The 72,089-nt window shown below is 35.2% G+C and overlaps 4 protein-coding genes and 1 long non-coding RNA gene across 5 annotated transcripts; 4 read left to right on the forward strand and 1 right to left on the reverse strand.

Annotated features, from left to right (window-relative positions):
• The first annotated feature begins 22,397 nt into the window (after positions 1-22,397).
• Positions 22,398-24,761, forward strand: LOC145072418 (putative sugar phosphate/phosphate translocator At3g11320). Its single transcript, XM_079018837.1, has 4 exons — positions 22,398-23,118; positions 23,746-23,849; positions 23,964-24,192; positions 24,274-24,761. Exons 1-4 carry the CDS (start codon positions 22,675-22,677, stop codon positions 24,418-24,420), a joined length of 924 nt encoding a protein of 307 aa, XP_078874963.1. The 5' UTR covers positions 22,398-22,674; the 3' UTR covers positions 24,421-24,761.
• A 4,374-nt stretch (positions 24,762-29,135) lies between these two features.
• Positions 29,136-31,011, forward strand: LOC145074069 (uncharacterized). Its single transcript, XR_013691683.1, has 3 exons — positions 29,136-29,618; positions 29,988-30,040; positions 30,728-31,011. It is a non-coding gene; the product is annotated as an uncharacterized LOC145074069 (long non-coding RNA).
• Positions 31,012-38,766: 7,755 nt separating this feature from the next.
• On the reverse strand, positions 38,767-39,327 carry LOC145075545 (uncharacterized). The gene has a single exon (XM_079021752.1). The coding sequence runs from the start codon at positions 39,325-39,327 to the stop codon at positions 38,767-38,769; it is 561 nt and encodes a 186-aa protein (XP_078877878.1).
• Positions 39,328-40,131: 804 nt separating this feature from the next.
• LOC145074557 (mitochondrial uncoupling protein 1) lies at positions 40,132-42,724 on the forward strand. The gene is made up of 9 exons (XM_079020911.1): positions 40,132-40,388; positions 40,708-40,926; positions 41,027-41,105; positions 41,206-41,339; positions 41,425-41,523; positions 41,613-41,717; positions 41,807-41,881; positions 42,022-42,108; positions 42,447-42,724. Exons 1-9 carry the CDS (start codon positions 40,308-40,310, stop codon positions 42,480-42,482), a joined length of 915 nt encoding a protein of 304 aa, XP_078877037.1. The 5' UTR covers positions 40,132-40,307; the 3' UTR covers positions 42,483-42,724.
• Positions 42,725-54,905: 12,181 nt separating this feature from the next.
• LOC145074022 (putative receptor protein kinase ZmPK1) lies at positions 54,906-57,388 on the forward strand. Its single transcript, XM_079020468.1, has one exon. It carries the CDS (start codon positions 54,919-54,921, stop codon positions 57,292-57,294), a length of 2,376 nt encoding a protein of 791 aa, XP_078876594.1. The 5' UTR covers positions 54,906-54,918; the 3' UTR covers positions 57,295-57,388.
• Positions 57,389-72,089: the final 14,701 nt, after the last annotated feature.

Consider the following 72,089-nt stretch of genomic DNA (forward strand, 5'->3'; position numbering starts at 1 on the left):
TTACATCTAGTAACCATATCACCTGAAGTAATTAACCCGTTGTCAAGGGAAATACGAGTCGAAGAGATTGAAAAAGAATCTAAAGCATTTAAAATCCACCCCAATCTATATGGCATGGGTCTAAGCTGAAGACCCTACAACAAATTCAAGAGATTATCCTACTAAGTTTGCTCAATACCATCCCGAGGAGCCCGCATGAAGTTATCCACACTCCAACCAATATAAATATCGTCTCTAACCGTATGATTATTGTAACGCTCGTAGATCAGGGATAGTCAATTTAGAGACAATGAGCATCAAAAATGACTTTTTGATACAAGATTATTTAGAATGAATAATCTTAACGAAGTTGCAGTGGTCGTGACAGGGATTCTGGATATATAAAGAATGCCGAAATCTGAGTTATAACGAAGAAGTTATGACATGTCGAAGTTTCGCGACAAAACCGGCACGACATAGCGCGACGTAAATAGTGAATTTACGTTAGAAGCAATATTTGGCCTTAGCGATCTAAACAAAAGTCATAGAAATACGTTAAACCGAGAGCATGCATAAAAAGAACGTCCAAATCTGACTTCGTATAAGGAAGTTATGATTTTTCTAAGTTTCGCCTTAGTGGTATACAACCCAAAGTTCGAATATGAGATCGATTGATTTCTAGACGAAACAATCTAAACGAGAATCGAATATCTCGTCAATAGTAGTCAAACGGTAAAAAGATAGACGAAAACGGACGTCGGATGAAGAAGTTATGAGTTTATAACGGAGTTTTCCTGTCCCGGCCTAGTAAAAATAAATATAATAAAAATTAAAGTCAAAATTAGCCAACGTAGTCTAAACGATAGTTGTAGAGCATAATCTCACCTACGTGTGGATTAAAATAATGTCGAAAACGAAACTCGTATGCGAAAGTTATGAATATTTGAAGTTCGGGGTGCGAACCCCAACACTGTGTCAGAGTTCATGATGTGAAAAAGGGGTTCACGACGTGAACTCAGTGCTGACGTCTTTTGGAGCCTGACAGACTGAACATCACGACTACGCACCTGATGACGTCCAAGGTCACGACGTGAACAAGTGGTTCACGACGTGAAATCTGAAATTTGAGCCCTATAAATAGAAACCGAAGGCAGCCGGGTTTGGTTGCTAATTTCTCAAACTCTCTCCTACTCTACTCATCTTTAAGCATTCTTTTAACCCCCCGAAGCCCTAATACCCGAAGCGAGTCCTGACGCTCTGAAGATCCCGAGAAGAAAAGAGTTTCAAGCCGAAACTCTGCCCGCGAGAAGCCCGGTGTGTGAAGATACCCCGGTTTCATCGAAGAATACTACTTTACAAGCTGTAGTGTTGTCTGAGCATCGTCTAATCAAGTGTGTGTGTGTAGTTACTTTCTTCTAACACATAGATATGAAGTATTTGCTTTGAAATAGGTGCTATGTGTTTATACATTGTTTGTTTACTTGAGATAGATGTTGAATGAATGTTTCATATAGGTTTTTAAATGGTTTAAACTGTATATGTATTTGCATATACAAATATGTTGGGTAGGACATGGGTATATGAAATAGTTGACGTGAGTGCATAGTCCCTTTCATGAACATGATTTTAATAAAAGTATTGTTTGAATGTATTAAATATATGTTTTGTGTGAGTTATTTGATGATGTCTGAATTATGTGTTAAAGAACATACTTGATTGTTTATGATAACTTAGGTTAAAGGGTAAACTTAAGGTTTGTTATAATGGTTATGGGGTAGTATCTCTTTATGAGTACGAGCGAGATATATACGGAGAATAGAACTTTGAAATATGTCATTGATCCGGAAGCATGGATTAGACATGGTTATTCGTCCCTAGTCCGAGAGTATGGATTGGACTTAGTTAATTGTCATTAATCCGGGAGTATGGATTAAGACTTACTCAGTTGTCATTGATCCGGGAGTATGGATTAAGACATAGTCAGTTGTCCTTAGTCCGGGATTATGGATAAGACAGAATATGTCATTAGTCCAGGAGTATGGATTTAGACATAGACTAGTTGTCCCTTATTTGGGAGTATAGAATGGGCACAATCATGGACTCGAGAATATGGATTAGATCCGGGAGTAAGAGTTAAAATTTAAGATCCAAGGATAGGGGTGTAAGTGAGCCGAGCTACTCGCGAGCTACTCGGGATCGAATCGTTAAAAGCTCGACTCGAGATCGAATTAAACGAGCCCGAGCCGAGCTCGAGCCCAAATATGAGGCTCGTTTATTAAACGAGCTCGAGCCGAGCTTCAGCTAATGAGCTCGCGAGCCTAAATGAGCCTAAACGAGCCTATATATATATATATATATATATATATATATGTGTGTGTGTGTGTGTGTGTGTATGAGAGAGAGAGAGAGAGTGTGTGTGTGTATGGATAGTCTCGTTGAGAGGATTGACGGGGTGGGGTAAGAGTTGGTTATATATATAGAGAAAAAATTTTATATTGTGTGAATTCTAAATTATATATATGTTATAACATTGTGGGATTGAAATCTCTATGTACTCACCGGGTTTTCCAAACCTGACCCACTCAATATTTTTGTATCACAGGTATCGATACAGAGACACATTACACTGAGAAATTAAAGAGATGTATATCATTAGTGTAGATGAATGTAAGTTCGGTTTATGCTTATGTATCTGTATTGACCAGGACATCCCAAATGTTTTAAAACGAATAAATCACATCTCTTCGGAGACGTTTGGATAAAGTATTTATCATGTCTTCTGGGAACAAATTCCACAACAGTTTTCTTTAAAAGATTACTCTTATTTTAAAACAAAGAATAAACAAATCGGTCTTTTCTGGCCGTGAAATTTGGGGATGTCTGATGTGTGTAAAACCAACTAGTTTTAAACCTACTTTTAATTATCAAATAACACACAAAAGGCAGTGAACCTATCAATTGTGGTATAGCTAAATAAGCAGGGTATCGAACACAGAGAACGGCAAATTAAACTAAAAACTAATTTAATCTAGTTAATTAAGAAGCAGGGGTTTTTCTCTAGTTTTACAAGACTAGAAACTTACTAATTATTACTAATTTAAAGCTAGAAAATAACGATTTAACTAGATTCAATAATTGGAAAGGAACTTCTGTTTAGTTCAACTTGGTTAACTCTATGGTTGATTTTCAAGGTAATAGTGCAATGGATTAATTCTTTCGTTGGTTACCGATTCAAGTGATTAGATTTGTGTTCACTACCCTAATCCTTAGCAAATAAACTAACTCAAACAGTGGCCAATTGTCTAATTTAATTATATTTACTAGATTAATTATTCGGGTTAAGTTAGACTTGCAATAGTTAACTAATTTATTCTTTTTAATTAACCTCTTGTTTGATAGTCATCTTACAAGATTGCACATGAATTTACTCAATTTTCTTATTAATTCTAGTTTCATATTCATTAATCCTAGACATATGACTATGTGGTCACAATATATCATATGAGGACAATAATCAATAGATGTTCATGCTAATCAATTATCTTCCTATTAACAGAAAATTAATTATTATTCACACACAAGGTTCTTTAGCAAGCTAAAATAACAAAAATTCACCAACTTGGAATTAATCCTACCAATCAATCAAACCATATTGTCAACTTTGTGTCCCCAAACAGAAGTCTAAAGGTTTTAGCTCATAATTAAAGTAAATAACAGCAAACAATCAAAGTCAAGTTGCTTAATCATGATGAATAAACAAAAGAATAAGTGGAATGATGAAATTTTGCCTTAATTACTCTCCGGAATTGAATTCTAGCTGCCTTCGTCGTCTTCTAGGGTTTTTCAGGCTTCTCAATCGTAGCAAAGCACTTCTGAATCGTCCCAGAACTCCCCTATTGATCTGTGGAATTATCTTTAAATATACGAATCGACTCGTCGAGTCAAGTGGTGACTCGTCGAGTCCCTCTCACATTCCCCGTATTGCAATAACTCTCTGGGATCCCGAGTCATTATCTTCTCGATCCTTCGATTGGACTCGCCGAGTAGACGATATGACTCGCCGAGTAGATGCCTTTTTTAGTGTTTTCCTTCTTTATTCCATTCTCGATCTTCTAACTGTTTCTCCCGCTTCCTTTCGCTTCCGAGCTTCATCTTTGGACTGAAAAAACATAATTTAACACTTTTAAGTACCTTTTGTCCTTAATATGCGATAATTAGACTAATAAATGAATAAATATGTATACTTAATATGAACTAATTATGCACATATCAAAATACCCCACACTTGTCTTTTGCTTGCCCCCAAGCAAAACTGACTTTTAAACATATTAGAATAATATATAACAACTCCAATCTAACCCAGCCATTATGCCAAGACCGCAACGCATGCATTTGTGTCTAAAATTTTTCCTATAAACCTCCCATACTCCAAATACTCACAATCCTCATAAACACTTGCCCACTCACCCCGAACTATGCTCATTTTATGCAACCCTCCGAATCCATCCGCAGAAAACCTCTTTACCCTCAAGGTATTTTTAAATGAGCAACCCGAGCATACATAATCTAGAATTACACTTTTGATACCACTATGGAGCTCTTTTGAATTCATCTCTTCTTCGATATTTGCTTTGATCTCTTTGAATTCACCACCTTTATTGTTTGATTTTCGGGTATCTTCAACTTTTTTGGATTTCTTGGAATTTTGATCTTTTGATTTTCACTTTAATTGCTACAATTTTCATACAATTTCTTTTGTAATTCTTTTTTTTCTTTTTTTTTTGTAACGACCCGTTCCCGGTATGTTAATTCATTGGTAATTGTTGTAAGTTTTGCAAGAGGAACTCGGCGAGTTCATAGCCTGACTCGCCGAGTAGGGTCGCGGCTGCGAGCACGCGTGAGCCGGGGACTCGGCGAGTCCATATCCTGGACTCGGCGAGTCCATCCGTCTGGGTGAAACCCTAACTCCCCGGGTTGCCCACTATTTAAACCACCTTATAACCCCATTCTCGCCTCCCTCACCCTGTGAACGCAGTGTGAAAACCCTAATCCTCCCTTGAGAGCTTATAAGTGTTTTTGGTGCCATTTTGTGAAGGTGTGAAGAAGGAGAAGAAGAAAGAAGCAAGGAGAAGAGTTGGAGTGCAAAGATCCAAGGGCAAGTCTGAGTTACTTGAGGTATTTTCGGAGTTCCCTCTTGTTATATGCTTTAAACTTCCATTAGGGCTCTCCTAAGAGCTAGTTGATGTTTGTTCCAAGCCTTATGTTTGCATGAATGCCTTAATAAGTCGAGATATCTTTAGATCTGAATGATGGGGTGTTGTAGGGCCCAGATCTACTGTCTTTTTGGAGTTACTTTGCATATTAATCATAGATCTACCCATTTTATGCATCTTTTAGCCTTATTTCCCTTATTCATGAGGTTGTGCACGTAAAGTTGGAAACTTTACGTGGTAAATCAGCTTATTGGACTCAGATCTATCAATTGTATGTGTTGGATGCAAACAAAATCGAGTAAAAATCAGTTGCATGGCGGCAACTCGACGAGTCGGGAAGAACGACTCGGCGAGTTGGGTCGCGAGTTCCCGAGTCCTTCATTCTGATCAGTGTCGAGTGAATCCAGTGAGTTAGAGAGTGGACTCAGCAAGTTGAGGGTAGACTCAGTGATGGAGGGACTCGGCGAGTTGTTCATACAACTCGGCGAGTCCAAGGCAATCTTCTTAGGATCATGAACAACTCGTCGAGTTTGTTCATACGGCTCGGCGAGTCGGATGAAGATTGTCTGAGTTCTTGGATCAAGAGGGTACTCGTCGAGTCCATGCCACACTCGACGAGTAGCAGCATGTAGAACTGAGAAGTGAGAGTAGGACTCGGCGAGTTGGGTGGCCCAACTCGGTGAGTCAGTCCAAAGAGAGTTGACTTTGACCAAGGGTAAAAGAGTCATTTTACCCAGTGCAGTGTTTAGCATTTGATTGAGTGTGTTTATGGACTTGTAGCCGGGGAGATACCGGAGCGGCAGCAGTTAGCCCTCAGAGCTATTCACTCAGCAGCCAATTCACGAGGTGAGTTCCTTTTCAGTAGGAGCGGGTCTAAGGCCACAATGCCGGCCCGTTTAGCTAGCAGTAGTATCCAGATTTTTATCCGACGCAGTAGTTAGCATGTTTGAAGCCTTCGTGGCTCAGACAGGATTATGTGTGTTCATGCTAAGTGATACGTTATGTTATAGCTTCGGACTCCGGTTCGATGTCAGCTTCGGACTCAGGTTCGATGTAGGGGACAAGGTCCCGGTCAGCTTCGGACTCCGGTTCGATGTCAGCTTCGGACTCAGGTTCGATGTAGGGGACAAGGTCCCAGTCAGCTTCGGACTAGGTCTGATGAGAGCTTCGGATTGCGGTCCGATGTAGGGGACAAGGTCCCGGTCAGTCAGCTTCGGACTTCGGTCCGATGGAGGGGGCAAGGCCCCAGTATGTGCTTGATATATAAATTATTGTATGGTATGTGGTAATTTGGGGGAGCTCACTAAGCTTCGTGCTTACAGTTTCAGTTTTGGTTTCAGGTACTTCCGCTAGCAGAGGGAAGAGCTCGGGTTGATGGCATTGCACACACCACAGCTTCAGCTTTCATCCTGGGAGTTGATTTAGTTCCTGATTTTTATATGTCATGGATATGATACAGTTTTCCGCACCGTGGTTTATTATTATTTTGAGATGCATTATGTATGGTTTCATGATATGACACTCAGATTATGGTTTTTGGTATGTTGAAAAACGAAATTTTTGGGTCGTATTTTTGGGTCGTTTCATTTTTTACATGTATTCCTCACTTTTTTTTTCACTCAAAACCCTACATGCTTAAGCAGGGGAGCTCAATCTCAACCTTTATTGGCTAACGATAACAATTTTCCTGGATACATTTCAAGTTTAGGCTGCTAAACATATTGCATCCCTCGGGCTGAGCAAGATTGTGTTTTTGTCTCATGATTTCACTAGAATAAGGAAGCCACAAATGCACTAGAACGTATATAGGCTCAACTAAACATTTGGGTTATCATGCAATTATCAACACAACTCTAACATGGAGTCCTAATTACTTTTACCAAAATTTCCTAATTTAGATCCTAAGTAATTTTTTTTTTCTATGCAAAGTTTTAAAATTAACCTAAATTAAGACTCTAAATCTTCTATTATGTAACCAACCCCCTACCCCACACTTATTTGATGCAATGCCCTCATTGCATATTATGCATAATAAAAACATAAAAAGAAACTAAAGAGGGAATTGGAACAAACTCCCCTGGGATAGCAGTGGATAGGTTGATCACTTTCATTCTAGCTCCAACTTCAATTGACTTTAGACATAGTAACCATGCCTTGGGTGTCTCGTCTCGTGTGGGTCACTCCAAATACGTGGATAACAGTGTAAGATCTTCAGGAATAAATATGGAAAGAATATATAGTCAAGTGGTACTCTAATTAGCATCAAATCAGCAGCCCCTTCGACATGAAACCAAACGACTCGTCGAGTATATACCAGACTCGTCGAGTTACTTCGGGAAATCTTCGCATTTATGAGAATTAAGGGCGACTCGTCGAGTCAGTTTAGTGCACTCGACGAGTTGGTCACTGAATGAAAATAATATAATTCTGCATATGATCCAGCTTCCAATAAACTCTCTATACTTTCTATTCACTTCTAGACTCCCTTGCCAACATCTCTAAGAACCGGACTCAATACTTTAACTCTAACGTTCCTTTTCCTTGACTCTCTTTCTCACTTGAATTCTATAACTCTAAACCCATTTGAAGCTAGCACTCCTAATTCAATTCTGAAAAATTGTCAAAGCATCAAACATTAATTAGACATCAAAAACAAGTTTTAAAACATCAAACAAACCAAATAAAACAAACAAACACAAAATTAAAAATTGTTCAATAAAAATGCATAAAAATCAATCCTCCTCATCATCATCATCAAGCCCTACTCCACTTCCTCCAGCCCCACTTCTTCTTGCACTTATCACTTCTTCCCATGATGGAATGTATGAGAAGTTACCACCATCTATATGTTGAATGTTAAAGTGGTCAAAAAGTCGAATATGAGATTGGTTGCTAAAATTCAAGCCTCTCGCCATTTGATCCTGGAGTCGCCTCATCTCTACATTGTACCAATCCATTGGTACATCTTCATTCTCAACCGGAATCACCGGCGACTCCTCCTCAATATCCCGCTCTCTCCTCGAACGAACCCGTCTTCCCGGCGCCTCGGGACCAACCACCGGATCATCATTTGGGATTGCATAGTGGCCACCACCATAGTCTTCAATGATTCTCGCTCTCCGGAAAAGAATAGGATTAAACGGAGGTGTAGGGATCATCGTCATGAAATTCCATGCACCGCGGTTCATCAACCCGAATGAGTTAGCCAACCGGGTGACAAACATCCCACCATTTATTCTTGAAGTCTTGCGATCCTTGACCGCACCCTCCGAGAGATATGAAGCAAGACACCAATGAATGTTGCAAAAAACGTCGGGTGTAATGATGCTCCATAGGAAAAAGACATCAAGGTTGGAAACCTTGTCATCATCCTTTCGTTGGTTGATGGTGGATGAAATGAGACGGTGAATGAGGCGATGTGTTGGGGATCGAATACTCCCTTCTTGCGCCGACTTTGGAATATAAACTTTATTACCAATGGTATTCCACCAGCCCGAACTTGTAACTCCTTCGGGAAATACCATATGTGCTTGTGCCAAAAAGGCCCGAAAAATGGGTGTTGAGACCAAGGGTTGGTCATAAACTCCCAATCGGCATGCAAGATCTACCACTGAACATTGATGAAATTCTCCCCCAAGGCAGAAACTGAAGCTTGTTGGTTGAACGACATCCACTCCCCCGGTGAAAGACACCGTGGAAAAGAACTCTAAACACAGCTCCAAATAAATCGGTTCTTGAATACGAAATACCCGGCTCCACCCGTCACACACCATGGTTTCGCCATCATGGTGAAACTCCTTCAAAAGATAAGGAGCTAACTCCTCCTCATAGCGAACACTCTGCAACCATTCCCAATCGATCCGGTTGGGCACATAGACCTCCTTCTTCTTAATATCAGCCAGCTTCTTCTTCCATTTCCGCAATGTCGAAGCGGACTCAATTTGTGGGAAGTTTAGCCACGGAAAATCCCCTTGGTGGCTACTGGAAGTTTGCCCCCTTCTGAACATGATTTCTGCAAAACAAAGATCCAAAACCCAGAAAACACAGAATATAATTAAAACAATTTCGCATATGCATCCCGACTCGACTCGTCGAGTCCAAGCATGACTTGGCGAGTCGCGCAAACTACACGAGTCAGTCGACGGGTCGATGCAAATTAGGCCATGAAACCTGGAAATTTCGTCAAGGGTTATGTATAGGGACTTTCTACTAAGGTAATAAGGCCAGAATAAGCTTTCAAAACAACATAAATCATGAAAAATCAAAACCCTAAAAATTCATTACTTTTCAAAAACGGGTTTTTCATGCAATTGCTACCATATGTGGCCTTATAATCACGTTCTTAACAGAAATCAAGAAGAAATTTGTTACCTTTTGAGTTTGAACTTGAGAGATTTGAAGAAAATTTGAAGAAAACTTGAATAAAACTTGAATGCTTGAGAGGAAGTTAGAGAGGGGCACCCGGCGAGTATGTATGTGAAAACTGATTCTTAGGGTTAAAACCCTAGTTACCAGATGTAAAAGTAATTTCAAAATTATTATTTTTTCTTTAAATCAAACCGACTCGTCGAGTCAGGGCCAGACTCGGCGAGTCTAGTCGCGAAGTCAAAGTTTTTCTGAAATCAATATATACTTGTCGAGTCGGGGTCAGACCCGGCGAGTCTCTTGCAAAAATTCATGATTTTCGAAATTTTGTTATTTATTTAAAATCATTTCACCGCATACTTGGCCCATGCACACTCTCAAGCAGACATGTCTGATGAATTGGAGAATTAACATTTTGTAATATCTCATCGTCCAATTGGATAAATGAGATTTCTTCTCTCTTTTTTTCTTTTTGCTTGGCTTTTGGAATAGCTGAAAAAAAACGAAACAAAAGAAACAAAACGCGTAAAAGGAACAAAAACGGAATAAAAAAATAAAGACTAAAATAGCGATGTACTCGCCGAGTCGGCACGAGTGCACTCGGCGAGTGCAAGGCAAAAACAGAAAAAAAAATTTCTAGTTATTTTAAAAACGGAATTTTAATAAAACTAAATCTACTTACTGATTTGCTTTGTAAATAACTTTGTGTAAGATAAATCCCACACAAAGGATCGATTAAACTAGACTTTAATATTAATTTTAGAACCGTTCCCCGGCAACGGCGCCAAAAACTTGATGTGTGTAAAACCAACTAGTTTTAAACCTACTTTTAATTATCAAATAACACACAAAAGGCAGTGAACCTATCAATTGTGGTATAGCTAAATAAGCAGGGTATCGAACACAGGGAACGACAAATTAAACTAAAAACTAATTTAATCTAGTTAATTAAGAAGCAGGGGTTTTTCTCTAGTTTTACAAGACTAGAAACTTACTAATTATTACTAATTTAAAGCTAGAAAATAACGATTTAACTAGATTCAATAATTGGAAAGGAACTTCTGTTTAGTTTAACTTGGTTAACTCTATGGTTGATTTTCAAGGTAATAGTGCAATAAATTAATTCTTTCGTTGGTTACCGATTCAAGTGATTAGATTTGTGTTCACTACCCTAATCCTTAGCAAATAAACTAACTCAAACAGTGGCCAATTGTCTAATTTAATTATATTTACTAGATTAATTATTCGGGTTAAGTTAGACTTGCAATAGTTAACTAATTTATTCTTTTTTATTAACCTCTTGTTTGATAGTCATCTTACAAGATTGCACATGAATTTACTCAATTTTCTTATTAATTCTAGTTTCATATTCATTAATCCTAGACATATGACTATGTGGTCACAATATATCATATGAGGACAATAATCAATAGATGTTTATGCTAATCAATTATCTTCCTATTAACAGAAAATTAATTATTATTCACACACAAGGTTCTTTAGCAAGCTAAAATAACAAAAATTCACCAACTTGGAATTAATCCTACCAATCAATCAAACCATATTGTCAACTTTGTGCCCCCAAACAGAAGTCTAAAGGTTTTAGCTCATAATTAAAGTAAATAACAGCAAACAATCAAAGTCAAGTTGCTTAATCATGATGAATAAACAAAAGAATAAGTGGAATGATGAAATTTTGCCTTAATTACTCTTCGGAATAGAATTCTAGCTTCCTTCGTCATCTTCTAGGGTTTTTCAGGCTTCTCAATCGTAGCAAAGCACTTCTGAATCGTCCCAGAACTCCCCTATCGATCTGTGGAATTATCTTTAAATATACGAATCGACTCGTCGAGTCAAGTGGTGACTCGTCGAGTCCCTCTCACATTCCCCGTATTGCGATAACTCTCTGGGATCCCGAGTCATTATCTTCTCGATCCTTCGATTGGACTCGCCGAGTAGACGATATGACTCGCCGAGTAGATGCCTTTTTTAGTGTTTTCCTTCTTTATTCCATTCTCGATCTTCTAACTGTTTCTCCCGCTTCCTTTCGCTTCCGAGCTTCATCTTTGGACTGAAAAAACATAATTTAACACTTTTAAGTACCTTTTGTCCTTAATATGTGATAATTAGACTAATAAATGAATAAAAATGTATACTTAATATGAACTAATTATGCACATATCAATGTCACAATTATGGTAATTATCAAGCGTGAAAACTCTATGGAAGGTAACAACAAGTGGAGTATTTCCCAACCATATATCATGCCAAAAGGAAGTGTACTCCCCATCCCCTATCCTTATAGGGCACATGGCTATAAAATCAAACCACAATCAGTATGTTAACTAACATCCAAGTAATACCATTCCAAGGGCCCGACCAAGATCTCCTTTTGATCAAAGGAGAGCAATGAATGAAGAAGTAAAGCCCTATTATAGGCAAAAAGACTGCCTACACCCAAGCCTCCATCATCTCTTGCAACAATAACTCTATTCCAGTGAACCAATGCATACGATGATCATCCCAATCAGCTCCCCAAAAGAAAGAAGGTTTCAACCTCTCTAACGAGTTAAGCACCGTGACCGGGACAAGAAATATGGACATCAAATAACTACCAATGGAACCAAGAACAATTTTATCAGAGTAAGTCTCCCACCAAAGGAAATGCATTTGGCCTTCCGTCCCACTAATCTACCCTTGAACCGATCCATATTAGAAGACCAAGAACCAATTTTCAACATATTGTGAGCAATAGGAACTCCCAAATGAAAGAAATGGAGGGTACCTGAAGCACACCCCTTACGAAAAGCCATAGAAGAAACTTGATCAATAGTAACACCCATTCCATACAACTTACTCTTGAGTAAGTTGATTTTTAGACCCGAAGCCAAGAAAAAACAACGAAGAGTATGAATAATTTGCATAACATTCATCTGATACTAAGTAGCCACCAAAACTACATCATTAGCATAAAAGAAGATGAGACATGTCAATGCCACCAATGGAAATCCCCCTATAAACATTGGCCATCTTTGCTCTAGTCAAAGTTGCATGCAAACCCTCCATAGCCAAGACAAAAAGAAATGGGGATAATGGGTTACCCTATCTCAAGACTCTAAGCATCTGAAATTCTCGTGAGAGAGATCCATTCACAAGAACCAAAGTTGTTGTAGATGAGAGAATCTCTGTAATCCAACCACACCACATAGACCCGAAACCCATAATATACATAATCTCCATCAAGTAATCCCAATACAGAGAGTCATAGGCTTTCTCAAAATCCATTTTGAAAATCAAATTAGGATTTTTAGAAGCCTTACTCCAGGCTACAATCTCATTAAGAAGAAACGACATGTCTAAAATTTGTCTGCCTTTAATAAAAACAGACTGCTCCATGCTCACCACACTACCAATGACCTCAGCCAGTCTATTAGCAAGCATCTTGTCGATAATCTTATATTGGCAACCTATTAGGCTAATAGGTCTAAAATCGTTGGCAGTCTTCGAGTCTCTAACTTTCAGAATCAAAGTAGAAAACAAAGCATTACACCCCTTTGGAAGTGAAGAGTGTGCATAAGAATGGGCCATAAAATGAACGACATCCTCCTCCAACATATCCCAATAGCATTTAATAAAACCAAAAGAAACACCATCTGGACCCGATGCTTTTGTCGAACCACAATCCCAAACAGCCTTTTTTATTTCCTCACGAGAAAAAGGAGCATGAAGAAACTGAATTTAAGAATCCGACATCTTGAAAAAAAAAGGATTCGTCAACGGTCGGGGACCACTCGTCTTGGAAAAAAGAGATTGAAAGTAATCACGAAATTCCTCCTTCACGATAATCGGGTCATCAGTCCAAACCCCATCTTTTAGAACACCCTAGATAGCCATTTGACGCCTGTTGCACTTTATAGAACCATGAAAATACCCCGAGTTTTAACCCCCCCTCGATACCCCACTGAAATTTGGCTTTTTAAGCCAAATCCAATTGAGTAATGAGGTACAAATCAGTAAGATCTTTAAGAATTGTAACTCGTTGTTCCTGTAACTCAATTGTACCTATATTTTCCATAAGGCGAGTATCAATGAAATCGAGAAGCTCCTGAAGCTCTCTACGCTTATTACTCTCCGGATAAGACTACTAGCATTCCAAGCCCGAAGATTAGATTTAAGAAATTGTAGTTTTTTTCTTAAATTTAACCCAGAGATGAATCAAAACCATCCCAACTTGTGTTTGATACCAAGAGTCACGAACCACATTATCAAACCCCTCCATATCGAACCAAGAAGGAAACACACGAAACGAAACTGACCATAATCAACACTATGCTCCAATAAAAGAATCGGCCTATGATCAGGGATGTTTGTTTTCCAAGACCATGCCCAAAATATGCGGAAAAGAATCTAGAAAGTCGTATGAAACCAAAAAACGATCCAGTTTGCTCAACTTTGAGCCCTACTTATTACTGCAAGTAAACCGCAGACCACCCAAAGGAATGTCAGTCAACTCAACATGCTTAATAAAATGATTAAAGCTCTTAGCTGAATTATTATGAAATCGAGAACCCATTCTCTTAGAATCATCCCACACTATATTAAAATCGCCCATCAAAATGCACTCCCCATGAAAATAACTAATTAATTGAAGAATTGTACTCCAAAGTTGTCTCATGCAATCCACCCTTTGAGGAGCATACACTACAATAAATAACACCTCCAAACCCAAAGTCCTCCTAACCACCTCAATCGCAAGAAAATACTAAGAAATATGTATTTTTTATGAGAAATTCAATCCAAATCCCAAATAATCAGAATACCACCCGACGCACCACGAGAAGGAGAAACCGCACGAGAAAAAAAATTATTGCCACAAAAAGACCTTATTGTAACTAAATCAATAACTTGTGTGACAACCGTCAATTTCCAGTCAAGTAAAAGTCAACTTAAGTCAACAAGTCAAACCGGTTAACTCAACTAACCCTTGTGTACTAGGGTTTACGTTGTGTAATTGCTAAACAACTCGCTATTCTAAGGAGAGATCATAAATCGAAAAGTACGTACATCTAGATCTCCTTAACCCAAATCTATGGTAAGTGAAGAGCCAAATCGATAAAACAATGTTGCATACTCATCGGGAGTGTGTAAGATCCTTAAACAAGGCTTAACGGGGTTTACGGACCCTGCATTGCGAAGCTAGACACTCAAAAAGGTCAGAAATGAAACCTCTTTCAATTGTTTTCACTCTATCTCTCTCAAATATCTCTTTGTATGAGAAATCTCTCCAAGTATGTCAAATCTCTCCCAAATCTCTCTAAGTATGTGAAATCTCTCCCAAATATCTCTTTATATGAGAAATCTCTCCAAGTATGTCAAATCTCTCCCAAATCTCTTTAAGTATGTGAAATCTCTCCCAAATATCTCTTTGTATGAGAAATCTCTCCAAGTATGTCAAATCTCTCCCAAATCTCTCTAAGTATGTGAAATCTCTCCCAAATATCTCTTTGTATGAGAAATCTCTCCAAGTATGTCAAATCTCTCCCAAATCTCTCTAAGTATGTGAAATCTCTCCCAAATATCTCTTTGTATGAGAAATCTCTCCAAGAATGTCAAATCTCTCCCAAATCTCCCTAAGTATGTGAAATCTCTCTCAAATATCTCTTTGTATGAGAAATCTCTCCAAGTATGTCAAATCTCTCTAAGTATGTGGAATCTCTCTCAAATCTCTCTCAAAATCTCTCTCAACTTTCTATAATCACTCGGGGCATCCCGACCCTCGAATTTAGCGAAAACAGCCCAAAAACGGAAGTCTACGCGAAAAACGGACTTAAGGAGCCGAAACCCCTCTTAGGACCCGAAACCCCTCTTAGGACCCGAAAGTCCTCTTAGGACCCGAAAACCCTCTTAGGAACCGAACCCTTCTGAGCCGAAGGCTGCTGAACCGAACCCGAAAGGTCCTCTCGGGCCCGAACCTCGCATGCCTCACCCGAACCCGAACCTTCGGTCCATTTCGGGTCAAGGTTCCCTCGGTCTAGTTCGCTTCTGACTTGCTTCGGACCGAGCCTTCGGACTGACCCCTCGCCCTTAGCTTCTCGCTTCTGGTTCGCACCTTTCGCTTCCGACTCGTCACCAGCAATGACCGAACCTCGGCCTAGGACTGAGAGGTCTCGCTGGGAATGCTTTTCTTCCCGGTTTTCGACTAAATTTGCGTTTTAGGCCCATTTTTAATTGTTTTAACACAAGATTTTCACCCAAAACTTTATTTTAACATATAAGGACCCATAATTATTAAATTATCACATTTTTAAAGATAAAACCTTATCCAAAAGAGTGGGTGAAGTACAAAGGTGGAGTGTTGACTTTCCTTTAAGTTATGACACAAGCAACCACTCCCATACCCACTCCATGTCACTATTCACCACCAGCCCATCCCTAGTCACTTCATGAGTCCTTTCTCATTATTTTCAGCCATTCTCACATCCTTAGGGCTGGAACATCCACCATCTCTCCTCACACTTCATTCATTCTCTTATTTTTCCACCAAGAACCACACTCCAAACACTCTCATCTTTCTCTCTCAAATTCAAGAACTTCAAGGCATACTCCAAGACTTTTCTCCTTCATTTAGTAAGTATCATCATTTTTCTTATGATTATTACACATCCTCCTACTCAAGATCATAGATTGCTTACACAAACATCATCACCTTCTTGTTAGATCTTCGAATCTTCAAGTGATTCTTCAAGTGTTCTTGAGTTGAACACTTCTTCTCTCCATCATCCATCTTCTGAAATCACTCAAGGTGAGTTCATACCCCTACATTTTCATGTTTTCTCAAGTTTTCAGGGGGAGAATACAAGTAAAACAACAAGAACAAAACTAAACTTTTCTAACAGCCTTCATCAGAAAAGTTGGACCCCATTCACAGACTATTTTGGACAACTTAAACATTTTAGTTTTCAAAACTGTTTTAGGTGCAAGTAGTTCCACTTCTTAGCTTTAAAATGACTACTTGCACATCTCCACACGATTTTTCTACAATTTATGGTGATTTTTACAAAACAGCCTGTCTTTTCAAACATAAATCCGGACCAGTCTGTGAATATGAGTATTTTAATACAAGTTAAAGGCTTCCAAAAATCATGATAAAAATTATGAGTAAACTAGACTCATTTTAGGAACTCTTAGAATTTACGGATCTAGTTTTCGACTTCGTATGATTTTTCTAAAAACAGTGCAGAAAGGTTAAGAATTAGTTAACAGTTTCTAACTATCAAAACACTTTGTAACATGTTGAGCAAAGTGTTAAATCTTTGATGACTTCATATATTATATGTATTTCTTGTTATGATATATTTATATAATAGGAAATTACTTACTGAATTTATAAGAATCCTCCATCATAAACATTAGTACAAAACAAAGCAAGTTAAACATAGCTATATTGTACAATACATTTGACTTACATGGAAAGGGTTCTTGTACACCACAAATAAACATACTAAACTATAATGAGTATAGTTAGGTTGCATATACATTTCAAACATTTTGATAAACTATAATAGGTATAGTTTATGATCATTTACATTACAAAAGGTTTTCACACGAATGTGGTACATTCCAAAGTACCGAGTTTTCATATAAACGGGGTACATTCCAAAGTACCGGGTTTTTATACAAAAAGGGGTACAGATACAAAGTACCGGGTTTTTATACAAAAAGGGGTACATATACAAAGTACCGGGTTTTTATACAAAAAGGGGTACAGATACAAAGTACCGGGTTTTTATACAAAAAGGGGTACAAATACAAAGTACCGGGTTTTTATACGAATGGGGTACATTCCAAAGTACCAGGTTCACATAAATTAGTTGTTATGATATTAAAACTATATTTCATCTAGAATTGTTAGACTTCAACTATAATTGCTGAGCGTATATGCTTGAGTCATATAAGAATTTAGTCTTGATTGGCTTAGAATTGGTGGTGCCCGCCTCATCTTCTGTTCCTTGTTTGGTTGTGGACCTAGGGCAGACCCACTATATTCAACGTTTTATCTAACTTAAATCTTATATAACTTATATACGCTGGATGATTATAGGGGAAATCTACGGGTCATTCTAAGGTTCATTAATGCATCATATAGGAATATTCTATTCACACTTAACTAAGAAAATATTGGATTTTCTGGAAATCAAACTCTATCGATTTTACAAGGAAAACGGTTTCTACTTCAAACAAGACTCTTATGAACTCACCAACTTAATTGTTGACTTTTTCAAAACTACTTGTATTCTCAGGAAATCAGTGAAACAGGAAAAACTTCAGCGCCTTGAGGATGGGACGTTAAACCGTCAACAATTTACTTTTGTCATCATAATGTAATTGATTTTGAAACATGTAAACATATACTTTGGTGTAACTTTTTCAATTATATTTATGATGGTCGTATTTACTTTGAGCACTATTATACACGTTGTTGTGATACTGTACATGAAGTCCTCCACCCCCGGACGTTTTCGCCATCCTTGGTTTGGGGGTGTGACAACTTCCATCTTCGTTTCTTGAATTGCTAGAAAATTAACTATATGTTTATGCCATAAAGTTTTAATCCACCCCCTCTTATCTAAACAACTAGCTCCTTGAATGTTAATAGAGAGACAATTCATTTCAAACCCCTTTTAAACTCCACTTCCTTCAACTATATCTTTAACTCTTTCGAAACATCCGTCCAAATTAAACCCCATTACCCTCCCAATATCAAATGTTTTTTGAATTTCACTTAAAAAAGAACCATTATTAAAAGATTTCTCCGAAAAACCATCATAAGCACCAATATTTAAGAAACACGAAGGATGTGAGAGGTTATATTCCGAGTCAAAGATCCCTGAAATCTGACCGGATCCACCACTAAAACCCACCGGAACAACACGAACTTTATAAGATTCAACACCATTTTTCTGGATAACATCAGTTTTCTAGATACTAGCAGAAGTCACCACAACAGGTGAATTTTGCCCTGTTGTGGTCATAATAGTAGCAAAAGCAGCAGACGCTGTTGGAACAGCTGCAACAACAACTTCACGTGGAAGTTTTGGGTGGACCTGTTGTTCTTTGTCAACATTTTGATGTTCCTGAAAATTGTCGGATCAAACAACAACAACAGAGGAGTGAAGTTGTTGTTTTGACTCTTTTGGTTGAGAATTTTGAAATTTCCCCTCCTCATTATTATTGCCCTTAGTACTTATGTCATTAGCACACACACCCACGTTATCACATCATTTGTTCCTTTTAGCAACATCTTCATTCATCTTTGCTAATGTATCATAGATTCCAAACGGATCATAGGAATCCTCATCCTTTTCACAATAAGCATTAAACTCTCATTTTTTCGTGAAAATGACCATGATCATTACCATTATCTATCTCAGGCTTAAATTTATCGCAAGACAAAGGAGTCCAACTGGGTGCTTCTTTTATTCTAACCGAAAACAAATTCTCATCAACACCAACTTTTAAAACTTTCGAAATAATTTCTTGGGTCGTAGTCAAAACACAAATTTTGTTTTTGTATACATCTTCGCCTAGCCCATCATCAAGATGTACAATAGCTCCCCATTTATTTAAGATTTTTCTAAAAGCTTCCTTGGTCCGTGCACGTAAAGGTAAGCCTTCCACATCTACCCAAACCAATCTTTCCATAGGAACAAAATTTCTATCCCAAGGGAGTTTTCAACAATCTAATGATCCACAACATCACTTGCCAAGAAATTCTTGCAAGCTTCTTTATGCTTAAAATTCTAACATAGCCCAAAAACCACCAACATATCGGATATCAAAATCGCCAAACCCTTCATCAAAACATAACATCCGTAAGTTAGGCAAAGTAAGGAAATCCCTAGCTTTTACTAAACAAACACACTTGCTTCTTTCAACAACGAAATCCCCATAAGTGAGATGGATTATGTCATCAACCTTATCAAAAAACGAGTTTATCTTTTAGAGCACCTGTATCAACATTAGCATAAGAATTTGGTGGACTCACAGACTTATCCACTTTAGCCGACAATGAAAGATTTACATGGGTAGGTATTCATGGTTTTGGAAATCTTGGAAGGGAAGCAAACATCTTATGATAACTAAACCACACATCACATAAATTCTTAATCATTTTATGAATGTCAGCCACACCCACAAATTTGATAAAACCAAAACGTTTGCCAATTCGTGACTTCTTAGAAGAGATAAAAACATCAATGACTTTTCCAATTTGATTGCATGCACGCCACAAATCACACATCAAGACATACTCTGGGAAATTCGTAACATAGAAAGAAGTAATATCCTTACTTGAAAATCGATTACCCTCCCTTGACAAGTGATTTCGATGCCCTCTGAAGTTATGATTGCCAACATAATTTCGATTTTTAACCCAATAATTATCAGGTTTTGAGTGATCATAATTATTAGAGCCCATGAGAAGAAGTTTACGTAACACACTACCAAACACTAAACCAAGAAACATCAACAAGTGGACCAATACAATGGATGAGAGAACGATCGAGACCCGTCAGAAATCAATGAATGGTTGCCGAAGAACCTACCGGTGTTAAACCTTTGAATTTGTTTTTGGTTGTGTATGTGTTTAAATTTCAGGTGTTCAGTATGTGTGTGTGTGTGTTTTGAATTGTAGGTTTTAAGTAGGGGTGAGCGCGGTGCGGTTCGATGCGGTTATTAGCTAAAACCTCACCACTAACCGCAAATGCGGTTAATCCATTTTCAAAACCGCTTAGTGCGGTTATTTTTGCGGTGCGGTTAGGCGGTTATTTTTACGGTGCGGTTTTGTTTTTTCTGTGTTGCAGTTATTAACTGCATGGATTTGGTGCGATTATTTTGTGTGGTTTTTAACCACAGTTTAGAGTTCAAACGGTTTTAAGAGTCAAACATATTACTTGTAATAATAATAAAAAAACGATATTGTATAAGACAGTTAACTTAAATCACAAACAATAAATATCTTAAAAACGTCAAATCAATAGTAATTAACAATAAATTTATTAAAATTGTCTAATTTCACAATTTTTCAAAGTTAAACATAACAAAAAATCATACTTTTGTCTTCTAGTATTTTACTCATCTTTCATTCATGAAACATGTCTTATTTTTACCATTTAATATATTAATAATTAATAAAAAAAGTTGTATATAATATATGCGGTGCGGTGCGGTTTTTTTGCGGGTTTTGAAAACTAATAACCGCACCGCAAATTTGCGGTTTTTGAAAAACAGAAAACCTCACCATCGGTTTTTATTGTGGTTGCAGTTTATACGGTTTTTGCAGTTAATTTTAGTTGCGGTGCGGTTTTTGCTCACCCCTAATTTTAAGTGAGTGTGTGTCTGTGTTTGCGTTTGCAAGTCAAAAGGTTTTTACAAGGCGTGACTGAGAGAGGGTTTAAGAAGACGAACTAGGCGGTGGTGCTTTGGTGGGGATACATAACGGGGTTTTGCATGAAGAGATAGAAGGGTGAATTTGGGACTTTGGGGTGAGTCTATTTTCTATTTTTAATTGTAAGATATTATTAAATAACAAATTAGAAAAAAAAAAAAAAAAAAACACAAACAAAACTATTTAAAAGATATAATAGTTATTTGAAATTTAATAAAGACCAAACCAATAAAAACATACTTGATAGAGATAAAATCAGAATCCTAAGTGAAAATTTATTTGGAGCAAATAAAAAAATCATAGAGAAACCACTTTTATAGTTTTCTCAAAATAATATTTAGCCACTACTGCCATTTGCAATTAATATATTGACAGGCAGGGAATGTAAATAAGACTTTTTCAAATCTCTTTACAAATCAAACTTCTGCAACTTATCCCCTTCGCTTTGTTTCTCTTAAACAATTCGTCCACCAAAAAAATTGTCGGTACGATTAAATAATTGCTTCTAAAATGAAAAAGGTTCATGCCTATTCATGCTTAACAAGTCAAGGTTTTACATTTTGCACCCTCTTATTTTTGTTTATATGTTAATATAAACCTTCACCACAATATCATTTCTATATATTTCAAAAATTGTTGCTACAATGAGAATATGATCATCCTTTACAAGTCAAAGCATTTACAAATATGTATGTTGATCTTTTTCTCAATGATTTATAACTAAAAACATCAACTCATAAATAACCATGTAACACCTAATCAAAATGATTTTCATAATTTTATTAAAAAAAACTATACAACTATCGTGACTATAGTAAATCAAATTTACCATGGTAACTGAATTCGGACATACCTATTTTCTGAAATCTAATAAATGAATATGAGACATGCTTCATTCCCCCCCAAAAAAAAAAAAAATTCGTACAAAAATTTGAAAATACAACATTTACATAAAAACAAAAACACTATGGGCATTTGAGGTTACTATTTCTGAAACAAAATGACAGTAGAAGCGTGTATAAACCAAAAATATAAAAAGAAAGAAAGAAAAGTGAAGTAAAGAAGAGACCTAGTCGGCCATCGAGGAACTAATAACTTCCCTTCCATCATCTTTACTCTTGTTTAAAACTTGATTTTATTTGAAAACATTATTAGATATCCAAGAGAAGATTGAAATTATAACTGAACTCTTATTAAAAATATCATAAGGTCGCTTGTTTTCCGAGAAAACAATAAAAGATTAATAGTGTAACCCGAGGGTTAGAAGAATATAAAAATAACTTAAATGGGTGATATTGGAACTCCTAGAAACTGTAGGGGCAAGAATGTAAAATACAACTGGCATATGTCCTCCCACCCTCTCTAAAATATTTAAAAAGCCAGCAAAATTTTCTTTTTTATTTTTTCAATTTTCTTTTTACCGTTACCGTGTTTTGTCTGCACTTCCTCGCGCCTTCTTCAACCCCTTCTTCTCTGCTCCTCAAATCTCGAACTGCATTGACTTCAAATTCGCAAGAACACATTAAATCCCTAGCAGATCCATCACGTTTCTCGGTCAAATCCTCACAAAATCTCCCCAGATCTCCTCGATTTCAATCAAAACCCTAAATCCCTATGTTAAACCCACACGAAATCACTAAAATCCACAAACCCTAGTTAGGAAAAACTTTAATGAAGGGAGGCACGGGCCAGTGGTTTACGATCGGGCTCGTGTCATCATGGTATGCATCGAACATTGGAGTGCTACTGCTCAACAAATACTTGCTAAGCAACTATGGATTCAAGTACCCGATCTTCCTCACCATGTGTCACATGACTGCTTGTTCTTTGCTCAGTTACATTGCGATTGTTTGGATGAAGATGGTGCCTTTACAGCATGTTAGGTCTAGGGCTCAGTTTATCAAGATCTCGGTGCTTAGTTTGGTATTTTGTGCGTCGGTGGTTAGTGGGAACGTGTCTTTGAGGTATTTGCCGGTTTCATTTACGCAGGCAGTTGGAGCCACCACTCCTTTTTTCACTGCGGTGTTTGCTTATATTATGACGGTGAAGAGGGAAGCTTGGTTGACTTATTTGACGCTTGTACCTGTGGTAACCGGTGTTGTCATTGCCAGTGGGGTAAGATCTCTTGTTTTATTGATCTGTGTTGATTGGCTTCTAAATTTGGGTTTTGCTTTCAATAAGCTAACGTGCATAGATTGTTTACAAACACCTAACGATTATTGAAGATTCACGTTTGCCTAAATTTACAATATTTTCATGAAGAACTAGAATCCTGATGGCGTTTACCCATTTAGATTCGACCAAACATCTACTTGTTCCATAGAGAATGAACTAGAGTCTTGGTTTGGCTTAAAACCACAAATTCAAATGACATTGAAGTTCAGGAATGAAACTTCATGGTCAATGATAGAAAATTATTTCCACAGTTAACCAGAGTTGTTGTGTTCTTTACCAAGCTAAAGAGTTGTTTAAGGAAAAGGTTAGTTTGACTTTTGCAAAAGCATCTTGTTTTGGAATAGAATACCACTGAGAGTCAGGTTATATAGCTTGCAGTATGTATATCTTTAAATTAGCATCATTCTTACCTTTTACTTGCTTCTTTTGCCATGTAACTGAATTTCTGTCTTAGGTATGGAAAAAATGGTCAAGAATTAACCTCCATGCTCCAACTATATATATATATTGATATTCTGCTTGTGGTACCTATAAACATACATTTTCTATTTTTCTGTGTGAATGCAGGGGGAACCAAGTTTCCATTTATTTGGTTTTATCATGTGTATTGGCGCCACAGCTGCAAGAGCATTAAAGTCAGTTCTTCAAGGGATATTGCTGTCCTCTGAAGGGTAAGAAGTCACTCCCCTATATCATCATCTTCCTCTTTGCTTCTTTTACAGAATTCCAATTGATTCTAGATTCCAATTCCATTCCTGACTAAGAATGTAATTGACTGATTGTAGGGAAAAACTGAATTCAATGAACCTTCTGCTGTACATGGCGCCAGTAGCTGTAGTGATATTGCTTCCAGCAACATTGTTCATGGAAGACAATGTGGTTGGGATCACAATAGCACTTGCAAGAAAAGATGTCAACATTGTGTGGTATCTTCTTTTCAACTCTGCAATGGCATATTGTGTAAATTTGACCAATTTCTTGGTTACTAAGCACACAAGCGCATTAACTCTCCAGGTCTCATTCATTTCAACTCTTTTAACTTATTTATATATATTATATATAAGTAATTAATAATAGAATTTGGATAAAAATCAGGTGTTGGGAAATGCGAAAGGAGCAGTGGCTGTTGTGGTGTCAATTTTAATATTCAAGAATCCGGTGTCGGTAACAGGGATGCTTGGATACTTGCTCACGGTCTTGGGAGTGATTCTGTACAGTGAAGCCAAAAAGAGGACCAAATAAAATCTTCTTCTTCTTTCTTCTTTTTCTCGAGTCTGGATTCTGGACTGTACACTCCTGACTGTGCGAGGATTGTACAGTCCAGACCAAATTTTAGCTTATTCTTTTTGGGAGGACAAAGAAAAGCAAAAACAAAAACAAAAACAAAAACAAAAACCAACTTTTAGTAATGATTCATCGTTCATGTATTTTCCATGATTTTTGGGTTTGGACTGATGAAAAACAAACACAATCATGTTTTCCATTTGTATCTTGTGATGTGATTATGATGATTATACATACATACGGTGCTTGAGTTGTATAAATACTTTACCATATCAACCAACATAAATGCTTCAACTTTAGCTACTACTAGTATTTGTTTGTTTGTTTGTTTTTCCTCTTAACCTTTTATTGTCTCTTAGAAAAAACGTAAATCGACAATTTAACGTTATTGGGGTGCCACAATGATGCACACAGCCACCCACTACGTAATTAAAACCTCTAACATTACTAGAGTCAAAATTAAAAAGGTTGCTAGATGTGTGGGGACAGTACACCATAACATTGAATCTACGATAGTACGACCTATGACACCCCAAGTAAAAAAGGTAATATGGAAATAGCATTAGAGCATCCACCTTACCTATCCTATTAAATGATGTATGATTTTTCATACATCATTTTTCCACTTTATAAAAACCAATTATTATAATTTTTTAATAACTAAGCTATCTGTATTTATATAAAATATTTTATAATGTCTAAATGGATTAGGAACAACTAGTGGTTTGGCAATAAAGTGTCATTTGTCTACATGCAATACATATAATTTCAAGCACACATAATGTTAATCCATCTACTTGTCTTACTACTAATGTCTAAATGGATTAGAAACAATGGTTTGCCAATATAATGTCTTATTACCTATTACATTGTTAAACATTTATTATTACAAATTTGGAATAGTTTGGGTGGATTCAACCAGTCATTTTAGTTCCTAAAGTAATTGAACTCAGTACAATTAGTGGAATTGATTAATTACTTGAAGAACAGAATAATAACTAGAATTCAATTATTGTCAACAAAAACAATTAGTTGAAGAACGGATTAATAACTAGAATTGAGTGGAATGGAAGTAATAATCAAAACATATCTATCCTACAACATTCCCAAAAGTAAATATAATGGTTTAGGTTTCCGTAACATTAAAACACACTACTTTAATCGAAACAAGTGAATTCGACATAAAGTTCATAAACAAATGAACGATCATAAAAAAACTAGTAATGTCTAATAACTAGAAAAACTTGAAACAAATGAACCTTGGGGAACACGTAATGAATTTCTGGAGTTTGGGGAAGACGATGATGAATTGATAATATTAAATGGTTGGGAGATGCTGAAATTAATGATTTAGAGAATAAAGGATGATGAATCATGATGAACAAGGAATCAAACAATGTTCTCTAATGATTCCCAGATGTTTTTGATCTTCCAAACCGGTGAAAACGCTCTTTGAAAATCATCACTGGAGGCTTGGAGTCGAAGGTCCCCATTAGGGTTTGAGTTTAGGCTTTTATAGGAAATATGCAATAGTTGTTTATCCCCTCGATAGGAAAATCGTATAGGATGATTGTGAAATCACCCTGGACGATTTCTTCAGGTCTGACACTGTACAAAATATGTTTCTCTCTGTTCAAAATCAACAAATACGTTGTTAAAATTGCCCTGGTTGATTTGAGTTGCACCCAAAAATCATCCAACACTGTTTTGGCATCTCTTTGGGTGGTCTTCGATCTTTTTACGCCTTCCTCATCATTTAGCCTTGTTCTTCGTTCATTTAAAACTCCATATTTATGTTTTATTATTTAAATCCATATGTTTGTTAGCATCCTTTGTCTGTTTCGCTTACAAGTTCCACTTAATTCCTTTGTATTCTATCTCTTGCACACTTTGCACACTTTGTTCAACGAATCATCAATGTAGGACTAAACACACACACAAAATATAACTCATTTGATACATTTTATTATGTTCCCAAAGTGATTTGATCGTGTTATAATAGGCCACCTATGAATTTATGAATCTCCAGCACCAGGTCATATAATTGGTCATATAATTGATTAAGAATATAATCGATAATTACGTTTCCAACAGGAATTTGGGGCTTGCAACGAGGTTTACAACTCCATCACTATTAATCAATATTCTACTTCTACTGATGGACTGACGTAGATTCATACAATCTCACATTTAGCAACACTTTAACCGTCATGAATTTTTTTTGTTGATGACCTTATAGACTTTTGTAGTGAAGGAGTATCCATGTGTAAAATACATTGGCATTTTGGTTAATTTTGGTGAAGTGGGTTTTAATGTTGAGTACAAGTCGCTTACGCCTAAAAACTCTAAGATATTCAAGAGAACGCTTCTCTTATAAAATTTCCGTCCACTTGTTTAATTGTACACATTCAGCCCTTATGACCAACTATTCCAGGTAAGCCGGAAAAAATAACGTAATAGAGTAATATATTTCTCACTTTGTACTCATTTAGTTATTAATATTTTTTTGCACATATAGTTCTTAATATTTTTTTTGTTGCAAAATAAGTCCTTGTTGTTTTTGTACATATTCAGTACTTATAAACGATTATTTTAGGTTTTTCTCTCGACATCCTATGTGGGACAATCATTAATGAGGTGTTCGGAGTTGTTCATGCTTATGTCCACTGTGTGGATATAAATATCGTTAAAATCTGAGATCGTATGAAGAAATTACGACGTTCAGAACACAGGACCTAACCGAAACACAAGACCTAAGCAACAAAACAGTTTAGGTCATAGTGACCATATACATCAATAGCCTCAAACACCCCACTAATGATTTTGTTCCACGTCAGAGGTGTCTCGTTAATTTTGAGGGCCTGGTACGTAAAATAAAAATGGGCCCTTAATATAATATATATATATATATATATATATATATATATATATATATATATATATATATATAGCTAGGTTATTTTGTTTTTTACATTTATTGTGTGTTACAATGCACCAATAGAAATTTAGTAAATTAAATAATTATTTAATTAAATAATTATAGATATTAAATGATTTCCATAATTATATGTATATTAAATGATATCCATAATTTATAATTCTCTTTTTATGGAAACTAATTAAATCCGTCGTTAATGCCAGCAATAACATTCTTTCAGAATGAATTTGCATCTAGGTTTTTATATACGAGTTCGTACTTTGTTTTAAGACTCAATCACTTAAAATACAATAAAGCTATATGGAATATGAAGAACGAGAGTGTATTATAGTAGAATACACTCTCATTCTTCTAGATATGAATTGATTTTGAAAGAATATTATTGTTGACATTAATGACGAATTTAATTAGTTTCCATAAAAATGAGTTATAAGTATGGATAACATTTAATATATATATATATATATATATATATATATATATATATATATATATATAGTTAATACTAAATTCCTATTGGGGCATTCTAGCACACAATAGATGTGAAAAACATTTGAACATATATATATATATATATATATATATATATATATATATATATATATATATATAAATCAAAAATTTGTTTATACAATGATAACTCGATAAATGTTATAAAGACAATCAAAACAAATAACGATAATACAATAGTTAAATGAATCGGGAGACTCTCATAACGTTATTCAGTTATTTAGAATATGTTTGTTAGTGTGTTACATTTATTAATCAATGACAACAATCAGAATATAAAATGAGATGTCGTCAGGTTTAGAAATTAGGAATTGTAAAATACTTATTTGTTTAATTTCAGTTAACAATAAAAAAATAGAGTGATACTGCAATATAAACGAGATGTGGAGTCTAGTGGAATCAGAAAAATCAAGAAACAACAAATGTTGTTTGAGCTTTGCAGTTGCTGCAAATTTGGAAGTTTGGAATCAAAACAAAACGTAAGCTTTTGTTTACTGTAAACTTACATTAGCCTAAAAACAATTTTTAATTTTAAGCTCAATTTTTCAAAACGTGAGTTGTTGCAATTTTTAGTTGTAGTTTTAGCTATTGGAATTGAAAAGTACATTGACTTTTGTCATTTTTATTATTGGATTGTCGATTAATAGACTGTAAACTTAATCATATGTAAAATTGGCTCACCTCCACGTCATGGGCCCTTGTACGATCGCCCACCTTGTCCACCTTCAAAGACACCCATTCACACGTAGGTTGTCGTGTGAAACTTGTAATAAGTCCTGAATGTGTACAAATACAACAATAACTTATTTTGCAAATAAAAAATATTAAGGATTAAATGTGCAAAAAAAATTTAAGGATTAAATGTGTATAAATAAGAAATATATTATTCTATTAAGTAATTTTTTTTCGATAATCTGGAGTAACCGGCCATAAAAACTGAACGTGTTCAGTTAAACAAGTTGAAAGACAAATATGGATGAAAAAAAAACTCAACCATTAAATATAGATAAATCGAAAAATATATTATCCTATTAAATAATTATCCTAATAGAATTTTCTAGTATACATATTCCGTAAAATAAACGTAATCTTTTCTTTTCTTCTAATAAAAGACTCCTAAACATGCCACATGACATCTTCTTAGACCCTCTATTTGCCACTTGGCAGTTTTTTGTTCACCTATGTTTTAATTTTCCGCTCATTTTGAGTCTCGATCAGATCAATTTGTATCCCGAACAATCAGCAAACGTTATTGTTCTACAGTCTATTTGCTACTCTCTAAAGTTGGACATTTTCAATCTATCCCACAAAATCAGGATTGATTTACCTTCAACCCAATCTCAACAAATCACTATTGAAATCAACTTATCAACAACCACTCCTATTATCTTGGTTTTCGTCTATCGCTACGCCCTAGGACTCCCCTTCTATAACCATCATTTTACTCTCTCGCTATCTCTATGAAAACCTTAGAAATTTGAATGAACCACCACCACCTTACCTCCGGTGCTACACCCCAACTGCCTCTGCTGATCTAAACCGATAAACAAACACCACAGCCAATACCACAACACCACATCTCTTCCACCATCGCATGATTTCCATCACTTCCTTCTCAGTCTCTCTTACTTGAGATTTGTTTTCCTACTCATGCATCTTACCGCTACTGAAAAAGACAGAACAAAAGCACCAAATGATTAGGTTGAAGGTAACATATCCCTATTTCTAATTAGAGGTCGATTGGATTATGATTCGTTCTCTCTTTTGTTTTTATTTTTTCAAAATTTTCCAAAGAAGAAGAGTCGTTCTCTCTTTTCTTTTCATTATTATTGTATGTGTTTAGTTTTGTAATTATTTATCGAAGTTTTTTGATAAAATAGTGATTAACAGGCAAGCATACCAGGTGTTTGTGAAAATGTCTCACATATACCATGCTTGTATATGTTCATCAAATCACCACAATTATAATTGGATACAGTTCTTATCAGTTACTTGTCTATTATAAATTTTTATTACATTTTCCTTTATTATAATATATGAACTAAGTTTAATAATTTAAATGTAGTTTTTTTTTCAGAGCTTCGTCTTCACCTCCAAATTGGAAAAAAGTTGTTGATGAGAGGCATGCAGGTATTAACACCTCAAAACCATGTTATTGAATTCAATAATGGAATCTAAATGATATAATATCAATGTAATTTCATAGTTGGAGGTGAAGATCATTCATATTAGTTTTATTTTTTCAAATTCTATTTTTAGAGGGCAATGATTTTTTTATTCTTGGCTATTCCAAATTCATAGTTGACAATAAGTATCCAAGTTTCATATTTTTTTACCAGAGTTTTTTATTTTTGTTGACAACAAACTCATAATGTTGGTGTTTGTTGGAGTACATTACTAATTTTATCGAGAGGCGAGTTCTTATTAGTCTCAAATATTATATAAATTTTAAAATAAAATTATTAGCAGATGATTAAAATAAGTTAGCATTCAATTGCTTAATAGTTGTACATCTAAAGATGTAATTAGAATAAGTTTTAGATAAGCAAGTTTGTCACTTGTATAATCTATATTGTTGCATGACATAATCTGTCAAATTTGTAACACATGCACTTTGTTTTTTTTTCTCTAATGTTTCACTCTTGGGTGGAAACATATAAAGCTTTCATATATGTCTTTTTCCAGGGTTAGGTGGAGATGGAACACACCTATTTTTTTTTTTTCAAAGTACAACTATTTTGTTACTTTGTCCCTTTTTTCTTCCTAGGTACATTTAACTTATTTGAATCCTCTTTTGAAATTATGTTGGTTTTTCAGGATTACTGGTGGCTTCTGCAGTTGTCGGAGCATGATCTAAATTGATAAATTTATAAATAAGACAAATAAGCAACATGCCCATAAGTGGTTTTCATAAGAATGTTTGTAACATACACCATTCACTATAACCTTAGTTAATAATTTGTTTTCATCTCTCTTTTTGTTTTTGTGGCATACATTGCACAAATTAGTAGATAGAGTAAAGTATATTTCTATTTTCTGCACTTTATCTACACATGTTATATTTATTATCTTCTGAAAATCTATCTGAATTCTAACTTTTAAAGATAGCTAATGACTAAGTAGTTAACAAATTAAACGGGAAAATATATCTAATATTTTAAACACATTAGAAAGTGAAACATAAAGGATGAGAGGTATATCTGCATCATTTTACATTTATTAACATGTTATTATTTTGATTTTTGATTTTACAAAATACTACTTTACAAAATACTACTGACACATTATAATGAAAACCTGTAACTAAAAGGCACAATATTAACGTCAAATTTTATAGAATTTGTAATTATCAACATTATTTTTATTTATCAACCGTGTAATAAAAATAACGTTACTTTTATAAAAGTTATTGATTTTAGATAAAAATAGTAAGTTGACCTATAAAACTTATAATATTGTAATAAAAGAAGTGTTTCGAAATCTATGTTAAAATATTATGTTTATTTTATTTATCACGTTAATTCAGATTTACTTACAATCCAAAATAAGCTATATTTTTTTGTTGACATTTAGTAGGGTGTTCATGAATGGTTAACTGAACCGAAAATATATTTTGGAATGTTAACCGATACTATCGATTTGTTCATTTCTTGAACTTAAACCTAAACTGAAAAATCAGGTTACCAGTATTCGGTTAACCTATTTTCTCGGTTAGATTATCCGGTTAACCAATTAATCATTACTAATTAATAAAAAATTGTTAAGATTACTAAACCCCATAACAAATTTCCTAAAAAAGAATGAATGTCAATGAATAATCCGTATAATTTGTTTAATTATGTTGTTGCCGTTATCAATAATGGAATTAGGATGAATTATCAAATATCCATGGAATATAGAAAATAATATCGACTAATACAAAAATATATTTTTTTAAGTAATAGATAAAAGATAGTCAAATATTTAGTTATTTATATGAAATTGTAATGAAATGAAATGATAATTTTAATCTATATCAACCTATGTATATTTATAACAAATGTTAATGATGACCATTATTGGTTTATAATGGAAAATATAAATAATATGACCGATTACTAATTATAATTGGAAATTTCTAAGAATAATTTGATGTTAACTTAAATGACAAAATATAAACAATATTTTAAAAAATAGAAAATAAAATTTTCGATTTTTTGGTTAACCGTCCGTAGCAAAAAACATGAACCTTAACTGGACCGAAAAACCGAAGATTTTACCGATTCGGTTAACCAAACCGAAAAATTCAAAAAATATCGGTTTGGTTAACCTGAAAATCGGTACGGTTTTAGGTTTTTCGGTTCGATTTTCGGTCTTTGGATATTTTGAACACCCTAACATTTAGTATTCTTTTTTGTCTATAGAATAATTTTAGTGGAAACCACGGGTTATAACCTAATAGTCTAATAGACACAAGGAAAAAAAGCGTTCAAACGCAATTGGATTGTTTCATGTAATCCAATACGGGGACATTACGAGTTTATGACTAGACTTCCATCAAAATGGAAGATGACGTTCAACTTAATGCGGTTAAAGAGAAGCAAATAATGATATTTATTTTAGATACTTTTTTGAAAAAAACATTAATCAAATTAAACGGTGCATACTTTTGTTATTTCCTCATCTTGTTGAATTTGATTTTATTCACAATTTCAAGAAGAAAAAAAAACATATATTAAATTATAAAAAAAGTTTTATTGTTACGTCATCTGGTACATTACAGAAATGGTCCTTATAGTTTATATAAAACTACAATTTTAGTCCAAAATATTGATATGTAACTATTCGTTCCTTAAATATATACTTGTTTTGAAGATGGTTCCTCCGTTGGTGACCACAGAAAATAAGACGTTAGACAGCATCACCCATCTTCTTCCACATGTTATTCTTCGTATTTTCTCTTAAAATTAGACAACCAAAGACAAATATGTAATGGTAATATTAGATCTATTATTGTAAAATGAATGTTGTAGCTCACATGCCTTTAAGAGATCCATGTCACCGATATATTGGTATAGTCGATCCAAACATATTTTGGATCTAAGACAAATAAAAAAAAACATTTAAAATACAATCAAATTAAATCATTACAAACATCCAATCAAATAAATAAATCTTTCTATAATTTTTTAAAAGTAGAATCATTAATATGACAATTTTATTATATAAAAAAATTTGTTTTATGGTATTTTTATTGATTAACTTTTTGATTGAGATTCCATTTTTTTACAACACTCCTATTCTCACAAACATATCAATTCTTTTATTCATCTTGTTTAACAAATTATATTAAATATTGAGATATCAATTTATCGATCACAAAAGTTAAAAAATTGAAAGAAGTTTTCATTTTTATTCACAATTAGGTAACAATCCCTCACTTTGATATGTGTTGCAGACTTGGAGTTATTTGAGTGATTTTGATCGACAAAAAAAAATCTCAAGAAACCATGAGCTTTATAAAACTTAGGCGTCATACAAAAATAGTCATTTGGTTCCTTACAATTCGTGGTATCATATTCTTCAATCGTATTTAGGTGCTTACGTTGATATTTCATGGGATTAGAGTTCAAATCATGGACATAAGGCACAATGGTAGAGGGTCCACACATATTTAAATTGTTACCATTCTATGTATCTAAAAAGTATCTCTAGAATATAAATGTTTAATTGTAACAAAATGTATACTTGAGTAAGTTCACGAGGGATGCGTTCAAATATTTCATGGAAAGGAAAGTTAGGAGTGGGGAAATTGTAATTCAAATATTTGTTTTACTGTGTTCTACAAAAACTTCAAAAACCCTATGTTGACCCACATACTTAAAAAATAATGGACATCCACATCTCCATCTTTACAAAGTGCTACACGTCCATAATCCATCTCCACATCCGGATTTTTGAAATGATAATATATGGTGGTTTCGTTTAAATACCCTAAATTATGCATTACTACATCTAGTTTAATAAAAATGAACATGTTAATGTTAAACAAATCTACCATGGGTTTTTTACTTTTTTTTTTAACCATAAATGTACTATGTTCTTGGGATATTCATAAACAATCCTCCATGATTAGGCTTAGTGGAAAAAAGAATCGGGGTTGACTTCTAAAAAACATAGTATATCAAAGACATAAAAAGGCAAACATCATAATCTAAACGATCAACGAACGAACTTATCATACACATATTTCACATAATCTTCTGACCAATCACCTTGTATTTCTATACAGTCAACACCATCTTCTCATATCTAGACCGCACTTTTTCTACTTCTTGAAATTGTTTATTACCTTCATTGAACTCAATTATGTAACCATGTGGCTGGGGATATGTAACTGACATCATATGACCTTAGTAAATTACATTATGACTTGCTAGTTGGTGGCAACAAGAATGAAAGACAATAAGAAAAAGTCACAATACCCCCGGGTATTAGGCACGTGATGCTATTTAACATCTCATTTTTAGTTTTATGGCCATTGATAGATGGAGAATCTTTTAAGAAAATATCATATTTAAAAGACCAAATGGAGAATCTTTAAAGAAAATCAAAAATTTAAGCTAAAACTATGGCTTTTTGCAAACTACCGTGACCATTTATGTAACTAGTTGGAATAATTTCACTTGATATCTTCACGTGAGTTTAGTTGATCGTTGTGACGGTCTTTGTAAACCATAATGGGTCCATGATTTTAATAAGAAAAATACATAATCATATTATTTTTCAATGCATATGCTATAACAATATACTATATGTTTTTTTTAATACTTTAAAATATTATTTATCTTTTTAAGATATGCCTAGGTTTTTCAACTGTTGTAAATTATTTTTCTCATATAATACATTATGTCTTTTGCTATTCTAGAGAAATAATTTTATAATCTCAAATTTAAGGTATATATTGGAAGGGGGAGTGTAAGTGTGTAACGTAGATAGTTCAATGTTTGAGTAACTTCGACCCAAATAGTAGGTTGTTTGAGATTGTTTTTCAAATAATTTATTGATTTATTGATTTTTTAAAATAAAATTAATCAAAAACAAATCTATGAGTATTATATAAATTAGGTGTAAGACTCATTACATGAGTTCTTTTAAAAAAAATTAAATAAAAAAATTCTAAACATTTGAAAAAGTTTGAATTTATAAGAAAAATTAGAAAAATATTGAATTATTAAAATGAAAGTGTTTTTTTTTTATCTTTTATATTTAAACAAATAATTTAGATATATAAACAAAGGAAACTAATGAAGTTTTAATTTAGAAACGTTAATATTACAAGGAAAGCGAGTTATTAAAATTGATATACATTTATTATTATATTTAATATTATGTGAATTTAATAAAATGGAAAAAAACACAAAATGTTATATGGAAAAAATTTAATAGAAATTAACCACAAAACGACATGTGCTAAACTAATATGAGTGTGAGATATGGTAAAAAGATTTTCATTTATTAGAGTAGATGCCTTTTAAAATAGCTTTTTTTGGTACTTTTAAAAAATAAGTTTCCAAAAATAATCCTGATTTTTTAAGTTATTTTGGCTTTTTAAACTAAAAATAATTATACTTCCGTTCTTTATTCATTTCTTTCCATGCTATTTCTAGTTATTTTATAGAGTAATTACACAAATGGTCCTTGTGGTATGAGGTAATTTGCATGTTTAGTCTCTAACTTTTAAAAAAAAAAAAAAAAAACTCGGATCGTCTATGTAGTTTGATATTATTACGTCGTTGGTCCCTAACCGACTTACAATAACTAATATAGCCTTATCTATTATTTTAATTGTTTTTTATTAACCTATTAAATAAAATTATAAAAAAAGGTTTAATTGACGTGGCCCCACTCTTTCAAAATATTTGTTTGATGAAAGAAAAGAAATCCCTAAACCACCGGACCAACTTCCTTCCCAGTCCGTCCTTCCTCCTTCTCTTCTCTCTTCAGTGCCACCACCTTTGCTACATTGAAATCGCAGCCGCCGACTGTCGCTGACCACCTCTTTTGATCAAAACCTGCATGAAGTTGCTGACCACTTCTTTCTGATCAAAACATTCACGCTGTCGAGCAAGATCTTGGCAATCGTAACTAAACCCAGGAACCCACCATCGGATGCCACAAACGTTGCTCACTTATCCTTTCGACCATCTTCCCTCTTTTACCCTAAACCACCGAACCATCCAACCATCATCCATCGCCCTTCTCCTCTCAACCAACGACATCATCTTACTTGAAGAAACCACGACCATACCGAAGGTCCTACCTCATACCATGGACTTGGATCGATGGAGTTGCAGTTGAGTTTGTTTATCTATCTCTATCATTTACCTGTAGTAAAAAGCTTGTTAATATTTAGGTTGATTGTGGTATCACTAACATAATTTATGGAACAAAGATTATTGTAAGTTTAGAGGGGATTTGAAGATGGTATTTCCAAGAATCGACTAATGTTTTGATTTTGGGGATGGTATTTTCTAAGAAGCGACATTATAAACAAATAAACCATACCCTCTCCACAACTCCCTCTCTAGTCACCGATTCATAACCTATAGTTGTGGATGCACCACGCGGGACATGGCTTATATAAGGCCAGGAGGGGCTATGGCCCACCCACCCATGTTTATTTTTATTTTTTATAGTTAGTCCATAACTATTAAAAAATTTACATATTAGGCCTAAAACTATAAAATTTGACTTTGGACCCTTTGTTTTCCAATTTTTATTCATATTCTATTTTCGGGCTCCCAAATCAAAACTTCAAGCTCCATCATTATGCACCACCGTCTATTTGTGTTAAGGACTCATTTGTAGGTCCTTTGTTTTCATGGGCTTGTGTTTATTTGTTCTTCATAGGTTCAGGTTTGATTTTAGTTTGAGGGTAGAAACAAGAGAAAAAGAGAGGTGGTGAATCCATTGAGCATTGTAGTCATCAGATATCTCTAACCTCTCACCTCTCTTAATAATCACGTTTTTGTGGCGTCAAACTTAAAATCTAAAACAATTGAATTCATTGTTGGGGTTGTGATTTATGTTTCATCTGATCTTGGGTTGTGTTTTTCTTTTAGTTTTTTTAAATTTCTATTTAATTGGGGTTTATGGTTTTGAGATCTTAGTTTCATCACATATTAGTTATGTTTTTTTTTTTGATAAAATTGATTGTTGTGGTTATGAAACTTGATGAAAAGGCTAAGGGGTAGGGGAGGGGATGGAGACGATCTAGTCGGAAAAGGAGGGAAGAGGAGTCAAGTAGATGAGGTGGTCATACACAATCTTGAAGTAATTGTATGTTGGCACTATTTAAGAAATATAAATAAGGGCATATTAGTCTTTTTAGGTCAGATATGAATCAAATGCACAACAAAAACATACCATAGGGACAACCTAAGTTAAAAAAATAAATTAGAGACAAAACACGTAAATTACCTAAAACCAGGATGACCATTCATATAATTTACTCCCTCCGTCCTAATTTTATTGTCCACCTTACTATTTTAGTTTGTCCCAAAATTATTGTCCACTACCAAAAGTAGATATACATTTTTACCATATTACCCCTAACATTTAATAAAGTAAACATCAATAATTACAAATACACATTTCCCATTGTTTTTAGAAAAGGGCAAGAGGGTTATTTTACTCAAAAAGACAAAACTAATGATTGCTTTTCTTAATCTGTATGTTTTTTGTCTGTGGACAATAATTTTGGGACGGAGGGAGTATTATATTTTATAAGTATAAAATTTTTCTTTTCCATTATAAAAGTTAATTCAAACATATGTTTTAAAACTTTTTTGTTACCACTAAAAATCAATAAACAATTTTATCCAAAACCACTTTTGAAGTTCAAATAACAATCATAATCATCATCATTTAATCACCATCTAAATGTAAGGGTCGACTAAAAATAACTCAATTGTTTTTATTGATTGAAATTATATTATTTTTCTAAAACATTAATTATAAATAATTTTTTTTAACCAACAAACTAACCTACCATTGTAAAAGAGAGTTGAACACATGTCATCTTATTCGAAAATGTCACTCCTCACGCTAGAACAAATACCATTCAGTAAATAATAGTAGTTGATTTTATAAATTAACTTTTTATAAGAGCATTGACTGTGGGCAACAAGGTGCAACACCAAGTTGTGCCACCTCACATGCCACCTAAGCTAATGGTGTTATAACATCAAGAGGAGAAATGGACAACGAGATGCAACACCAACTTTTTGAAAATAAATATATATTTTTTTTACTATTTCGTTTTTTTGTTACTTTTTTTCCATTTTATAATTTATTTTTTATTTATTTCGATTTTTTTTAAATTGATACAAATATTTTTTAAATATAAATAATAAATAAAACACAATGTTTAAAAATTATAAAAAACAATTAAAATTTTTTAAAGATTAAAATTAACATAAAGACTAAATTACACATAATATCCAAAAACAAAAAAAGAAATAACATCCAAATTCAAAAAAAAAACAACGCTATTCGTTATCGTTATTGTTACCATAGAAGATATAATCCGCCAAATCCTCTCGAAGTTGTCTGTGTTTATTTGCGTCCTGAATGTCAACAACGCGATGCAAATAATCTGCCGTTCCTGGTTGAAACTGAACGTGTCTGAGCTCTGTTGGGATATAGTGTGCAATATTTCTCCCTTTATCTTCTACTACCATGTTATGCATTATGATACATGCATACATGATATATCGTAAAGTTTCTAAATCCAATGGTCGTGTTGCATGTTTGACTATATGCCACTTCGCCTTTAGCACTCCAAAAGCACGTTCCACATCCTTACGTGCTCCTTATTGTCTTCTCTTAAAAAAATTGTCTCGTTCTTCTACCGGGTGGCGGAATGCCTTTACGAATGTGGAATACTGATGATATATTCCATCTGTAAGGTAATACTCATATTTGTACTCGTTTCCATTTACCGTGAAAGGAGCATCTGAGACTTTTACATTCAAAAGATCGTCGAATATTGGCGACTGATCAAGAACGTTGACGTCGTTGTTGGAACCTGCAACCCCAAAAAATGCATGCCAAATCCATAAATCTTGAGAAGCCACAACCTTTAACACCAACGAAGGTGATCCGTGATGACCACTTGTGTATTGCCCTTTCCATGCTACCGGACAATTTTTCCATTTCCAGTGTGTGCAATCAATGCTTCCTATCATTCCGGGAAACCCATGGCGTTCTTTATGCGCCACATACAATTCTTGCAAATCATGCAACGAAGGTTTCCGCAAATACACGTCTCCAAAAGTTTCAACAACACCCATTGACAATGTATACAAACTCTCTCTTGCGGTTCTTTCGGACATTCTCATATAGTCGTCCATGGTGTCGGGTGACTCCCCCATAGCCATCAAATGAATGGCCGCAACACATTTCTACAACGTTGTAAACCCTCGCCTACCTCTAGCATCATATCTTAATTGAAAAAATTCGTACATAAACATAAATAAACTACAGTTTAAAAATATACTGCATATGTTGTAAAATTAAAGAAACATGTAGTACATTTTTATTTATTTTGTATAAAAGTATAGTAAAGAAGCGATACCGGCTTTCCAAGGCGTTGGCGATTCGTAAGAACACATCCCTACTCAAACGAAATCTTCTTTTGAAGTCCTTCGCCCCGTATACACAATTATCCGCAAAGTAATTGCGATATAGATGTTCGTGTCCTTCCTCGCGATTTCTGTTTAACATCGCACGTCTTGTTAGTAGCTGGGCTGGGTCTGGTTGTAGCAGGTCGGTAGTGTAATAATGATACATCATCCTAAAGAAAATATCGTCATCTGAATAATCGGATGAGTCGAAAGGATCCATATTTTTTTTTGAAGATAATTGATAATATGTAGAGAGGAGAAGAGAAAATGTGTGAATTTTTTTATAAAATTGTAGGTATTTATAGGATATAAATGTTTTTTTAATTGTTAATTTTTTTATAGCCGTTGCAATTTAAACGTTTTAAATTTACTCGTTACATCAAGTCACCATGGCCACGAGATCCACTCTCGATGAACAACAACGAATAGGGGGGCGGTGTTCACCTCACCCCGTTGCTTCACGTTGGCCCCGTACCGGATGGTCTAATAAAAGTAACGATGAGGTAACACTGTAACACCCAAATGAAACTGTAGACAAAGGATTAAGTTTTGTGACTGTGTCCATTGCCAACTTCCCTCTCACTCTTCCCAAGATTCTTTTGATCTGTTTATCGTGCCCGCATCACTCTATTTCATCTTCTCTTTCCTATTAAGATTTGCATTAAACTCAACTACTTTAAGCCCTACTCCTCTTTCTCCGCTCCTGCATTACATACATCTCTTCAACAATGGTAGCCGGCGATTCCAAATCCGACATTTCTTTCGCCGGTACTTTCGCCAGCAGCGCTTTCGCCGCTTGTTTCGCGGAGGTACTCCGACTTTTCACTACCCTTATTCATTTTTCTCTTTATTGTTTCTGGTGATGATTTTGATGCTTCAATTTGTATTTGTGCCAAAATGATTCAATTTTGTTCCTCAGTATATTGATTTTGATCAGAGTAGCTAGAAGCTATGAAATTGAGTGGGCAGTTTATTTGCGTCAAGGGTTTTTGCTTCGCCACTTTGTAGCTTACACAATTAATTTTGTTTCTCATCAGTACACTGATTTTCAATCTCTCCGGCACAAAACTCCACCAGTTTCGCTCTGATAAAGTATTCATATTCATTGCCATCAATTTCCTTCTGCAGATTTGTACAATTCCATTAGACACAGCAAAGGTGAGGCTTCAGCTACAAAAGAAAGCAGTTGCAGGAGATGGAATCGCTTTACCTAAATACAAGGGAATGCTAGGTACTGTAGGAACTATCGCAAGAGAAGAAGGTCTTGCTTCGTTGTGGAAAGGCATTGTTCCTGGATTACATCGTCAATGTCTCTTTGGAGGTTTAAGAATTGGGCTGTATGAACCTGTACGTATTTCCTCCCTTTTCCTCCTTACATTTTGTTAACTCTTATCCATTTGTTCTACACAAGTGAATCAACGTGAACAGTGTTTCTTTCATGAAACAGATTAAAAACTTATATGTAGGTGAGAACTTTGTTGGAGATGTTCCTTTGACCACTAAAATACTTGCAGGACTCACAACTGGTAAGCACATTTCATGGATTATCTCTAATCTCTTTCTATTATTATAATTTAGCTTGTTAATCTTGTGATATTGTCTTATGGTTTTGTTTTGTTTTTGAAGGTGCTCTTGCAATATCTGTGGCAAATCCTACTGATTTAGTAAAAGTTCGCCTTCAAGCTGAAGGAAAATTAGCTGCTGGTGTGCCTAGGCGTTACTCTGGTGCATTAAATGCTTATTCAACAATTGTGAAACAAGTAATACATCATGTTCTTCATCATTTGTTATTCATTATTCACTATTATTTACTTTTTAAAAAAAAAAAATTCATTTGTATTTCAGGAAGGAGTTCGAGCTCTATGGACTGGACTCGGGCCGAATGTTGCCCGTAATGCAATAATAAATGCAGCCGAATTAGCGAGTTATGATCAAGTGAAACAGGTTCTTTATTCTTTTTCCATTTGTTGTATAAATAAAGGTTGTTTCTTTTTTGGATTGGACGAGAGTAAATGACCGTTTTACCCTTGCAGACAATTCTCAAGATCCCGGGGTTCACTGATAATGTTCTTACCCATTTATTATCGGGTTTAGGTGCGGGATTTGTTGCTGTTTGTGTTGGATCCCCAGTTGATGTGGTACGTTTTTTTTAATCTAATTATGTTCTAAAACTTCTAATTCAATCTTCATAAATTGATTGAGAAGAATATTTTCTTGTTTTTTGTAGGTTAAATCAAGAATGATGGGAGATTCAAGTTACAAAGGCACCATTGATTGCTTTGTGAAGACATTGAAGAATGATGTAAGGGTTTTTACTCGCATACACATCACAATTTCTAATAATAGAAGTTCATGATGTGAATTCTCTTGCATACAAACCTGTTTTGTCATGTCTTTTTTGTTTTAAGAAAAAAGTAATTTTCTGAATTTTTGTGTTAATAGGGACCATTGGCTTTTTACAAAGGCTTTATCCCAAATTTTGGAAGATTAGGTTCTTGGAATGTCATCATGTTTCTCACCTTGGAGCAGGTACTATATTTACCAATTTGCCATCCTTGATTTTATTTTCTATTTTACTCCCTCTAAAAATCATAATTTTTTACATTTAAAAAAAAATCTTTGTTGCAAAAAAGTAACGAAATTAATTTAGATCCACATTTTATTTTTGATGATATTTGAATATTCTTTTTAAACTATGTGTCAAGTGAAATGTGGTACTAATTTTTACGGGGCAAAAGGTGGGGGTAAATTTAGAAATGACCCTTTTGCCCGTGGCTATATTTAAAATTAATATGTATTTTGGAGATTTTATTGAAATGAATATATTACTTTATGAACGTTTTAAATGATATGATTTTTTTTGACAGGCGAAGAAGTTCGTTAAAAGCATTGAGTCTGCATGAAATTGAATTCAACCGCAAGACAGTACAAAAATTACCATTTTGTCCTCGCCTTCTGCACTAGAATAAATTCAATAATGAAATAAGCATCTTATAAAAAAGTCATTAAAAATACACAAGGTATGGAAGAAACCCTTTCCATATTATTCCCAAAATGAGGGGAAGATATATATGTTTTCTTTTCATGCATGTTGTATAAATTATCATTGATAATTGAAAGAAGTTACAGTCTGTTTTAGGCGAAATATGTCTGATTAACGATAATGACACGTTTGCCTTTTGACTTTGTATGATTTATTGCCCCCACTTTGAGTATTGTCTATAAGTAGTGGTTACCTTTTTGGTTATTTTCGTATAAAAAAGACCCGTCTAAAAGAATTAAGGATACAATAAGGATTAAAATAGCCAGTTTATATAAAATTTAATGGAGTAAAACTAATGGTGTTAAAGTTTGGGACCAAAACTACACAATCAGACTTTCTCAAAAAAACTATATGGAAAGGATCCCATCCAAAAAAACAACAGACCACAAAGACAAATTTTGAAGTTTTCTCTGAATAATAACTTTTTACAAATTTATAAATATTTTTTCTATTATAACTCATAGTAAGTGTGGAAAGATGGTAAAATTGAGAATCAATATATTAATTATGATGCTTAATAGGATGACATATAACAAAATAAAAATAAAATTATACTTTTATTAGAATAAAGATTTACTCAAGTTTATGTTAATGTCTTGAGTACTACTTTATTTAGATAATACTTAATTAAGAAAAAGAAAACATGACCAACATGACCCGATGATGGGTTGTCATGATATATTGGACCAACCCAAATCCAATATTTTTTTAATTCTTTAGATATATTGGACCAACCCAAATCCAAAATGAGATATAAAAGAAAAACTTTAATGAAGTCTCTTTCTAACATGAAATCGACTTAGCCACATAGGTCAAAATCTCATTTTTAGTTTTTTCCTTCCTCTATACTCCACAATCTCACTTGATCACTCCCATCTCCTACCTCGCCCCTCTACTTACCAACTTGTTTAGTGTTTCAAGCTGACATGACACAAATATTTACAAGGTCTAAACTCTAACCCGCTAACAGACACAAAAATAAACGGGTTGATATGACACAACATGTTAATTAAATAGACCGCTAGGGCCAAGATCTTTCAATCTGTTTAATGTTTTGAATCAACACAACATGACATGTTTGCTACATCAATCGCAAGGTTTGGACGAATCTTGAGTATAAGTTTTGCGATTACAAATCATTTAGTTTTAATTAGTTGGTGACGGAAATTCAAATTTTGTAACGAAAACAAGACAAACTGATGATTTGGTTTTATACAAATATTTTATTTTGATTATACGTACATGTATAATAATATAATTTATAAAGCTATATATATATGCTAACCATATAAAAAGCTAATATAGGTAAGAGCTTTTTAACAACCATGAAAGTTAACTAAAGAGGAGTACACCTATTTGGTTGGAGAATAGTTTTTACATCATGTTTATACAATTTTGTGTAAAATAAGGGTTGTTCATGGTCTTAGCTAGGATGGGTCCAAACAATATGCAAAAAATGTTAAGTATTACATGTAATCCGGGATATAAAATATAACACTGAAGATCGACTGTCAAAAACCTTATGTTTCAGGAAGAATAAAGCATTATCATATTGATATATCAACAGAAGAAACTTTCTTTTACAAAAGAGTCTAGAGTTAGACCTACAAAGAATGAAGTAAACGTATATCGCAAGGCAAAAAGGAAGAAGAATAATCAAACGAACCCATCACAGGAGCAAGCACCAGTGCTTGTACGCAGGTCACCGTGTGGGCGAGGTTTGGCAATGAGACAGCAGCAAAGGAAGCCGATAAGGAGTAACAACGCAGCTGCGGAGGCCATTCCTTGTACCCAGTTCATGTAATTCTCCATGATTCCGATCTGATTATTGTTAACAAGGTTTGATTCTTCCTTTTGATGAGAGGGAAGAAAGATGTATGTTTAAGCATGAAAGGAGATGGAAGAAGTAGTAGTACAGGGTGTCGACGGGATAGAGTAATGATGATGAGCTGAAAAGATCATTTACAGAAAAGAGAGAGAGAGCAGAACAGGACTACAGGAGCATGTGGTTAGAATCGAATAAGACTGTTCTTTAAGCCATTGGGTTTAAATATGCATCATTGTTAAAACCCAACTTTCGTCTATCAATCTTATTAACCAACTTTTTGGTAATAAAGAAAAAAAATAAAAAGAAAGATTGTTTTTGTATTCGACAAAATTAACTTTATTTTAGTTTGAAGCCCAAAGCTAAACTGTTTGTTTTTGAATAGATTGGTTCAATAGATCAAATTAAACGAATCCAAATTGGCTTCGGTTTTAAAAATAACGATCTAAATAACTTAAACTAAATAAAAATTTGTTACGAATCAACTAAATTAAAATTCGTCAGGATTGATTTTATAATTCAGATTGAGTAAACAATTTTGTTTACATGAATTAATGTGTGTTTTTTCTTTTTAATTTTTTTAATTTATAGTTTGGGCTATACTTTAATACTATTGAAAAGACAACTCAACTAAACTAATAAATGATTAAAAGGTTATTTTAAGATTAAAAATTTGATTATTTTGGACTATTTGGTTCTCATTTGGTAACCAAATCAATTCAAAATCCTAAATAATATTTCAGTTTTGAATGAATCAACCCAAAAAATTCGAATATTTGAACTATAGAGTTTAATCAAAACTGTAAAATTAGACAATCTAACTTTGTCCGAATAACTATATTGAAAGTTGTAACTTATAAGTTTTATTTGTTTACATGTATTTAAATAAAATAGTTGCAAGTTTTTTAAAATATTAAATAACATAAAACATATAAGCTAAAAAAAATTAGAAGTTTTAAAAAATTAATTGAAACAGATTTTGAATTATGAGCATTTACAGACAACTTTTAAATATTTGTTGTCAAACATACTAATGAAAAAAGTAACCATCCTATTTCCATTATTTAATTTTAGTTTTATCTTATATATTTGTTGTCAAACATAAAACATACCAGTCTTAATATGATTTAATATTATATATATATATATATATATATATATATATATATATATATATATATATATATATATATATATATTGATTTAATATTATATTTTGGGAGTCATAGTAAGACTAGTCGGTATGGAATCAAAAATAGCGCAGAGGGCTGATGTGGCACCTCCATAATAACACCATTGTGACAGATGGAACACCATCCCTCACTCATGTTATCTTAATGATCATGGTAACGATAATGAAGAGCAGCGCCTCATTTTTCTTTCTTCCTTCTGCTTTTTTGCTTTTTCTTCTTCAACACCAGTTTAATAAAATGAACGTCATTCCTTTTAGATGTTATGGAGAGAAATGATGATTGGACAACTTTATGGGTGAGTATACCCATACCTAACGGTCTTAAAAAACAAAAAATTATACTATAACCAGATATGTTTTTTAAACTATAATATGATAATAAGATAAAAAAAAAACAAGATATGAATTAAGTATATTTTCAAGAAACAATATCTTAATATAAAAATACTTGTGATAGAAATTATAAAAAATTTGATAAAATATAATATAATATTTAATGTTGTTTGTTGTATTAATTCTAAAAATTGATGTATGATATGAGTTATCGTTTTTTTAGAAAAGAAATTTAAAATGAGAAATATTTGCCGTTTCAAGATTGAGGCTAATTAGTCGAACTATTGAATAAGTGTCATATTCAACGCTAAAAGACATTATGTGATAGAATAAGTACAAGATTGATGGTAGACATGATGGCGTATTCTCTTTCTTTAAATAAGAGAAATTAGATAATATTTATAGAATATTATTTCAAAAGCAAAGGAAATTAACTTGATTATTATTTATAAAGTTTTCCACATTTCTAGCAAAAAAGTAATGAACAACGTTATAAACATGACTTATTCCATACTTACATTCCTTTTGTTAAAATATTGCCACTATTTTGACGATTTTAACACTTAAGTGATTTTTCAGAAGACAAAGTTTGTTATAAGGACGCATTTTTTAATACAACTCTTTTTTACTAATGGCAAACTTAATTGTTGACTTGTTTGTAGAGTAAATTACACATCTCAACCCTGGGACAAATTTTCCTCCGTTGTTATTGTCTTTTGACTTTGTTCAAAAAATGTTTTCTCGTCTTCTTATCTCTTCTTGTGTTCAACCTCTTGTTTTTTCGTTTAGAGAGATTACATGTCTAGTTTTTCTAAGACTAAAGAAGTAACATTAAGCCTTAAGGTATTAGCAATATACATTATTAACTTTGTCAGCTAAGAAATAACATTAAGATATTAGCAACATACATTATTAAATTTGTCAACTATTTATAGATAAGGAAAATGACATTATAGACTTATAATGTTTTCATAATTTATCTAACCAGTCCCTAAATTATTTTTGTTATTTTACGGGGGTATAAGGTGGATGTTGACATATTTTTTTGGTCATGCTATCTAATATAACAAGTTTCATAAGCCACATATTGTTTTTTTTAAAAGAAAAAGAAAATGGATCACCCACTCTTTTCCTTTCCCCTTTCAATTCTCTTCCAGCAAAGTACATCACCACCCAACCTATTGAAATCCTCACTGAAAATTGATACTAGCATAACCCTAAATCGACGACAATGGTGGTGGTTAATGACAGAGCGTGGGTGTAGGTGGTTGACGACGATAGTAGACAGAGCTTCGAATGGACGGAGCTAGGCAATGTTTAGAAGATTGGACCTCCTGTTCTTAAGACTCGCATCCATTAGATTCCTTCACCACTGTCCCAACGGGATCCATCGACGTCCCCTTAGTAGACGCATATGTCGCCTCCACTGCTTCGAGAAAAATGAACTTCACCTTGTTTCGATTGGATAATGATTCGAAAATGAGTGTAGTTTTCGATGGGTTTCACTGAGTGACTGATTTTGATAATGATTATTTCTAATGGCAGTTTGTGTTTTGCCGAATAAATCTCTGTAAACAACATCCTTTCAAACAAACAAATTGCCACCATTGACCTGATAGTAGCTAACAACGTAGTTTCACTCCCACCTTCATCTCCCGTAAAATCGTTCGTCGAGGGTTTGAGTGTAAATCATTATAAATGGCGATGATGGTGGGGTTATTTTGGGGATCAATTCTCAAACTTGAAGTTAGGTACGTGGAGGCTGTTGGATCTTGGCATGGATATGGTGATGATGATGGGGTTGTTTTAGGTTTTTTTTCGGTGGTGCATGAGGTGATGTTTCTGGCGGCTGGAGATGGTAATGGTTGTGGTGGTGGTTGATGGGAGATGGATAATTGTGGGTTTTAACTTGGTACAAGGTTGAAGAAAGGTGAAGGTACCGATGGTGGTGATTTGGTGGTTTGTGGAGGAAGAAATGTGGTGTTGGTGAGTTATCAAGGTGGTCACAGTGGGGATAGGGTGGTATTAAAGATGAACTGTTGAAAGTATAGACCACGTGTGATAGTTTTTGACTAATTTTGCTCATCTATTTCATAATGGGTAACCGGTTTATCCCTTTGTTTTGTCCAAATTGACCTTATAGACCCGAAAAAATCCACGTTATGCCTCCATAAAAAAGTTTAGTGACTGGTTAGACCAATTCCTAAAACTTCATAGGACTACGGTGTCATTTCACCTTATAGATATGATCTGTATATTTGATTGAATCCATTTATGTACTTATATATAGAATGTATAACTATTTTATTTGTTACATAAATACTACTAGAGTCGTACCATAAAGAATAAACCATCATCTCTATGGACGAAACGCCATCGACCTCCTACTAATACTGTCTATTGATTGTTGTTACTTGAATTGATAATTAACATGGCTAATCCTCCTTAATTGAAGCAACATTCAACATAAGGTTTGTATTCTTGATGTCACTAAAGTCATGTGCTCATTGCGGGTTAATTTGTTCAAGCTTGACGATATTCCTCCGCATGTTGTTGCTGACCTAGCCTTTGAATAATGGTTCAAGATAGATGTCGATGTTCTTCAGTAGTGGATTTACAAAACGTAATGTTGTACACTCTCTTTGTGCGTGTCCTAGAACCCAAATATATGGATTTTGAATAATAGACATGACTCATAAAACTTGTTTCATATCAATAAAGGATCTTACATGCTGATTCTTAATCACGTGGTCAATAATTTAACTCTTAAAGCCACCTTATCTCTTGATGAATATTGCCAATGATTGAAATACCTTGCAGGTCAATAAGAAATGTGATTAGTGCAATTAACAAGTAATAACTCATGCTTCTTGTAGGAATTTTTGAATGGATGGATAATATAAAGGCACTAGCAAGGAACTAGGCCAAAAACAAAAATTACATCAAAGTATTTCAAATAGGATCCATAATCTATAATTTCCAATCTATGTGAAACTTATGTTTCCTATGCACTACCCAACAAAAAGAAAAAACAACAATATCATCGACAATCCTATCCTTTTGGGTCTAGTGCTCTAAAAACCACACTTATTACGAAAATTCCAAATCGTTGACCAAGTCGTCGCTATGATCAAATCTAAAACCAAGAAAAGCCACGGGGTTATTGGAATCCTCCTCCTTTTCCATACTCAACTCAATCTGGTTGGGCATATAACTAAGCCATAAATCCATCCTACTATGCAAACCATCCCAATACACTGCCTCAACACAATCATCAACCTTCATAGCCATCTATTTCCCCTAACAACCACTCTTTCGATTGAAAACCTCCACCATATGTGTATATCACAAGCATGATACCCTTGACCAATAATAGTGATGAATGAAGAATTAAACACTTGAAATAGTACTATGATCATCAAAAAAATTGATAAAAGCAATGATATCAATGTGAAAACATCCCACCAATATTTCAACAAACTAAAAGAAAAACCATATAGACCTGGAGCCTTGTCACTACCAAGGAACCAAACAACATCTTTAATCTCTTGAATTTTAAAATTCGATTCCCATATTTCTGCATGACCCAAGGAAAATACTTTACATTGATGGATTCTTTGTGGTATTCAAATCCCCTCAAAGTGCTGGAATTTGTCTTTTAAAAAAGATGAAAACACATTCTTAACTTGAGAACGATCCCTTAACTAATCACTTTCCACCATGAAACCCTAAATATCCATTTGACGTCTTTTCTTATTAAACATTTTATGAAAATATTATAAAATTTCACCCCTTTCGATCTGCTACTTTATCTTTTCTTTTTTCCCCAGATCTAATGATTTCAAATTCTTAATATTAGTTAGTTTATTAATTAAACTAAGTCATCAAGTATTATCTTGGTAGTCACATTATCTGTATCAAGTAAGTATTTCAGATTTTAGATTTACAAGTTTATTTTTAACACAATAAATTTATTCCACGGCACGTCATAATGCTCAATACATGGCAACGATAGAATGGGTGCTGATAATCGAGGGTGTGGTGATGGTTGTCGGAGGATTCCAACATTTCTTTTGTCAGCTCCGGTATACCGAGCATTGACATTTCTTTTGATTCGTATAAATTATGGTGTAATCAGTAGATGTAATTAGCTTCAATGAAATGTCATACTCTACATTTTATTTGGAAAGTGAACTTCCCTAACTAGAGTTTCATGTCAACTTTCGTGAACCGACTAATCCCTCACTCCAAACAAGAGGCTATATGTCATGCCCTATAGTCACTGCAGACAAACCTCCATGGCCACAGGGGCTGAGTAGTGCTAGAATTTGAACATTGTTCAATAGTTTATCCACCATATCTTCCACCTGCCTTACCAAGTCACTACAACCCAAATGGTTAAATGTCATTCTGTTAACAACATGTCACAACGCCTAACAAAAAAATAATATAAATAAAAATACTGCTCAAATGCACTGAGGGATAGTAAGCATGGTCAAATCCTTAAGGACACGTCCTAAGGTCTATGTCTCTCTTGCGTAAGGCACTCACTAAATTAGAAATAACTAAAAACGGGGGGATTTGTTGACTATTAAAACTAACTTGGATAGGAATTTATAAAATAAAAATACAACTTAAATACTAGAATAAAATTCAAAAAGTAAAAGCAATTTCATTTTCGTGGTGACTCTCCTAACCATGCAAATAACCTTCAACACGATTATTTAATTGTGTACTGTTTAAACTTGTACGGAAAATTATTCATAAGCTCTAACATTTTTATTTTACTAAAATGTTTAACCGAATTAATCCTTACATTTTACTGAATTAACCAAATAAGCTCTTAATTAATTTAGAAAAGTAGCATTAAACACAATGTAAAATTCTCGGTAAAGTCCAATACTTCTCACAAGTTGAGAAGCGTAAAGACTTGCTTAATCAGTTTATATTAGAGTTAACCCTAACACAAAATTAATCTAATATTCGATAGTTTTAATGATTAATAAAGACAATTACAGATCTAAATAAATCAGATAAATGAAATGATTCGTTAACAATTAAAGTGACTAACAGAAACTGAATCAAAATCAAACTTTCAATTAGGTATAAAACTGATCGAACTAAACAATAAACACAATACAAAAAAAAAATCATGCCTAATGATTATTTACACAAAAAGTCGAGTCGTTTGTGCAACTGAAATCTAGGATTTTTAGCCTGACATGGCTAAAAATGAGTTACAAACAATAAAAGTAAAGTCTAAACCAGAATTCTTACTAAACTAGATGAAAAAGTCAAACCGCAATCTTAAAATCTGGAAAATCAGCCGAAAACTTCACAAAATCCCCAGAAAATCGTCTGCAGTTGCTTAGGTTTTGACTAAGAAGACATCCCCCATTTATATAGTGGGCCTGGTAGAAAATAAGGGCTCTAGTGAGAAGCACGGGCCGTGCTTGGGAAGCACGACCCATGTTTAGAGGCGGGTCGAGTCACGACCCGTGTTTAAATCAAGTAAACTGCCAAAACAAAACTTTTTTATCAGAGCACGAGCATGAAGCACGACCCGTGCTTGAGTGACCAGGCCGTGCCCATTAGACGTAATGTAACAATCTTTAAAAAATCAAGAAAATTTTCATATGGGAGTAAGCACGACACGTGCCTGGCCATCGCAGTTCATAATATAACACTCGTAAATTGCCAACTCAAGGAAGCACGACCCGTGCCATACATTTTTTTTTTCACATTTTAAGGGACAACTTCATTCCAAGCTACTTTCTTCAATTCTCTTGCATACCCAGACACGTTTAGCTTTGGTTAAGATCCAATGCTCAATTCTTACATCCAAAGTCCAATTCCGCATCCAAATCCATGAAAAATGCATTAAAATATAAGCAGCACGGGCATTCTAATGGAAAACGGACTTTGTTCAAATTATACTAAAAAAACATGGTTATACATGCGAAAAATACGATACATAATTAAATTAAATATAACCAAGATGATTCATAAAAATGTATCTAACAAACCTCCCCAAGCTTAGGCCTTACTAGTTGGATCAATTTAAACACAATTAGCTTTCTATTAAGAAACTATGTGCCAATAGCCTTTGGATTTATTTGATGTTTGGGCTTCACCACAATTGTCGTGATGACTTGCAGTAGAAGATGAACATCATCGGAGATAAAGGGATAAGATAACACTGGAGTGGAGGAACAGATAAGTGAGAGGGTGGGGGCATAGTGGACCTAGGATTATGAATAACATATCTCTCTATTCTAATAAATGAAAAAGTTTATTCTCCTATTAACAAGTGTCATACTAATAGAACTTCTAATTAATATTATATGTCAACTATCATGCCACTTGTCAACCTATTACTTACCAATTTAAAATTTCAAAATTTAAATTTATCACTCTAACTATATTAAATTAACTAGTTTATAACTCGTGAGAACCACGGTTATAAAATTCATTAAACTTTTATATTAAAAAAATAAAAATTATTAATCAATTATTTTAAATAAATTATTACTTTAGAGATATATTTTTAGTTATATAAAATTATAATCGTTGATTTAAATAAATACATGAAGTTATATCACCTTATAATCTGTATTAATTTTATTTTATTTTCTAATATAATGTTATTAATTTAATATAATTAAATTGAAAAAATTTAAAATTTGAAATTTAAAATGGAGAATCAACTATTAATTTATGTAATTAGAGTGAGAATTTAAAATTTGAAATTTAAAATGGATAACTAATAGGTTAACAAGTGACATGAAGAATCAATTATTAATTTACTAGGTGTAAAACCCGTGTATGATTAAACATTAAAATGTAAATAGAAAATATTTTTTAATGTACAACTTTAAAATAAGGAAGAAACATATTTATTGCAATTTAATATATATATATATATATATATATATATATGATATTTAATACTTTACATATATAAGTATATGATTTTAATATTAAAAATTGAAACAAACCAACATTTGACAAGTAGATAATATTTATTTTAAAAATACCACAAAATGACAAGTGTCAAAACTCATGAGAGATTGACATGTGGCAAAAAAAACCTTATTTATTCAGGAGGATGTAATTAGAGTGGGAATTTAAAATTTGAAATTTAAAATGGATAACTAATAAGTTAACAAGTGACATGATAGGTGACATATAACATTAATATGAAATTCTAATATTATGATACTTGTCAATAGAAGAATTAACCTATTCATTTATTAGAATATGGATAAATGATTCTCAATTTTAAATTTCAAATTCTAAAATTTTTAATTCTAAGTATATTAAATTATAACATTAGATTGAAAAATAAAATAAAATTAATATAGATTATAAAGTGATATAACTTTATTTAATTTTTTAAATCATCGATTATAATTTTATATAACAAAAACATATCTTTTAAGTAATAATTTATTTAAAATAATTGATTAATAATTTTGATTTTTTAATATGAAAGTTTAATTAATTTTATAACCGTAGTTCTCATGGGTTATAAACTAGTATATACTAGAAAAATAAAAAAAGAAATAGAAAATGTATTTTTATGTCTGGTAGCTAGGCATGGATGAAATACGAAACAAAATAAATTTAAGAGACTATCCGAATGAAAAAAGAAATAGAGACCAAACGTGCAAACTACATCAAACCATAGGGACCGTTAATGTAACTTTTTTAGAAATAATATGTAACATTAGACCTGACAATTGTGTAGTGTTCAGGTTGACGGGTCAAAATACACCAGCCCGATCCCGACACATTTAACTATATAGGTCTCGGGTTGGCGGGTTTGGAACATAAACCTATATACGACCCGCCAACCTGTTTACTTATACAGGTTCGTGGGTCAAATGCGGGTTCGTGGGTCAGATTCAGGTTCGTGGGTTAGATTCTATAATTGAAATTGATAATTAAACTTTAAATTAACATGAATAATTAACTAATTAAGTGCTATACTTATACAAGTTGGCGGGTTGGATGCGGATTTAAAACATAAACCCATATATTGTCGAAAACGAAAACCATGGAATGCCAATTAAAGCTTCAAAAGCTGTTCACAAAGCTATTGAACAGGAAAGGTCTAAACGACTAGGTCTGAACTGTTACATGAAAGAATTTATATTCAAAGGTCTACTTGATAGTAATAAAATATCACATGATATGTATGATGAAAAAAATGCAACATAATGGTTTCTTGTGAGAATATACATTACATGGATGGTGCAAATATTGTATGCGTAAGTTTTCAAGTGGAACATGTAGTTAATAGAATAATACTTAATATATTTAAAGAATATATAACTTTTTTTTTATTAAAATCCTAAACGGGTTGACGGATTAAAACAGATGTTATTTTAGCAAACCCATATACAACCCATTTAATAAATGGGTTGACGGGTTGAAAAACTCAACCAAAACCCGTTATCTTCGTGTCAGGTCATGTGTCGTATAGAGACTTGTGAGGCCTATGTAACATCCGGATTTATAGTTCCGTATATAAATGGATCAACATAAAATATAAGGAAAATGCTACTAATTTATACGATTCACACATGGAAACATTTTATACTAAGTTTGACAAAATGTGGCTGAGATTACAAGTAGAATAGATTAATGAAAAGGAAATTATCCTCGTCCGTTGACATAATAAAAAAACTTACCAACAACTAGGACATAAATGATAATTCATAATATATTTCATGTCAGAATCTTTCATTGTATCTAATATAGCAATCATTTTACATTTTAAACAAAGTCTTTAGGATTAAGATAAAGAAAATATAAAGATTGAGTTAATTATATATATACATGCATGCCCTACCCCGATTATATATTAGCACTTCCAAACGCAAAGTCTTCATGCTCACTAAAACAAATTAAGCTGTTTACCGAAAGATTAAACAGCCAAGCATGACGAAAACAGTCCTTCTCTTCCTCTTCTGTTGCTTGATGAAATCTTCCGTATCAAAGAACACAATACAGGATCATCTTAATAGAGGCTCGTTTCTCTCCGTCGATGATGATGCACACCTCATAACTTCCCGTGACAAAACTTTTACATGCGGCTTCTATGGTTTTCAAACCAATGCTTACTGGTTTGCAATCTGGTTTACAAATTCCAAAGATCGCACTGTGGTTTGGACAGCGAACAACAACAAACCTGTCAATGGCCATGGCTCAAAGTTGACACTTCATACAAACGGTGCCATGGTTTTGACTGATATAGATGGCACCACTGTGTGGGGGACCAACACAACGTCCACAGATGTAGATCGAGCAGTGCTTCTGAATACTGGTAATCTGGTATTGATGAACACGAAAGGTCAGATTCTTTGGCAAAGCTTCGATTACCCAACTGATACTCTTTTACCTTCTCAAACATTAACGAAGAGCAAAAACTTGAAATCTACTTTAAGAAAAGGTAGTTTTCAACCTGGATATTATAGTTTCAGTTATAATAGTATTAACATTTTAACACTGCTTTATGATGGCCCAGAAATATCCAGTGTGTACTGGCCTAGTCCTGATCCAGGATTTAATATTTGGGATTACCGAAGAACCTCCTATAATAGTAGCAGAATCGCAGTCTTTAATGATTTGGGTGTATTTAAGTCAAGCGATCTGTTGCGGTTTAATGCTTCAGATATGGGTTTTGGGATCAGAAGGAGGTTAACCATGGACTACGATGGTAATCTCAGATTCTATAGCTTGAATGAATCAACAGGATTATGGTCGATCTCATGGCAAGCTGTTGCACAACCATGTAATATCCATGGAATCTGTGGGAGGAACGGGATTTGTGTTTATGGAGGAAAACCTGAATGCTCATGCCCTCCTCATTACGAGTGGAGTGAACCTACTGATTTTAGTCAAGGTTGTAAGCCTACTTTCAACAGAACATGTGTAAACTCCACAACGTTTGGATTTTTGCCAATGCGGTATACTGATTACTTTGGCTTTGATCTAAAATTCTCATCATCCATTTCGCTTGAATCCTGTAGAAACATGTGCTTGGCAGATTGTCGTTGTCAAGCATTTGTTTATAAGCTACCAGGTATAGGTGATTGCTATGTTAAAAGTGCTCTCTTCAACGGTTATCGGTATCCTAAATTCGCAGGAACCATCTACTTAAAAATACCAATAGGCATGCAAACGCCAGAATCTGCCTCAATCCCTACTGGTTCAAAGGCCACATGTGTAGATGTCCCCGTTACGATTGGTTTTCCATCTATGTATGAATCATCTGGAGGAAAGGTGAAATGGGTTTATCTTTACTCGTTTGCTATAGCTTTTGGTTTAGTTGAAGCTTTGGTTATCGTAATGGGCTGGTGGATATTCTATGGAAACAACGAATTACTAAAGAACATAGAAGAAGGGTATCGTATGGTATCTAGTCAATTTAGAGGGTTTAGTTATAAAGAGTTGATGAGGGCAACAGAGAACTTTAAGGTGGAGATAGGCCGAGGAGGGTCAGGAGTTGTGTATAAAGGGATTCTGGAAGACGAAAGGGTGGTGGCTGTGAAAAGATTGGGAGATGTGAGTGACGGGGGAGAGTTTTTGACAGAATTGAGCACCATAGGTAGAATCAATCACATGAATCTGGTGAGAATGTGGGGATTCTGTTCACAGAGACAACACAAACTTCTAGTTTACGAGTATGTAGAAAATGAATCTCTTGACAAGAGATTGTTCTCCACGACTTTTCTTCAATGGAAAGAAAGGTTCGAAGTTGCGATAGGCATTGCAAAAGGCTTGGCTTATCTACACCATGAGTGCCTAGAATGGGTGATTCATTGTGATGTAAAGCCAGAAAACATTCTTTTAGATGGTGCATTCCAACCAAAGATTGCAGATTTTGGTCTCGCAAAGTTATCTCAAAGAGGTGGACCAAACTCGAATTTCACTCAGGTCAGGGGGACAAAAGGGTATATGGCTCCGGAATGGGCTCACAACCTGCCTATCACAGCAAAAGTTGATGTGTACAGCTATGGCGTTGTGATTTTAGAATTGACAAAGGGAATTCGGCTTTCTAATGTAAGTGTTCATGGAGGAGAAGAGGAAGAATCAGAGCTCATGAGGTTTGCAAGGGGAACAAAAACAAAGATTCGAGAAGAAAAAGGATTATGGATTGAAGAGATCGTTGATCCGAGGTTGGGAGGGTTATTTAGTAGGAAGCAGGCCGCAACATTGGTTGAGGTCGGTCTTCGTTGTGTTGAGAAAGACAGACATAAAAGGCCTACAATGGATTCAGTAGTCCAAGTTCTCGTTGATTGCGAGCCTGAGTAGATGCGCTAAAAAGAACTGCACTTTAAATACTGTTTATGAGAATGTTGGGTGTTTTATATAGGTAAATTATTATGCCTTCCTTGGTTGCACTTTGCTTGTATTTAGTTTCCAGTTTGTATTTACCCTTAGCTCTTGGATTTATAAATAGTTTTTTTTTTTAGTTTCATTTATATCAAAATTCGTGGTCTTTTTATGGGTTTCGTAGCTTTGGCCATGCCATGTATCATCTCTTTACATATGTTGCATGCATATGCTAGCTACGAATCCAAACTTTTCATGGCAAGCCTTAGGTGCTCTTTATTTTTTTTAAAAACCTCTTCAAACCATTTTCAGACTACAAAACCTCTGCGTATGCGTGTGCTGCGTAGCGCAACACTTGACTTGCCTCTTCAAACCTCTTCGGTTTTTATTTTTTCCAAGTGTTTTTTTTTTTAGAATTTTGGTATAATTTATTTCTTTTTAATCTTTTATTTATTTTTTTAAAACTTTGATTTTAAAACTTTGATTTTAAAATTTTTATTTATGGATTTGATACAATTTCTTTTTATAGTTTGCACAAATTTTTTTAACTTGATTTAAAAGAAAAAAAAACTTCAAGTTTTTTTTTTATTTTTCTTACCGTTTCAGTTGCATCTTTTTTAATGTGTGTAATTTTTTACAAATTTTATAAACATCGTTGGCAATACTTTCTTAATTTTTTTTATTATTATTTTTTTTTTTATGTTTTTTAAAATTAGTTTTTTTTCTAGAAAAAAACTATTAGATTCTTTTATATTTTTTAAAGTTTTTTTTATTTAAGTTTTATATTTTTGTTTTTTTACATATTCTTTTTAGTATTCTTTCAATGTTTTAAAACTATAATAATTAAAATTTCAGTGTTGAAAACTATTTTCAGTTTATAAAATTAGTCTATTTAAATTTCAGTTTACTGCAGCAGTCCGCATATGTTAAAAAACAAACATGCTTCTTATTATAGGCTGCAACTGTTAGTTCCACCTCTTCTGCTACAGATGATTGCAGAGGTGGTCCGCAAACTTTACAAATTTTCTCTTCAAAAAAACAAACAACACCTTATTTTCTGCGTGATCCAAAGAAGTGTTGCAGTTTGTATGGAAGTCCTTTATTTTATAGGCAACATTCAAGATTATGTGTCGATAGATAGTCTTTTAGTTACCTTGGGATTCTCACTTGTAATTAAGGACATATATTTCATTCTATCTAATTATGATCTTCATATCGACTTTCAGCCATCCCATCCCTTCTTATCGGATTTAAAGATTAATAGAGTTATAGAGGTTGTGCTTTGTGGTCTTTGGTATGGGTTTCAACTTAAATTTCATTTGTTCTACTTCGAGATTGTGTCCATCATATTTACCATATAAAACATATGGTATAAGAGCCATCATCCTAAATTTGGTAAAAACCCTAGGTTGGCATTCATACAAACCCTCATTAATTAAAAAAAAAATCCTATATTCCTATAAAGGGTTTCTTAATCAGTTTTCACATTAATTCTCTGTTATTATTTTCTTTTATAATCCATTATATCCCTTAGAATTATCTAAATCGTAGTCGATCCATAAACATGTTAATTTAAAATTGACTTTTTCCAAACCTTTTATAGATTATAATAGCACTAGATGTTTTTGGAAGCAAGAGACATTCTGATTGTTCTAGAGGAGATAGATTATGTTGAATCAACTTCAATCCATGATATTTTATTATGGATTGAACTAGATCTATTAGAATTCCAAGCTATTGAACTTTCATTTTTTGCATGTACTGTGGATCCGATTTCAAATGGTCCATAATTTTTTGGCATTCGGTTTTACGAGTGTTGGGTTCCTGAGATCCTATTACTCGATTGTTGAGGACAAACAATTTGAAGGTAATTCAAACATTTGATATCGTAAGGTTTTTTCATGTGTAACGCCCGGGTTTCAGGGCTAAGCATTTTTGTCAATGTAATAGTCTAGGTCAACTCTTGTAACTCTTTTTGAAGTAATAAAGATGAAATATTTGAGTATTATGTGAATTATGTGTATTTATGTGCTTATAATTTAATTATAAATGTATAATTAATAAATAATAAAAATAAGCGTCAAAATTAAAGTATAAGATAATCCCGATATCTCTACATAAAGTTGTAGAATATGTCTCAAGGTTTCCGTACATATAAAGAATGCCGAAATCCGAGTTATAACGAAGAAGTTATGACCCGTCGAAGTTTTACGGTAAAACCGGCACGACACCGGGAAGCGTAAATAGTGAATTTACGATAGAGCAAGATTTAGCCTTAGCGATCTAAACGAAAGTCGTAGAATATGTTAAAATAAGAACATCGATAAAAAGAACGCCCAAATCTGACTTCGTATGAAGAAGTTATGATTTTTCGAAGTTTCGGAATAGCAGTGTACAGCCCGAAATTCGAATATTAGATCGAGCGGTTTTTAGCCGACACGACCTGAATGAGAATCGAAGATCTCGTTAAGGGTAGCGTAACGAGAAAAAGATGGGTGAAAACGGATGTCGGATGAAGAAGTTATGAGGATTTAACGGACCAATCGTGTCCCGACCCGTTAATAATATAAAATTTAAAATCGAGCCAAAATTAGCCGACGGAGTCTAAACGAAAGTTGTAGAGTACGTTCCCACCTTCGCGTGGATATAAAGAACGTCGAAAACGGAGGTCGTACGCGAAAGTTACGAATTTTTAAAGTTGATGTGTGAAAATGCGAAGTCTGTTGCGAGGCTGATGACGTGGCTGCATCTGGGCCGCCCATCGCTGATGAAGGAACGCGCTTCGGATGATGACACCTGCCCTTCGCATACGCCCCGCGTCCGAAGCCAGTACGCACCGCGTACCCTCGCCCTTATCTCTTCCGGAGTGCTAGCCAGCTGGTCCGAGGTGGCGCTCCTATCCGATGACTACGCCCCGCGTAGGTCCGAGGTACGCCCAGCGTACCGAGGCCTCGCAGGGCTATAAAAAGGGGCCGATTTTCCTTCATTTCTCACACCTTTTTCACTTCTCTCTCTAACTTCTTTCTCTCTCTACAACCCCAAAACACCTCTAAACCCTAGTTAAGCCCCTTAGCACCCTAGGGAAGCCCCGAGGCTCCCGGAGTCCCGAGAAAAAGGAGTTTTTCGGTTTCGAAACGCTGCTCTAATTAAGTCCCGGTTCTCGATAAAATTCGCTGTAAGTGTGCTACGCTTACGCAATTTTTAATATAGCTTTCAAATAATTATAGGAATGTTATTAGGTCCTTAAAATAATTATTTGGGCTATTATTATGAGTTATATCGAGTATTATTAACGCTTAATAATACTCGGACTAATTAATTTGTCGCGGTTATCGTTAAACTAAACCCTAGTGGTATCGATACTAGGTTTTATCGAAGGAATATCGTTTTGAGAGTATCGAAGCGCTGTCCGAGTGCTGAGTCACCACCTAATCAGGTGAGTGCATAGTTACTTTCAGCTTACACATAGATATGAAGTATTTTATATAAACTACGTGCTATGTGTGCATATTATCTGAATACTTGCTATCTATGCTGGATGAACATTGTTATACATGTTTTCAATGATTTAAACTGTATATGTATTTTATATCTACGAAAATGTTGGGGGTAAAACATGGGTAAATGTAATAGCTGATGTGTGATAAAATGATGAGAGGCCTCGATGTTGATGTTGTTGTTTCTGTCATCTAGCGGAGTATGGATGACGACCACGGACTCTTCTAGACAGTCCAGTGGAACACTAGCAGGCTCGCAACCTGTAGGTGTTTGTGAACGATGTGTTCACCGGTGTACTCCATCCCCCACATGGTTGCCTTTAGGACATTTATTGCTGAGGAATCCCCTTAGCAGTAGTGTCCGTCCCGATGATGATCCTTAGGCTAGGTCCCTTATGATAGGTGTTTAGGGACGTAAAGTGAGGATAACGGGAACGGGTAATCGGGTTATTGTTGTTTGATGAAATTAATAAACTTATTTATTGTGGGTTGAAAACCCTATGTGCTCACCAGGCTCCCAAGCCTGACCCACTCAGTTTTATGTATTACAGGTAGTGGCGCATGAGCATAGATGTGATGTTTTGGACGAGGGATTACGGATATAGGCCTGTAGATATGAAATAATGTAGTAAGGCTTATATTGTACTGTTTATGCTTTTGATCTGTACGAACATGACATCCCAAGTCTTTTAATGAAATACATTTCTATGGAAATGCTTTGGATAAATCTTTATCATATTTTGTTTTGGGACAAATTCCGCAACACTTTCATTTAAAATGTAACTCTGATTTTTAAACAAAGCATAAACAAACCGGTCTTTTCTGGCCGTGATTTTGGGGATGTCACAGTTGGTATCAGAGCATTAGTTTAAGCGAACTAGGAATTTGTAGGATTTCTAGACTTAAACTTAGAATGTTAAGCGATGATTGTGAGGTGTGAGCACTAGCCTATTTTAGGAATTGTGCCTAAAATGCTTTTATGTGCTAAATGCTTTGTGCATGATATGCTGTTATTTGTTCGGATCTATGGTCTGTTGCCGACCGGATCTGGAAACCTTATGTGTTTAGGATTCTAAACGTACGACTACGCTATTAGAACTAGCATGTAAACGTTTCGGAGTGATAAGGACGATTTAAAACGTCTCTCCTAAATAAAAATCTGAATTCGCCTTATTCGGTGTATAGATCAAGATGGTAAGGACCCGTAGCGGAAACGTAAACGCAAATGGGAACGGACACCAACCCCCAGTGGTTCAGCAAATACCTATTGTTGAAGAAGTTGCACCTGAGCCAGTTACCATGGCTGGAGTTCAAGCCATGATTCAGGCTATGCTAGCTGAACAAAGGGAAGAAATGAGACGGATGCTCCGCGAGAATAGGGACGACCCTACCATACATGTTGAACCGACGGAGCCAGTTCCCGAGCCATCTGAGGAAGGGAACTATAGCCGTCAAGTGAGTCAAATAGGGACTCAAGGTGAACAAAGGGATGGCCCAGAAGGGAGAAACAACAAGGATGGGCGGATGTACAAAAATTTCTTAGGTGCAAAACCACCAAGTCTCTCAGGAAGCCCAAAGCCTGTTGAGATTATGGACTGGATCTCCGAGATGGAGATGGTGTTTGAGAGCTGCGACTGCAACGAGAAGCAGAAGACTGTTTTCGTTGTGAGACAATTGAAAACTGGAGTCTTGAGCTGGTGGAAGCTATTGGCAGATACGATGCCACGAGGAGAAGCCCTGAAAATGTCATGGGATGAGTTCTTGGAACAACTGAAGGCACAGTACTGTTCAGAGATAGACCTGATTGATCTGAACAATGAGTTCCAAAATTTGAAGAAGGGGAGAATGAGCATCGATGACTATGCTGCTGCATTTACGGAAAAGATGAAGTTGTTTCCATACCTAGTGCCAACCGAACTTTCTAAAATTGAGAAATTCGCAAACGGACTGCCAGCTGACTTTGGCCCAACAGTCAAGATGGCAACCACTCTGAAATCAGCTGTTCGAGCAGCTAAGAATGTGGAGACCCAACAAAAGGAAAGGGGTCTGGAAAGGGCTGAGGTCGGTGAGAAACGGAAGTTCGATGGATCCTCGAAGTCCAACAAGAAGAGTAGATTCTCGAAACCTGGTTCGAGAGGAGGGGGATCAGAAACCAAGTGGTGTGACAAGTGCAAGAAGAAACACTTTGGGAAGTGTGATGGAGGGGTCACTTGTTACAAATGCGGAAAGCCTGGGCACTATGCCAATGAATGCACCCTCAACCAGAAGGCCTGTTATGGGTGTAATGAAGAAGGGCACATTTTGAAGGACTGCCCGAAGAAGAAGGAGGCAGGAAGACCCAACATACCACCGAAGCCGAAGGCGAGAGCCTTCCAGATGACGCTCGAGGCTGCAAAGGAGGCAGCAGACGTCGCTTCAGGTACCTTTCTTGTAAATGGTTTGCCTGCAAATATACTATTTGATTCCGGAGCCAACTACTCCTTTGTGTCGCATAAATTTGGTGGGAAATTAGCATTGCCTGTAGAAAAACTAGATAATGCCCTGATTGTAGAAGTTGCCAGTGGCAAATTCGTACCTGTTAGTAATCGTATTAGGAACATCGTCATTGACCTAAACGGAAACGAATTCGATGAAGAGCTATTACCCATAGAGTTAAACGGTTTCGACATCGTTTTGGGTATGGATTGGCTTAGCGCTAACGATGCTGAGATTCAATGCCGAAAGAAGATAGTAAAGGTAAACCCACCCGGAAAAGAATCATTTATGGTGTATGGGGACAAACGCAGAGTGAATTCTGGAATCATCTCCCTGATGAAAGCCAGGAAATGTTTGTCAAAGGGATGTGCATCATACTTGGCATTCGTAATCGATGCCAAGAAGGAGAAGAAAGAGGTGCAAAATATACCGGTTGTGTGTGATTATCCGGAAGTCTTTCCCGAAGATCTTCCCGGATTACCACCTGATAGACAAGTGGAGTTTCGTATAGACTTGTTACCAGGAACAACACCAATAGCAAAGGCACCTTACCGATTAGCACCAACGGAGATGAAGGAGCTCATGACGCAACTTCAGGAGCTGTTGGACAACGGTTTTATTCGACCTAGTTCATCACCCTAGGGAGCTCCGGTGTTATTCGTAAAGAAGAAGGACGGAAGCATGAGGATGTGCATAGACTACCGAGAGCTGAATAAGGCAACGGTAAAGAACAAGTATCCATTGCCGAGGATTGATGACCTATTCGATCAGCTGCAAGGTTCGAGCTACTTCTCAAAGATCGATCTTAGGTTAGGATATCATCAACTGAAGGTGAGGGAGCAGGATATTGAAAAGACTGCATTCAGAACAAGATATGGACACTACGAGTTCTTGGTTATGTCATTCGGACTAACCAATGCTCCCGCAGCATTCATGGATTTGATGAATAGGGTTTGTAAACCATTCCTCGATAAATCTGTGATAGTGTTCATCGACGACATTCTCATCTACTCGAAAAGCCAAGAGGAGCATGGCAAGCATCTACGGGAAGTATTAGAAGTGTTGAAGAAGGAGAAGCTTTTTGCAAAGTTCTCCAAATGCGACTTTTGGATACGGGAAGTCCAATTCTTGGGTCATGTTGTTAACCAGGAGGGAATAATGGTTGACCCCGCAAAGATCGAGGCTGTAATGAAGTGGGAACGTCCAAAGAGTCCCACGGAGATTCGAAGCTTTCTAGGATTAGCCGGATATTATCGACGATTTATCCAAGGCTTTTCTTCGATAGCTGCTCCATTAACAGCTTTGACTCATAAAGGAGCTACGTATACGTGGAGTGAGAAACACGATGAGGCGTTCGAGAAGCTAAAGAAGAAGTTATGTGAAGCACCGATACTTTCTCTACCCGATGGAGTCGAAGATTTCACAGTTTACAGTGACGCATCTGGAGTCGGGTTGGGTTGTGTTCTGACCCAAAGAGAAAAGGTGATAGTATACGCATCTCGACAATTGAAAGAGCACGAAAAGAACTACCCCACTCATGATCTGGAGTTGGCAGCGGTAGTATTCGCCTTAAAGATATGGAGGCATTACCTCTACGGCACGAAGTGCAAGGTCTTCACTGATCATAAGAGTCTCCAGTATCTCTTTAATCAGAAGGAGTTGAACATGAGGCAACGACGCTGGCTAGAACTGCTCAAGGACTACGACTGTGAGATACTTTACCACCCAGGTAAAGCAAACATTGTTGCTGATGCTCTCAGTCGGAAAGTCAATCTTGAAAGAAAAAGGCCAAGAGCGTTAAGAATTGAAGTCGTCTCGACAATTGTGGAAAGTATCAGGAAAGCTCAAGAAGAAGCCTTAGAAAAGAATGACCGAAAGGAAGAACGTTTGGGAAAAACGTTAGTGTTCGGTACGAACAGTCGTGGACTGAAGGTATTCCAAGATCGAATTTGGGTACCTAAGACGGGAGGAATAAGAGATCTTCTGATGGAAGAAGCACACAAGACCATGTACTCGATTCATCCCGGTAGCACTAAAATGTATAGGGACCTAAAACCCTACTACTGGTGGCCAACGATGAAGCTCGATGTTGCGAAGTATGTGGCTGAGTGCGTAACATGTGCAAGGGTTAAGGCACAACATCAGAAACCGTATGGGAGTTTAGAACCTTTACCTGTACCCATGGGTAAATGGGAAGACATCACCATGGATTTTGTGACTAAACTGCCCAGGACGAAGAACGGTCACGACATGATTTGGGTAGTCGTGGATCGTTTCACCAAGAGTGCACACTTCATAGCAGCCAACGAGAAGTGGTCTATGGATAAGCTCGCAAATGCTTACGTGAAGGAAATTGTAAGACTTCACGGTGTCCCTCTTACGATTGTATCAGATCGTGATAGTCGTTTTACGTCAAGGTTTTGGAGGAGTCTACAAGAGGAGTTAGGTACAAAGTTGTGTTTGAGTACTGCTTATCATCCGCAAACTGATGGTCAGAGCGAAAGAACGATTCAGACGCTGGAAGATATGCTGAGAACATGTACCCTCGAATTCCAAGGGAATTGGGACGAGCACTTACCTCTAGTAGAATTTTCCTACAACAATAGTTTTCACTCGAGCATCAAGATGGCTCCTTATCAAGCCTTGTATGGGCAGAAGTGTCGTACGCCGTCTTGTTGGCTTGAAGCCAGAGAGAAGCAGTTTACGGGCCCCGAGATAGTCCATGAGACTGCTGAGAAGTTGAAGGTGATTAGGGAAAGGATGTTAGCAGCTCAGGATCGTCAGAAGAGCTATGCTGACAAGAAAAGACGACCGATAACCTTCGAGGTTGGGGATTCCGTTCTGCTTAAAGTCTCACCATGGAAGGGGCTTATACGATTTGGGAAACGAGGAAAGTTGAGTCCAAGGTTTATTGGACCGTTCAAAGTTCTTCAGAAGATTGGGAACCAAGCTTACAAGCTGGAATTGCCCGAAGAACTCAATGGTATTCATAACACTTTCCATGTGTGTTATTTGAGGAAATTCACGGGAGATGTTCCCGACATAATTCCAATCTCAGAGTTAAGGATGGATGACAATAAAAGGCTGATCGAAGAGCCTGAGGCAATTGTTGACCGTAAGACTAAGAAGTTACGACGCAGGATGGTCGACTTAGTGCTAGTCCGATGGAAACATTCGAATGGGCCGAATCTCACTTGGGAAACAGAGGATGACATGATGAGTCGCTATCCACATCTGTTTGCTGATGCATGATTCCGGGACGGAATCATCCTAAGGGGGAGAGAATTGTAACGCCCGGGTTTCAGGGCTAAGCATTTTTGTCAATGTAATAGTCTAGGTCAACTCTTGTAACTCTTTTTGAAGTAATAAAGATGAAATATTTGAGTATTATGTGAATTATGTGTATTTATGTGCTTATAATTTAATTATAAATGTATAATTAATAAATAATAAAAATAAGCGTCAAAATTAAAGTATAAGATAATCCCGATATCTCTACATAAAGTTGTAGAATATGTCTCAAGGTTTCCGTACATATAAAGAATGCCGAAATCCGAGTTATAACGAAGAAGTTATGACCCGTCGAAGTTTTACGGTAAAACCGGCACGACACCGGGAAGCGTAAATAGTGAATTTACGATAGAGCAAGATTTAGCCTTAGCGATCTAAACGAAAGTCGTAGAATATGTTAAAAATAAGAACATCGATAAAAAGAACGCCCAAATCTGACTTCGTATGAAGAAGTTATGATTTTTCGAAGTTTCGGAATAGCAGTGTACAGCCCGAAATTCGAATATTAGATCGAGCGGTTTTTAGCCGACACGACCTGAATGAGAATCGAAGATCTCGTTAAGGGTAGCGTAACGAGAAAAAGATGGGTGAAAACGGATGTCGGATGAAGAAGTTATGAGGATTTAACGGACCAATCGTGTCCCGACCCGTTAATAATATAAAATTTAAAATCGAGCCAAAATTAGCCGACGGAGTCTAAACGAAAGTTGTAGAGTACGTTCCCACCTTCGCGTGGATATAAAGAACGTCGAAAACGGAGGTCGTACGCGAAAGTTACGAATTTTTAAAGTTGATGTGTGAAAATGCGAAGTCTGTTGCGAGGCTGATGACGTGGCTGCATCTGGGCCGCCCATCGCTGATGAAGGAACGCGCTTCGGATGATGACACCTGCCCTTCGCATACGCCCCGCGTCCGAAGCCAGTACGCACCGCGTACCCTCGCCCTTATCTCTTCCGGAGTGCTAGCCAGCTGGTCCGAGGTGGCGCTCCTATCCGATGACTACGCCCCGCGTAGGTCCGAGGTACGCCCAGCGTACCGAGGCCTCGCAGGGCTATAAAAAGGGGCCGATTTTCCTTCATTTATCACACCTTTTTCACTTCTCTCTCTAACTTCTTTCTCTCTCTACAACCCCAAAACACCTCTAAACCCTAGTTAAGCCCCTTAGCACCCTAGGGAAGCCCCGAGGCTCCCGGAGTCCCGAGAAAAAGGAGTTTTTCGGTTTCGAAACGCTGCTCCAATTAAGTCCCGGTTCTCGATAAAATTCGCTGTAAGTGTGCTACGCTTACGCAATTTTTAATATAGCTTTCAAATAATTATAGGAATGTTATTAGGTCCTTAAAATAATTATTTGGGCTATTATTATGAGTTATATCGAGTATTATTAACGCTTAATAATACTCGGACTAATTAATTTGTCGCGGTTATCGTTAAACTAAACCCTAGTGGTATCGATACTAGGTTTTATCGAAGGAATATCGTTTTGAGAGTATCGAAGCGCTGTCCGAGTGCTGAGTCACCACCTAATCAGGTGAGTGCATAGTTACTTTCAGCTTACACATAGATATGAAGTATTTTATATAAACTACGTGCTATGTGTGCATATTATCTGAATACTTGCTATCTATGCTGGATGAACATTGTTATACATGTTTTAAATGATTTAAACTGTATATGTATTTTATATCTACGAAAATGTTGGGGTAAAACATGGGTAGATGTAATAGCTGATGTGTGATAAAATGATGAGAGGCCTCGATGTTGATGTTGTTGTTTCTGTCATCTAGCGGAGTATGGATGACGACCACGGACTCTTCTAGACAGTCCAGTGGAACACTAGCAGGCTCGCAACCTGTAGGTGTTTGTGAACGATGTGTTCACCGGTGTACTCCATCCCCCACATGGTTGCCTTTAGGACATTTATTGCTGAGGAATCCCCTTAGCAGTAGTGTCCGTCTCGATGATGATCCTTAGGCTAGGTCCCTTATGATAGGTGTTTAGGGACGTAAAGTGAGGATAACGGGAACGGGTAATCGGGTTATTGTTGTTTGATGAAATTAATAAACTTATTTATTGTGGGTTGAAAACCCTATGTGCTCACCAGGCTCCCAAGCCTGACCCACTCAGTTTTATGTATTACAGGTAGTGGCGCATGAGCATAGATGTGATGTTTTGGACGAGGGATTACAGATATAGGCCTGTAGATATGAAATAATGTAGTAAGGCTTATATTGTACTGTTTATGCTTTTGATCTGTACGAACATGACATCCCAAGTCTTTTAATGAAATACATTTCTATGGAAATGCTTTGGATAAATCTTTATCATATTTTGTTTTGGGACAAATTCCGCAACACTTTCATTTAAAATGTAACTCTGATTTTTAAACAAAGCATAAACAAACCGGTCTTTTCTGGCCGTGATTTTGGGGATGTCACATCATGTATTTGGTATCATGAGATATTTCGAAGAGCATGATATAACATGTTTCCATTTAGAGAACTAGGGCACAAGATTGTCACCAAGGAATTGAAGACGCATAACGAAGAAATAGGGGTGAACATTTGGACCAGGCCGGACTGGTTTTGGAGAATATTGTGGACCAGACCAGATGAGACTTACTGGGTTTAGGTCCATGTCTGGGTCTAAGTCCGGGTTTTCCGGTTTTTAGACCTGTCTGGATCGGTACAACTTTACATGCATACAGTACAACTTGTTAAAGCGCGTTTTTGGGTTTGATACAAATCGTTAAAACGAATATGTTGCTGAGTTTGTTACGTTACAACTCGTTAAAATGAATATTTTTTTATGTTTGATACGATACAAATCGTAAAGATGAATATGTTTCCGTTTCTTGTGCCATTTAAACCGGTTAAAATTTGAATGTTTATACTTTATACCATTTTTTGAAGGATTGTAACTCATTAGTCTAAACTTATCTACAAACTCTAAATTACACGTTGAAAAAAACGCATGTCAATTTGACTTAAAACAAATAAAATATGTATGTTTAAAGAATTTCAAAAGTTTAAATTTCTTGCTGAAAAGTTGAAATATTTCAGCTTTGATATATCATCTTTGAAGGATTGTAACTCACCGAGTATAACACCAAAAACAACAAAATTACAGTTTAAAATCATCCACAAATTATAAATTACATGCTGGAAAAACCCACATATTAATCCGACTAAAAACGAATGAGATATTATTGTTTAAAGAATTTCATAAAATACAAAAGTTCAAATTTCTTGCTGAAAAACTAAAATTTTTCAGCTTTGATATCTCATCTTTGAAAGATTGTAACTCATCGAATATAACACCAAAAAAAAAATTATAGTCTAAAATCGCCTGAAAAAAACCGCATGTCAATCTGACTTAAAACGAATGAGATATGTTTGTTTAAAGAATTTCACAGAATTCAAAAGTTTAAATTTTTGCCGAAAAGCTGAAATATTTCAGCTTTGATATCTCATCTTTGAAGGAATGTGACTCATCGAATATAACACGAAAAACAACAAAATTATAGTCTAAAATTATCTACAAACTCTAAATTACACTTTGAAAAAAAAAACTGCATGTCAATCCGTCTTAAAACGTATGAGATATGCTTGTTTAAAGATTTTCACATAATATATATTTTTTTTAAATAAGCCAATCTAGAACCGGTTTTACCCGGAACTGGCCAGACCAGACCGGTAAAAAAACCAGACTGGTTTTGCTAAATCATAGAACTGATAACCGGACGGGGGTCCAAAAAAAATGGCCCGGTCTGGTCCACAATTCCAAATGCTCACCCCTACCTACAAGTAGATCTGTGCGTCTAAGGAAAGCTAGCCCAGCCAATACCATAGTAAGATACCAAACTATCAACATAAAGATAATCAAATATGAATGTCATGGATGATAGTACATTATAAGTGTCTAAGAATACAATATAGGGAAATAAAGTGAGGCTTACATGCATCATGCATATAAATGAAGATATACTAACCCATATAGGAGATATCAAAAGAGTGAATATCAAATATTACACGACCCCCTCCACACTCCGATATAGTGTCTATTCATCAATAAGATTTCCATTGGAGGAGAGTTTAGGCATAATATCCGTTAGTATGGTGACAGGATTGCATGTGGACATGTTAACAAAACAAATGATTTACTTAGAAAAAGTGGTCCGTGACAAAAAGAGACCTTGCTTAGTCCCTGAAGCAGTAATGCAAGGAAAATTGAGATAAAACCTAAGTAGGTCATAAAGAATTCATTTGACAAATGAGATGTGACTTTCATGATTAGAGAGGTAGAGGAATCCATGAGAATTATGTTATCGACATAGAGCAATAGAAAGTAATCTCATATCCATAATGATTATTGGATTATGGAGTATTTCAAAACTATCAAATCTCACACAACATAGCAAATAATAACCAAAATCCATCAAGATCACATATTCAATTATTCCTTGCAACTAAAATAAAACTAGAAAGTTAAGATAAAAAATCATACATTTATTATAGTCAATTATTTGCTTGATTACTTGGATGATTCGAGATCCCAAAATAGAAATCTTCTTTCAGAATCACACCTAAGACCAAAGAGCAACATGAGGAGCACCTTCGAGAGCTTCTTGGAGTTTTGAGGTGAGAACGGATTGATGCCAAGTTCTCGAAATGTGAGTTTTGGTTATGAGAGGCTCAGTTCATAGGACATCTCGTTAACTAGAACGATATTTTGGTCGACCCGACCAAGATTGAAGCTGTCATGTAGTGGGAGGTTCCAAAGTCCCCATCTGAGATCATGAGTTTCATGGGATTAGTAGGGTATTATCGGAGGTTTATTCAGGAATTCTCCAAGATTGGTATACCCCTCACTCATCTGACAAGGAAGGGCGTAGATTTCCGCTAGGATCCAAAGCAGCAGACTGCATTTGAGACCTTGAGGCGGAAGTTATGTGAGGCCCCAATGTTGACCCTCCTTGAGGGTGTTGAGGATTTTGTTGTATTTTGTAATGCATCCATCACATGTCTGGGGTAGTTCTTATGCAGTGAGGGAGGGTTATTGTTTATGCTTCTCGGTAGTTGAAGCCACATGAGGTTCGTTATCTGACTCATGATTTAGAGTTGGAAGCAGTGGTGTTTGCTCTCAAGATTTGGCGACATTATTTGTATAGGGTATGGTGTACCATTAGAGTTTGAGATATCTTATGGACCAGCTGAATATGAACATGAGGCAGCGTAGGTGGCTTGACGTGGTCAAGGATTATGATTGAGAGATTTTGTACCACTGGGGAAAGCAAATGTGGTTGCGGATGCTTTGAGCCGCAATTCAGCTCGTTCTACTGACAGGAGTGAATGTATGAGGATTTCTATTGATTCACCATTATTGGGTATGATTAGGGAGGCTGGGGCTGATGGGGTCAAGAAAGAGAACTGGAAGCAGGAGCGACTCAGAGGCGAGATTGACAGGTTTTCTAGAAAAAATCATGGATTATTGACTCGGTATGGTCGAGTATGG

The sequence above is a fragment of the Lactuca serriola genome, chromosome 9 (genome assembly GCF_051521515.1).
Source record: "Lactuca serriola cultivar US96UC23 chromosome 9, Lser_US96UC23_V15, whole genome shotgun sequence".
NCBI lineage: Eukaryota > Viridiplantae > Streptophyta > Magnoliopsida > Asterales > Asteraceae > Lactuca > Lactuca serriola.

Bases quoted from the DNA above. Each gene is read 5' to 3' on its own strand.
- LOC145072418 (XM_079018837.1), top strand. From the start codon at position 22,675: ATGAAGGGAGGCACGGGCCAGTGGTTTACGATCGGGCTCGTGTCATCA. The intron at 23,119-23,745 runs GTAAGATCTCTT...GTGTGAATGCAG, and splicing joins GTGTTGTCATTGCCAGTGGG to GGGGAACCAAGTTTCCATTT. The intron at 23,850-23,963 runs GTAAGAAGTCAC...GACTGATTGTAG, and splicing joins ATATTGCTGTCCTCTGAAGG to GGAAAAACTGAATTCAATGA.
- LOC145074022 (XM_079020468.1), top strand. From the start codon at position 54,919: ATGACGAAAACAGTCCTTCTCTTCCTCTTCTGTTGCTTGATGAAATCT.
- LOC145074557 (XM_079020911.1), top strand. From the start codon at position 40,308: ATGGTAGCCGGCGATTCCAAATCCGACATTTCTTTCGCCGGTACTTTC. The intron at 41,340-41,424 runs GTAATACATCAT...TTTGTATTTCAG, and splicing joins ATTCAACAATTGTGAAACAA to GAAGGAGTTCGAGCTCTATG. The intron at 41,882-42,021 runs GTAAGGGTTTTT...TTGTGTTAATAG, and splicing joins TGAAGACATTGAAGAATGAT to GGACCATTGGCTTTTTACAA.
- LOC145075545 (XM_079021752.1), bottom strand. From the start codon at position 39,327: ATGGGGGAGTCACCCGACACCATGGACGACTATATGAGAATGTCCGAA.